This window comes from Malania oleifera, chromosome 1, assembly GCF_029873635.1.
Source record: "Malania oleifera isolate guangnan ecotype guangnan chromosome 1, ASM2987363v1, whole genome shotgun sequence".
Lineage (NCBI taxonomy): Eukaryota > Viridiplantae > Streptophyta > Magnoliopsida > Santalales > Ximeniaceae > Malania > Malania oleifera.
The window spans coordinates 123,220,067-123,292,155 of record NC_080417.1 but is presented as its reverse complement, the minus strand read 5'-3'; the positions used below and the strand labels follow the sequence as shown (position 1 = coordinate 123,292,155).

Sequence of the window (72,089 nt, the reverse complement as noted above, 5' to 3'; positions counted from 1 at the left end):
CTGAAAGACAACAACCAGCTAATAAACCTAAGTCGTAAGTTAAATGTGGAAGGCATTTTTCATGCAAAAGATAAAACTCCCAGAAGGAGAAAATTGAAATCTATAAAAATTCTAGTTCTCTAGAAACTGAAATCCCTATTATGGAACCTCTTGAAGAGGAAACTCTTGAAGAGGGATCTCTTGAAGAGAAAACCTCCAAAGAGAAATCTCTTGAAAAAGGACAGGTACCTAGAAATAATGATGAGATCTTACACAGGAAAATATGGGAAAGAAATAAAGTTGTTGTCAACAATACATTTACATATGCAGTAGCTACTGACATTACTAGAAGTAATGATGACATTACCAGAAGTAATGAGGATCTTGAACCTAAATTTATTAATGAATGCAGATATAGAAGTGATAAGCCAAAATGAAAAGATGCTATTACATTAGAATTAAATTTTCTATCAAAAATGGAAGTTTTTGGACTTATAGTTCATACGCCAGAAGATGTCCAACCCGTTGGATACAAATGGATATTTGTGCGCAAGCGAAATTAAAATAATGAAATTACTCGATATAAAGCAAGGCTTGTGGCACAAGGTTTCTCGTAGAAACCTAGAATTGATTATGAGGAGACATATTCTCCAGTAATAGATGTAATCACTTTCAGATTCTTAATTGGGCTAACAGTCGCTGAACAACTGAGAATGCGTTATATGGACGTAGTAACAACATATGTATATATATTGTTAGATAATGAAATTTATATTAAAATCCCTGAAGGATTTAAATTTCCTAAAGCAAAATCCAGAAATATATTCAATTAAACTCCAAGGTATTAAGGTAATTCTATATGGAAAAAGCTTATCCTTTGGGATATCTAATGATGGTGCAATCACTTGATGTTAATAAGGATCCATTTCGACCTCATGATGAGGAGGAGGAATTGCTTGGTCCTGAAGTACCATATTTCAGTACTATTGGCTCTCTAATATATCTGGCCAATTGTACAAGACCCAACATTACATTTGCTGTAAATCTACTAGCGAGATGTAGCTTTGCTCCTACTCAATGACACTGGAATGGAATTAAGTACATTCAATGCTATTTGAGATTAAAGTAGATGATTACAGCAGCATCCTCCAAAAATTCTAAAATATTAGCTATCCATGAAACTAGTAAAGAATGTGTGTGGCTCAAATAAATAATTTCTCATATCCAAACAAACTGTGGTCTTTAATCAATCAAGGATATTCCAATAGTTTTATATGAAGACAACACTGCATGTATAGCTTAACTAAAAGGAGGATACATAAAGGGTGACAGAACAAAGCATATTTCTCCAAAATTTGTCTATACATATGTACTCCAGAAGAACGGTGATATAAATGTTCAAAAAATCTAATCAAGTGACAATCTATCAGATTTGTTCAACAAAAGTTTTATTTACTACAACATTCAAGTAATTGGTTAATCTTTATCGGAGTGAGGCGTCTTAAAGATTTTAACAGAAGAATAACTATATGAGGGATTTCCAAGGGGGGAGTGTTATGAATGGATGAGGGTGGTTGTCATTCATCCATATCTTGTCCACCACTTTGTCTCCAGCTCCCATTATTGTCCCCATGTGAATCTGCCACATATTTCTGCACTAATTAAAAAATAAACCCTTCCCCCCAAAGGCAGCATTGGCTGGCTTATGAAGGCAATAAAAGCCTCCTCCCACATAGCCAGCGGAGTACAAGCAAAAAAAGAGAGAATACAGAGAGATAGGAAGGAAATGAGAGAAGAAGAGAAAAGAAAGAGAGAAAAATAAAGAAGCGTAAAGAAAAGGAGAGATATTTTGTACAAGGCCAATTTCATATTACTTTGTAATTCTCCCTCAAAATAGTGAAGTTTTGATCTCATCCGTCCGTGAAATAGGTATATCCGAACCATGTAAAATTTATGTCTCGTCTCCATTTATTTTCTATTTATTTTTCTGCATCTTTTATAACAAAAAAAAAATTACTTTTGAAAATTATTTGGTATTTCTAAAAAAAATCATGAAAGGGCAAAAACTAAAAAAAAATGTTTAGTTAATATTTTTAAAATCAAAATAAATAGAAAAATTAATTAACAAACACTTGCCTTTGTTTATGAATCAAATAACATTTAAAAACATAATTAAATTACTAAAAATAAAAATATACAAATTAAAATTAGGAAAAACTATATAAATCCCTTCTCTGGATTAAACTAAAGTTAATAATTTATACTGTAATTTTATTATGATCACTAACTCCCCACTCTCATTCCTGGGGGGGGGGGGGGGGGGGGGGTAATGTAAAAATTATAACACCACTAATGCATGTTAACTCAAATGTATTAAAAATATTAAAATGAATTTATAATTAATTAGCCTAAATCTATTTTCTGGATTAAACTAAAGTTAATAATTTATACTGTAATTTTATTATGATCACTAACCTCTATTTTTTTTTATTAATATATTTTTAATTAATTTCTATTAATAGTATGTTATTGCTCTCCTACTATTTTTAGGTTTATTAGATAACTATTGACGCTAAAATAAATATTTAAATTTTTATTTTAATTTTATATCTTATATATTAGTAATTAATGTATGTAGTATTCTCATGGACCTTGAGCAACGTAACTAACCTCTATTTAATAGTAATGAGGACTATACTAAATAATTTGATTGTTCTTTGGAGGCTTAAAATATATATATATATATATTATCATTTAAAGGCATTTTTGTCCAAAATAATGTATTCATCTAATATATTGATTTTCATAAATAAATAAATAAATAACTAATGGTATCATAATTTTGCATGATTTTGAAAATCCCGGTGGAATTTAGTGCTCAAAAAAAAAAAAAAAAATCACAGGGTGATTGTGATTTTTAGTCAAACTACAAGGGGAATTTTATGTATTTTTTCCTAAAAATTATTATAGTCGTTTTAATTGTTAGATTTCAAAACTTAGTGTTCAATGTTACAAGAACAATCTTAATTTAAATGAAAATTAAAAAATAATAAAAGTATTTTTAAAATAAATTTATTTATTTATTAAAAAATTTAGAAACTTTATTGATATTTTTAATTACATTTTAAATTCATGTGATGATTTAATTTTAAGTTAGTTAATATTATATACATATTATGACTTTTCATGATTTTGAAAATCCCAACGGAATTTAATGCTCATAATAAAATTATAGGTTGGCTTAGGGATTTTTAGTCAAACTGTTAACCTTATAGCTTATATCCGGTTTTGATAATGACAAATACACATAGTACTGATGTTTGTACTAAGACTTGCATGCAGGTTCACCCTACGCGTGTATTCAAACAAAAAGCTATATCATGATGGCGTACGGTGATCACATGGAAGAATTAAAGAATATTGTGTTGAATTTGTGTTTGTATCTTTATATTCTTCGTTTTCGGTTGTAAGCTAATTATAGACTGTACCTCAATATGGCTTGTAATAATTTGCATCATACATGATAGGTAGGTATGTTCAAAATGACCTTAGATGGACTTTAGGTTCCTACACATAGTGCACTAAGCCCTAATATCACATAAATTATTAGGAGAATTAACTGAAGTAAAATTAGACTGAAAGGGCAAAAATTATAAGAGGTCAGGTGACCGAACCCTTGGTGTTCAAAACACCTCAGGCGACCGAACCATGGATTGGTCAACAAGTTGACCTGAGTTCGGCAAACCGAACTAAAATGAACACATCTTCCACGGTAGACTAAACCTGTGTCAGGATCTTTCCCACCAACTCGGCAGCCCGAACCTCACATTCAAAATAGCCTCGGGAGACTGAACTTCTGAGTTCGGCAAACCAAACTTTAGACCAGGCACCTGAAATGCAGACTTTTTGAGGAATCGCCTCATTCAGCAAACCGAAATAAAATTTAGGCACCCGAACCATGAAAATGTCTTTTATAGCTATCTATTTGATCAGCTGAACTTAAGCTCGGGCACCCAAAAACTCCCAGGTTGTTTTATTTTTACCGCAGTTAAGCACGGATAAACAGAGTTAATTTTCATAATTGGTTTTTAAACAAAATTAATAATACCCTATATGTCCTTAACGGTCATAATTTGCCTTTTGCCTTTATATACAAGCTCATTTGCAAAAATTAGAAAGGATTAGCAAGATCATTAAGCCAAAATTCTCTCAAATTTCCAAATCCTATTTTTGCTTATACTACTCTCATACACTCAAAAGTTTCAATTTCTTTGATTATCCAAGTGTTGTGAGTGTGCTAAGAGTGCTTTTGCTTCCTTCCATATTGCTTAATACTCTCATTTGTCTTGTGTATTGATTGATTTTGATATTGAGAGTTAAGCATAAGTTTTCCCACTGATTTAATCTAATAAATCTTGTGTGGGGAAAACTTAGTGGCTTGTTGGTTCTTGTATTGATATTGGAAGATACCTTAACCCGTATTTTTGTGTGCAAAATATTATTTCAAGCTCACATTCAAACATCTCTTGTGCTGAGTTTATTAAGAACATATTTTTTGAGCTTGTTTGAATCATCTTGCTGGCATCTTTGAAACCCTAAACTGATTTTGAGAATCTTCATACTGTGTTTCAAGGTCTGCTTAGAAATACACTCCTAATCTTGATTGTTTATCTAATTGAGTGTTTAGCACACGTTATTAAACACTGAGCATATTTACTATCATCTGTACTTGCGTTATTATTTGAGCTATACTGTGGTACATATCTGCTTGTTGAGAAGCATATTTCTATGTACACAAAATTCATATTTGTTGTATTCCAAGCATGGGCCTGAAGAGGGAGACTAGCCTTGTTGAATAGTCCCGGATTGACTTAGACCCGGTTAGGAAAGATAGGTGCACCATCCTAGTAAGGTGTAAGAAAATGGTGCCGCTCCAACCGTTAAGTGAGCCGTAGTGGAATCCTTGTGCTGGTAAGCCAAGGCAGGGACGTAGGCACTTTGGCCAAACCTCGATAGCATATCGCATGTGCTATTTAATTTTCGCACTTTATATTACAGCACATGTATATTTTGTTTATGATTGCATAGACTAACCCTAGGTTGTGTAATACTACTGTTAGATTGGTTGACCTAGGGATAAATATTTAAAATCCCAATTCACCCCCCTTTTGGGATTGCACCAAAGCTAACAAGTGGTATTAGAGCCTCGTAACTTAGACTTAAATGTTACTTAGCAAAAGATCATGATGGGTCGTGTTAATGCATCCTCTTCATGCGAGGGAAGGTTAGTTCCAAACCCTCTAGTATTTTGTGGCGAAAATTTTGCTGTTTGGAAATTTAGAATGACTGTATTTATGAAAGCTTTAAATTGAATGTTGTGGAAAGTCATTGATCAAGGTGATATTTTATCTGTAAAAACTGTTGATTGTGCTGATGTTCCTAACTCTGAATTTGAGTTGAATGATAACGATAGGAACTAGTGCAAGTAAATTTTGATGCCATGAACACCTTGCTGCATGCTTTAGATTCTAATATTCTATGTGAGGTTATGGCATGTAGCAGTGCTAAAGAGATCTGGGATGAACTTGGGAGGAGATATGGAGCATCCACGTAAAATAAAGTGATCACTTCTTATGACTCAAGCTTTGTGGATCTTGAAGGAGGTAACCCGTGCTTTGTTGCTTTGACTAATGATGAAATAATCTCTACTCCTTCCATTTTATTAGATAAATCTGGAAATGATTCATATGATGATTTGAATGATGTATCGAATTCTGAATCATGTGATAGTACTAATAGTGAAAGTGTAGAGACCTGAAGAATTATAGAATTAAATAATAATAGAGGGAGAAAAATGAAAATTCAAAAAGAGGAAAAAGCAGAGTTCATCAACGAACAGTCTGGTTTCGTCGACAAACACCCTACTGCATTTGTCGCATGCCACGTGTCCCGTCAACGAAAGATTACCGAGAGGGGTAACTTCAGGGTCTGAAATTTGTCGACAAAGGTTATGAGTTCGTCAATGAGCACCCTTCTTGGCCTCGTCGACGAAGCGATGTGTCTCGTCGACAAAGGCAGGTGTATAAGTATGCCAAATTCGGATTTCAGCATAGAAATTTGCATGTAGCCTTTTTCTCTTTCTAGAATTCGTCCCCCCCTGCCTTCTCTCTAAGTTTTTAGCTTGGGTTTTCATTGGTTCAACGATCCGAAGCCACCACACTACTCCTGGGAAAATTCTCTTCATATCTGCTAGAGTAGGTCATTAGTTAGGCTAACTTGGAAACCATCCCAAAATTTGGGTAAGTTAGTTAATTTAAGTATTATTGGGTATTTGGTGTCTCTGTATTAAGGAGAATATGTTAGGAGAGATAATATTGAAGTTTTGTTGGGGAAATGTTAATTTCAGGGTGTTGTGCTGGGAACACTACAGGTGTAGGATTAAGTGTTTTGTGGGCTTCTCAGTAAGCCAAGTAAGGGGATAAACTAAGTTAGAATCTTCCATGAAATTATTTATTATTTTATAGCATTAAATTTCAAGAAAGTATATTATTTCCCAAACATAATGATATAATATATATATATATATATATATTATATCATTATGTTTGGGAAATACTATTATGAACAGGGATATGATTTAAATGTGTTTAATTAGAAAATATGACTTTGGAACAAATTTTACATTCAGGAGGTTACCCTATTTTTGTGTGGCATGAGTTCAATTTCCATATAATTGTGTATATCAGAATAGAATGTTTTTCCCAGATCAAGCATGATATGATAGTTTTCATGGCAATTATAAAACAGTACAGGAATCATGATTTTACATATTAAACAGTACAGAAAAATTATGTTCAGTATATTATGTTATGTTGGCGCAGATGCCGTGATTTATGTTATGTTATGCCGACACAAATACCGTGATTCATGCTATGTTATGCCAGCGCATGATGTCGTGATTCATGCTATATTATGCCAGCACAAATGTGTCGTGTTTCATGTTATGTTATGTCGGCGTAGATGCCGAGGTTCATGTTGGCACAGATACCATAATCAAGTATGATAAGACAAAATTTTATGAAATATGTACATGACAGTTATTATTATGAAATACGAAACAGTTATGTTCAGTATGTGGAACTTATTATATGATATCAGAACCTGGATGACATGATTTAGTACAGTTTCAAGAGCATAGTACCCTAGCTATATGTTCAGAATTATGATAATGCTACCACACGACCAGTAGTGTGGGAGATGGCAGTCGATGTGGCTTCAGTGTAGAGTGGAGTAGTTCCCTTGGTAGTCCGGGACCAGAGAGGGGCGGACCCATCGTACTTATAGACTTATGTTTGATCTAGCATGGTCAGCCAGCCATTGCTAGGTCTCACCTTTGGGCTACACAACCTAGTTATGTGGGGGTAAGACATGACATCAACTAGCTATCCATCGTGGGTGTATTTCAGTATTGTACAATAATTTAAGATGATTTTCATGTTAGTAATTTAGTATGTTATATTATGTTATGAGGAATCATGTTTTATTCAGGTATGATATCAACAGTTTTTACCAAATATGATGTATGTACTGATATTATGTATAATATGAAAACACTCATATTGCCACACACTGATATTAGTTTATTTCCCTTACTATGAAGTGTCTCACCCTAGCTATATAAACATTTCAGAAAATCCAAGTAGAGGAGCGGACAGAGTTCCGCGACAGTAGATACCGGTGGGGTTACCCTGTCTGAAGGGTGAGTTGTTGAGCTATGGTCAGGTTTATTTTTGGGTTATGACCCTAGGATGCATTTGGCCTTTTTGGTGGATGATTGTATATATAATATGTTTAGTTGAACTCTGGTATTGTGGCTGGCTGGATGATATGTATGTGATTTCGTTTACTGCTGCATAGGTATCAGAATGGTATTTTTGGTATATCCTTGGTACTCATGGATCTAGGCTAATTATGTTTTCAGTTGAATAGGATTTCAAAATTATTATTATATTAAATGTTATTATGGAAAAAAAATATGGTAAATTAGGCAGGTCGTTACAGAAAGTATGCCTACTTATGAAGAACTGCAAATTGAATATGTTAGAATTCATAAGTTACTTGTTAAATCTAATAAGAAATATACTGTTTTGGAGAACAAGCATGAGGCATGTATGAAAGAATGTGAATCAAAAGTTCTTGTTGAAAGGAAAAGTGATTTAAAGATTAAACAGTTAGTAAACAAGAATGAAAAGTTAGAGAAAGAATTGAATGCAGTAAGATCTCAAACATCAAATGATTATAACAAAGATCTTCTTATTGTAGAACTTGAACAAAAAGCAAACAACATGACTAAAGAGTTTATTAAATTACAAAGTGTTTGCAAGGGCTTAAAAGATCGAAAGATTCAAGAATTAGAAAGAAAAATTGAGGACCAGTCTAAAATCATCCATACGTTCACTAGAGGGAAGGACAACTTTGATAAGTTACTAGGATCACAGAAGATGACCTTAGATAGGGAAGGTATTGGATACAATGGAATTTGAAATAGAAAGAAGAAAAATTTGTATATGGAGTACTTTGTGAGAGAATCCGATTATTATGCTAGTACCTCGTCCAGTCCTTATACCCATACCTACTGTGCATTGTGCAAGAAAAAGGGACATACAAAGTTTGATTGTGCATTCAAAAGGAAAGGGGTCAAAATGAAACAAGTGTGGAGAGTGAAAGAAAAATTCGAGCCCATCTCTTCTTGACCCGAAAATGTTCCCAAGTGTCAATAGGATAGGATAGGAAGACTTTATAAACCTTAGGTCTTATATTTAAATCATAGGAGGTCTTGCTATTTGAGAAAAAGTCAAAATAAAAAGTGTTAACTAGGTTCGGGTTGCTGAACCATTTTTGCCTTGACAATTCGGGCGACTGAACTTGAAGTTTGACCAGCGTGTTGACCTCACTCGGGCTGCTAAACTTTTCAAATCAAAATCATTCGGGCAACCGAACATGGTTTGGGTAACCGAACATATTTTCAGGTAACCAAATTAGCAGTTCAGCCAACCGAAGTCTGATGAACAAATTTAGTTTGGGCTACCAAGCGTTGGAAAACGGAAAAGACGTTTGAAATTCAGCCAACCGACCCTATGTTTAGTCAACCGAACAGACTCAAAGTCTTGCATAATTATTGCAGTTCAGGTGACTAAATCTCTATTTAGGCGACCGAACCGTGTTGTATATATATATTTTAACCCGCGTGAATAGTGTCATTTTTACTCCATCCTTGAGAGCTCCTTCGGATTTCCCTTGTTATAACTAGTATATTTTTTCATCCTAGCCCTATATTTCTTAGAAAAACCCTTCCATCATGTCTAGGGAGCAAAGGCAGGATGAATCTGGCACTGCACTTGAACGTTGGTTTAGTTTGCCAGAAAGGAGAATTAAGTATGAAAAGGTGTTCTAGCTGAAGGAACCCATTCTTGGTAAGATTTTGGATGTTGAGTTTATGCAATCTCATTTCAACAATTTTAGACATGTTCAGATATCAGGGGTGGTACGAGTTCATCGCCTTCCAGCCCAGGGGTATGTACCCTATGCTCGTCAGGCTATTCTATGCCAACCTTGGGTAGGATGTCCAGGGATATTTACATAGAGAACCATCCTATAGATCAAATAATAGGTGAACCATTACGTGGAGTATCCACTCGCTCCTCTCTTAGGAACATGATGAGTCATTTTGTATTTCTATCTCAAGAAGAACCTAAGAATGTGAATGAAGCTATAGAAGATGAATCTTGGGTGCTGTCCATGCAAGAAGAATTAAATCAATTTAAAAGAAACAAAGTATGGACTTTAGTTCCCAGACCAGAGGATAAGTCAATCATAGGGACCAAATGGATATATAAGAATAAGAAAGATGAACATGGAGTAGTTGTGAGAAATAAGGCTAGATTAGTAGCTCAGGGATATAATCAAGAAGAAGGTATGGATTTTGAAGAAACATTTGCCTCTGTAGTTAGGATGGAAGCCATACGAATGCTATTAGCATATGCAGCTTTTAAAGATTTCAAGCTATATCAAATGGACGTCAAAAGTACATTTTTAAATGGCTACATAATTGAAGAAGTGTATGTAGAACAACCCCCAGGCTTTGAAAATCATAAGAATCCAGATCATGTCTATAGACTGACAAAAGCCTTGTATGGTTTAAAGCAAGCTCCTAGAGCTTGGTATGAAAGGCTAAGCGGTTTTCTATTAGAAAATGGATTTATAAGAGGAAAGATAGATACAACCCTGTTCATAAAGTCTAAGAAAGATGATATTCTCCTAGTGCAAGTATATGTAGATGACATCATATTTGGCGCTACAGATAAAGAATTGTGTAATGAATTTGCCAATACCATGCAAACTAAATTTGAGATGAGCATGATGGGTGAACTAAACTATTTCCTAGGACTTCAGATCAAACAAGCAAATCATGGAATATTCATAAATCAATCAAAGTATATTAGAGACTTACTCAAAAAGTTTAATATGGAAGATGGAAAAATACTAGGTACACCTATGAGCGCTTCATTGAAATTAGACAAATATGAACAAGGTATACCAGTAGACGTCAAGCTATATCGTGGAATGATAGGTAGCTTGTTATACTTGACTTCCAGTAGACCAGATATAATGTTTAGCGTATGTTTGTGCGCAAGATTTCAGTCTGCTCCAAAAGAGTCTCATTTGCTAGCTGTTAAACAGATACTTAGATATTTGATAGGAACCGTATAGATATCCATTTTGAAGATCCATACTTGGTGGAGACTTTTGACATCTAGAGGGGAGACTTCATCCGTCTTAATTCCACCTCTACCTGGATCAATGAGCAGGACTTCACGGTTAGCACTTTCGTGAATTTAGTGATGTCTCATCCGGTTGTAGATCTTACACACACACACCTAGTTATAGGTCATTGACTTTGGAGGAAAAGGTGGTACACCACTTGATTTCATATAATATCTTATCGAAGTCGAGGTCCAAGGATCATGTCTCGTACCTGGACTGCTTCGTGATGTGGTGTCTATTCACGAGAAAGAAGCTAGATCTGCCTAGACTGATCCTTAGATGAATGTTTGTGAAGACTGTAGGAAAGAGGATCATATTGCCATATGGAGGCATCCTATCTAGGGCGTTTGTCAAAGAGAGAGTCACTAGGACTCCGTATGCTGTGTTGAAGAAGATCAAGCCCTCCGACACCTTCACCTCTACTTCCCTGAAGCTAATGGGGTATGAGCTCACTGGTAACATGTGATTACCTACCATTCCTGAGAGAGGTCTAGGGGCTCAGGAGGTTCCACAGGAGCAGCCCCATATGTCGTCGAACGTCGAGATCATGGCGGCCATCTCCAGTCTCACTACTTTGTTTGAGGAGTTTAAGACCTCCATGACATAGTAGGCATCCTCCTCCCAAGCTAGGCTTGATGCTCTCTATGGCAAGTTCACTGAGTTCCAGTCCGATGTGCGGGTGAAATTCCATATCCTCAGTGAGCGCCTGAGAGAGATGAATGATGAGGACAATGGCAAGGATCATATGGAGGTTAGTGGTGAGGAGAGCAATCACGATGATGGGGAGACCTAGAGGTGTGCCTTGGGATCAGCTGCTTTATATTTTATCTATCTTATGCTCTATTTACATACATTTACATTTGTGGTTTGTAATACCTAAAATAGTTTTTTTTTTCTATTTTTGGCCATACACACTCACCACACACATACATAGATACATATAGATATTATCTCGTGGTGATTGTCATTTTGGTTTTACTTATGTATTTATATATATCTGATGGTGTATTGGCTTGCATGCTTTTTATATATACTTCATGATTATACTACTAGATTGCATGCTTGTGTTGAAAGCCTCCTACATTGCGGATGCAGTGCATGTGTATTGCCTGTTGGTAGATGTATTAGGTACTTGCATGCTCAAAACTATGTGATATACTGTCTGCTTGAGAATTTTTATGTGCAAGTCAATGTGGGAAATGTTCTGTTTACAAACGGCATGCTGCTGGATTTTTGGTAGACAATTTTAAAAAAAAATATTCAAACGTTTTCTAAAATAATAATAGATGTGCATGTAAAATCTGGTTTGAATTTCAAATTGTCTACACTAGCTCATTTTAATTTAAATCATTTGAAGCTTGTGTGTATATTTAAATGCTTTGAAATTGGCAGAGGGAAAAATCACATTTTTAGAGAAAATGATGCCGAAATTTTTGAAAATCACTGCAATACTGAATATTTTAAAACTTAGGATCGTGCTTCTAGAATATCATCTTTGTGCATCATGAACAATTTCAATATGATCTGTTCTAGTTTACTTTAATAATTTTGCTGAATTGAAATTCATTATTTTTGGCAAATTGCATCCCCAAACAATAATTGGTATCAAATTTTAAAGGGGGTTTTTCATTTTAAAATCACACATGCTAACCTAAGATTAGAAATCAATCTTTTGTCATGTGGTATAATTAAAAACACTTGTCTATTTTTGTTCAAGGTATAAGTTTAAAGAGAGTGCATAATCTTAGGGGGAGCCACCTCACTTTGATATATATAGCTCTGAAACATTAAATTTGTCCCACATCTCTATTTACCTTATATCTTGTGGGAATACATATTTTTCTAACAATAAGTATCAACAATTGGTAACAATTAACAATTAGGTATCAGTTGGTATCCTTAAGTCATTTTGTGTTGAATGATCATTTTATCTCTTTGACTTAATCAATACTGTACTTTTTGAGTTGTTGAACTCAAAACAGGTCACTTAGGTACAAATGTATTTTGGGAAAAGCTCTATTTTCAAACGACATGCTGCCGAAATTTTCAAAATCTTCCCAAGTTATCTTTTGTATCTAAATGATTATTTGCCTTCATATTATATTTCTTAACCCTTTTTGTTGTTTCCAAAAGGGGGAGAAGAGGCAAAATTGGGTACATTGATCAATTTACATTGAGCTTTAATTCTCTTTATGCATAAAGTTAGGGGGAGCCTTTCTTGGTTGTACCCACTTTTGCATAAAGTTTTTATCATCATAAAAAAGAGAGAGATTGTTGACTTTATAAATCATACCCAGTTCTGATAGTGACAAATTGTAGTAATTCAAAAAAAAAAATTTAATTAATTAATTAATATTAATTAAATTATATAATATAATATATATTATATTATAATATAAGTATGTTATATATATCAAAGGAAAGGTTTCCTAAAAGTTCAGGAAACCTGAAGATTGAAAATTACAGAGAGTTTAGCTCTCTCTCTCCGCCTCTCTTAGTTGTCTCTCCTCCGTCTCTCTACTATCTCTTCTCAATTTTTTGATGGATATTTGGTTGATCGGGAAACGGAAGGTACTGTTGGATTCCTAACTCCGCCACTGACATTTTTACCAGAGCGGATTTGTCATGGGAGCGATGTAGGCACCATTCCTCGGGTAAGGTAACATTTCCCTATTTTCTCAATTTCTCCTTAAATATGCTGCTAAATCGATGATCGGGCACCACCATGGACTTCTAGTCTCGATCATCGTCATTTTGGTTGGAGTAAATTTTCAATTTGAATTTCCTAAGCCCCACTCCAAAGCGAGAGTGAGATTTGGGGAATTAAGTAAATTGGTTATATTTGAGAATATAATTATTTGTTTGGAATTTATGGGCGTAGAAAAATGTTAAAATAGTATTTTATTTAGGGTTGATTTAATGGAACTAGGATTTTTGATTCAGGGTTTAGGTAAGTGCCGCAGGTATCTTCTTAGGATCCCTGTTGGCATAGTTCAAGAAACCAGGTAAGGGGAAAATATATATTAAACCAGATTTTTTGAATTAATTGGGAAACGAAATTTGTTATAAGTATACGTGTATATGTTTTTGGTATGGGCTTAAAATGACAATCGTTTAAATTGTGTTTTCCGAGCCAATGGTTGTTTTATTAGATATGTATATGCGAAATTAAACTTATGAAAGTGAAAGATAATTTCAAGATAATTATGTAAGAAATGAAAGATATATTTTCAACACATAAATGTTAAATGTAAGTTGACTTATTTTATAGGAAATATATAAATTTTACTACTAAATAGTGTGGCATGAGTAAATAGGAATTATGTGTGGAAATATGTTATATGTATAAGATGCAGGACATACAAGAAATGAACTAAGTATGAAAATGTTATATGAAATATACTGCATGTGAGTGTTAATGCAACCATGTAAAACAATTGAAAGATTTTGGGAAAAACAGTTGAAAATTGTTAGGTAAAACAGCTAAAAGATGTTAGGTAAAATAGCTAAAAGATGCTGGGTATGTTATAAAATGAAATGAAAATGGAAATAAATGAAATGGTATGAAATTTGAAATGTGAACAATGTAAAATGGGAAAGAGCCACGTAAAGTGAAACGCTACGAAATGTCAAGCTAAGAACATGAATAGATGAGAATTACAGAATAATGATCGACAAATAATGTATTATGGTATTATCAGTATTTATGCTAGTAGAACATGTTACATTTGGGTAGGGCAAACTCTTCTTCCGAGGGTTTGTTGAGAAAGGCGAGTACCCTAGTAAGTATCAGATGTAGCAGTAGGCTACATAACGTACTAGGGTAAAGGGAAACTATTTGTATGGGCGGGTAGATTTCCCTATTCTCGAGAGCCTTCACTGGTAAACTTTTGTATGAACTGTGTGAGTACGAGATTAATCTATCACTTGAGGGCTTACTGAGTAAAGTGAGTGCCTTGGTATGCTTCAGCTGTGACCTTTGGGTTGCCTAAAGTATCAGAGCAGAGGGGTGCTACTTGTATGGGTGGGTAATCACCCCTATCCTTAGGTAATCTCGTGGGTAAAACACCTCGCATGTCTTTGATTAGGTTTAGAAAATGATTTTAGAAATTATGTTAAAGATTTGCAAATGATGAATATTATGTTGTTTATAAACCTCATTTTGGCTACGCGCTGATTTAATATATTGTTTCTTCCCTCACTGAGATGTGTCTTACCCGAATACAAATTTATCTTTTTTAGGACCTCCACGAGATTGAGTTTAGAGAACTTGAGTTAGATATAACATTTTTGGGTTATAGAAAGAAAATGGTATAATTTTGATAATATTTTGGGATGTAAATATTTTATGTTATATGTTTTATGTTCTAAGTCTTCTGAGAAATGGATGGTTGTGAATACTGGAAGTGTAGGTTATGTTTTGGATATATGTATATATGTGAATACAAGTGGATGCATGGTTTATTATGGTGTGTAGATAGATTTAGAAAACTTTGGTAATATATTGGTTGAGGATTGTAGTTATGTTTTTCGTTGCGTATTTATTAATGGAATAACAGGTACAGGAAGTGAATAACGTGGCACCCGAGTCCCACAAGGCGGGTTCGGGGCACCACGAGGCACGGTCTATTCAAGTTTAATGCATCGGACCGAATTTTTGGGTTCGGGGTGTTACAGATGGTATTAGAGTAATTTCCAGCCGAAGTGTGATGAGATTCACATCGCCTAGTTATGGAAATGTCAGAACATTAGGTTTTAAGATTCTACAAACCTAGGGATGATTTATACTAGAGTATAGGAATTAGTTAGGATAAGGATACTAGATGGATAGGTTAGGTTGGGTGTTGAGAAGTATAGGAACTTTTTTTTGTAGTTTAGAGGCGGAAATACATCGATGATTTCCTATGATTTTTCTAAAGCAGTCGACGACCTCAGAAAAGCCACGGTAAACCTTAGATGATTTTGTTTCTGAGCTGTGAGACTAGTCCTTATATGGAGAACTTAGATGTATATTGGATTTAAATTATATAATTGTGTTGTTGGGGTTATGATATGGAATTCTTATCTCTTTCCTGTCTTATTTTCAGGATCGATCCAAGAGATGAGGACGTAGAGGCAGAAGGAAGGGATGATTCGAAGACTTCCAGTGAAGAGGAAATTTATACCTCTATGATATTAAGGGGTATAGCTCAACAGGTCAGGGTAGAAATGAGGAAGGATCCTAGAGAACAGAACTGTCCACCTGCAGATAAGGGTAGTAGCATCAAGGAGTTTATGAGCTTGAACCTTCCTACTTTTGAGGGAGGACCCGATCCAGTGATTACAGAGAACTGGGTTCAATAGATAGAAGAGATATTGGAGATACTTGGCTGCACGGACGAGCAAAAGGTCCATTATGCCTCATTTAAGATGACTAGTGATGCAAAACGTTGGTGGCTTTCTGTGAAGCTACTAAAGGAATAGAGATTGGTAAAGATAGCTTTGACGTGGGAGAGATTCAAAGAGCTATTCTTTGATAGGTATTTTTCTTCATCTATAAGAGAGGAAAAGATTGAAGAATTTACTAATCTGACATAGGGGAATATGACGGTCGGAGAATGTGGCCAAGTTTGTTGAATTGTCTTGTTTTGATTTGTTTCAGATCCCGAATGAAGTAAGGAAGGTTAGGAAATTTGAAAAATGTCTGACGCGCAGAATTTATGAGCTAGTGGTGGGGTTTTAGGTTTAGAATTTTTTCAGATTTAGTTGATAAGGTTTTGGTGCTGGAAAAGAGCATCCAAGGCAGTACTGAGCCTGTAAAGCAAAAGAAGAGGCCTGCACCATCCATTTTTCAGGCTAAGGTCAGTCAAGGATCAGAAAAGAAAGGAAAAAATGCAGTCGGCTTGAGGCAGGAGGCAGGAGATCAGGGTTATCCTGGTTATCAGGGTAATCAATCTTACCCCGTATGCCAAACGTGTAACAAGAGGCATAGGGATGAATGCTAGTTTAGGACTCCTACCTATTTCAGGTGTGGTAAACTAGGGTATGTCAAGAAAAATTGTCGGGAACCATTACCTGTTGTACCTGCACAGAATCACTATAGAGGAAAACAACCAATACCACTTGGTAGAGGTGGTCCAGCACAAGTTTACTCGTTGATCCAGCTTGAGCTAAAGAATGTCAGGGGGGCAGGTATGAATTTATGTTTAAGATAATGATGATCTTATTTAATTTTAGATAATACAGAAGTTTATTTGGTGATATATACTGAACTGCATGAGTTGGTATGTAAAGACCTGGTGAATTATATTAATTAAATAATAAGAGGAGGAGAGAAAAGGAAATTGTAGTTTGAAATTCAATAAGGTCTTGTTGACGAATGCAGGGCATTTGTCGACGAACACGCTTGATGGGATCGTTGACGTGGACGCGCGTCTCATCAACGAGAAGATACCGAGGGGCTATTTTCAGTTCTAAATTTCATTGACAAGGAATAAGTGTTCGTCGACGAGGAATAAGCGTTTGTCGATGAACTCCCTTCATGGCCTCGTCGATGAGGTGATGTGTCTCGTCGACGAGTGTAAGTGTATAAGTAGTCTGAACTCGTTTTTCACTGTAGAATTCATGCGAAGAACTTATCTCTCTCTCTCTCTCTCTCTCTCTCTCTCTCTCTCTCTCTCTCTCTCTCTCTCTCTCTCTCTCTCTCTCTCCTCTTCAGTTCTCCTTCCTTCTCTCTAAGATTTTGGGTCTATTCCTTGCTGGATCGATGATCTGAAGCCGCCACGCTACTCTTGGAGAAGTTCTCTTCAAGTCTGCTGGAGTAGATCGTTGGTGGGCCTAACTTAGATTCCATCTCAGGTTCAAAGTAAGGCTTTTTATTGAGTATTTGACATTCCTACAATTGTAGAAAAGGTAGCATTTGGAGAGGGCAATGTTATTTTCAGGGTATTGAGCGGGGAACCCTACAAGTGCAAGACTAGTCGTTTTAGGGGCTTTCCAGCAGTGAGGTAAGCGAGTAAACTAAAGCAGTAATTTTTCATGAAAATTATTATTAATTAATAGCAGATTAATTTTCAAAAAGCATGTGTTATGTATGAGTATATTTAGAAAAATATATATTTGGGAAATTACTACTATTATACATGAATATGTTTTTAGTGTAAAATGTCAAAAAAATGTAATTCTAGAACAGATTTCATGTTTTTATTCAGTTCGTGTGGCATGAATATTATTTCACGTATATTGTATTATTTTAAGTCAGATTTATAGAAAAAACATGTTTACAATTATTTTCAGGAATAACATGGATAACACAGGAAATTATGGTTTTAGAATATATGATAAACAATACATATGCTCAATTCAGTATCTATGAAATGCTCAGCACAAGGCCATGATTGATAGCTGGCACAAGGCCGTAGTTATGTATGTTATCCGGCGCAAGGCCGTGATTACTTATGTTATGATAGAATTCAGATAATGCTATCAATCTATTTATGTTAAAATAATATATGATCATGTACCATATGTTATCAGAACCCAGATGATAGTTCAGATCAGTTTTTAGGAGTACGGTACCGTAGCTATACAGTTTAGTTCAGAATTGTACTACCACCCTTGCCAGTAGAGAGGGTGGGATATGGATAGTTGATGTGGCTTTCAATGTACATTTGTGGACGTTCACCTGCCATTCCGAACCAGGGTGTGATGCGTCCATCGTTACAGAAATTTTTTACTCTGCAGTGGTCGGCCAGCCATTGTCGGGTCCTGCCTTTGGGCTACACAACCCATCATGGAGGGTAATACATGACATCAACTAACTATTCATCCTGGGTATATTTCAGTACTACTATTTATAGAAGATGATTTTATGAACATTGAGATACAGTATGATTTAGTATAATTATGAAATTGTATGTTAATCAGTTATGATATTAACAGTGTTTTCAGGCATGTAATATATACTATATATTTATTATAGCACTCAAATATTCATGTTTCCACACAACTGTATTTAGTTTATTTCCCTTGTTGAGAGGTATCTCATCCCAGCTTAAAATTATTTTAGGAAATCAAGACAGACAGGTGGACCGAGCTCCAAGCCATTAGGCAGTTTTTACCACCTCGCTAGGAGGGTGAGTTTTTGAGTTAGGATCAGATGGTTTTTGGTGTATGATTCTAGTTTTATCTTCTGAGGTTGTGAAGACTGTATATGTACATTACAGACATAGTAAGGTTTTTATAAACTCTGGTATTGTATATTTTGTATGGAAATTATGTTTACTGTTGCTTAGGTGTCTGCTGTGTATAACAAGTGTATCCCCGTTACCCACGGGTTCAAATCGACTTTGCTATATCATTAGTTATTGGTATCAGAGTATTTAATATGGTTGGTTATGTAAATTAAGCAGGTCGTTACATGATAAGTTCTAGTGATGTGAAAAGATGATTAGTTAGTAAAATTTCAAGGACGAAACTTCTTAAGGAGGGGAAAATGTAGTGATCCAAAAAAATTAAAAAATTAAAAAATTAAAAAAATTAACTAATTATTATTAATTAAATTATATAATATAATATATATTATATTATAATATAAGTAAGTTATATATATCAAAGGAAAGGTTTCTTGAAAGTTCAAGAAACCTGAAGATTGAAAATTACAGAGAGTTTAGCTCTCTCTCTCTCTACCTCTCTTAGTTGTCTCTCCTCCGTCTCTCTTCTCAATTTCTTAGCGGATATTCAGCTAATTGGGAAATGGAATGTACCATTGGATTTCTAACTCCGCCACCGACACTTCGACCGTAGCGGATTTTTGTGGGAGCAGCGTAGGCACCATATCTGGGGTAAGATAACATTTCCCTATTTTCCCAATTTCTCCTTAAATCTGCCGCTAAATCGATGAATGGGCACCACCACGGGGTCCCAGTCGCGATCGTTGTCATTTTGGCTGGAGTAAATTTCTGATTTGGGTTTCCTAAACCCCACTCCAAAGTGAGAGTGAGACTTGGGGAATTAAGTAAATTGATTATATTTTAGAGTATAATTATTTATTTAGAATTTATGAGCCTAAGAAAATGTTAAAATAGTATTTTACTTAGGGTTGATTTAATGAAATTAGGATTTTTGATTCAGGGTTCGAGTGAGCGCCGCATGTATCTTCTCGAGGTCCTTGTTGGCGTAGTTCAAGAAACTACGTAAGGGGAAAATATACATTAAACCATAGTTTTATGAATTAAATGGGAAATAAAATTTGTTATAAATATATGTGTATATGTTTTTGGTATGGGTTTAAAATGCCAACCGTTTAAATTGTGTTTTCTAAGCCTAGGGTTGTTTTATTAGATGCGTATATGCGAAATTGAACTAATGAAAGTGAAAGATAATTTTAGGATAATTATATAAGAAATGAAAGGTATATTTTCTGCATATAAATTTTAAATGTGGGTTGGCTTATTTTACAGGAAATATATATGAATTTTACTGCTAAATAGTGTGACATTAGTAAATATGGATTTTGTGTGTAAATATGTTATATGTATGAGATGCAAGATATACAGGAAATGAACTGAGTATGAAAATGTTATATGAAATATGCTCTGCATGTGAGTGTTAATGCAACCATGTAAAACATCTAAAAGATGTTGAGTAAAAATGTTGAATGATGTTGGGTAAAACTGTAACAACTTGACTAATTTACCATATTTTTTTTTCTTACATAATAAACATTCATAATAGCCCTAATACCTACTAAACTGATGTAATCATGATCAACCCGAACCTGTGGGTATCGGGGATATACCTGTCAAACATCTCTGACACCTAAGCAACAGGAAACGTAATTTACATACATACCATCCAACCAATCACAATACTAGAGTTCTACTAAATCCGTTATAAATATATACAATCATCCACCAAAAGACCAAAAAGCATCCTAGGGCCACTACCCAAAAATAAATCTGACCCTTACTTAATAACTCACCCTTTTGACAGGGTAGCTCGATCGGACTCTACTACCGCGGAGCTCTATCCGCTCCTCTACCTGGATTTCCTGAAATGTTTATAACACTGTGGTGAGACACCTCTCAATAAGGGAAATGAACTAACATCAGTGTGTGACAACATGAGTATTTCGTGTTATACATATAAACAATACATAAAACATAACTGCTAAAAACTGTTTGTATCATAACTGAATAAAACATGATTTGTCATATCATAATATAACATAATGTATTTCCGTACATGAAAACCTTTATATATAACTGTACAATACTGAAATAACACCCAGGATGGACAGCTAGCTGATGTCATGCCTTACCTCCATATGACTAGGTTGCGCAGCCCGAAGGCGGGAGCTAGCAAGGCTAGCCGACCTTGCTACATCAAACATAAGTCTGTAAGTACGATGGACCTGGCCCTCCTGGTCCGGGACTGCTAGGGGAACAACACCACTCTACACTAAAGCCACATCGACTGCCATCTCCCACACTTTGGTCGTGTGGTAGCATTATTATAATTCTGAACATATAGCTACGGTACTGTGCTTTTGAAAACTGAACTAAACTAAGTCATCTAGGTTCTGATATCATATAGTATGTTTCATATACTGAACATAACTGTTTCATATTTCATAGCAATAAGTGACATTATAATGTTTTCATAAATTTTGTTATATCATACATGATTATGGCATCTGCGCCAACATGAATCACGGCATCTGCACTGGCATAACATAACATATAATCACGGCATCTACGCCGACATAACATAACATATAATCACGGCATCTGCGCCGACATATCATAATGTACTGAACATGAAATTCTTGTACTGTTTTACATAATATTCATAAAACCATAGTTCCTATACTGTTTTATGTTTTTCTGAAAACTGGAAATACATAATTATTCTAGGAAAACATAATTTTCCATAAACGTAATTTTCATGGTAAATGATACTCGTTCCACACAAAATTGGGTAACATTCTAAACATAAAATCTATTATAGAATCATATTTTCTGATAAAACACATTAAAACCATATTCCTGTTCAACAGCAGTATTTTCCAAATATAATTCTATAATATACATATTTTCTTTAAATCAAATGCTGTAAAATAATGAATAATTTCATGAAAAATACTGACTTAGTTTGTCCCCTTACCTAACTTACTAAGAAGCCCACAAAAAACCAACCCTATACCTGCAGTGTTCCCAACACAACACCCTGAAATTACATTTTCCCCCAACAAAACTTAAGTATTATCTTACCTAACATATTCTCCTCAATCCAAAAACACCAAATACCTTATAAAACTGAAAATAACTAACTTACCCAAATTTTAAGATGGCCCCTAAGTTGGCCTGGCCAACGAATTACTCCAGCAGATTTGTAGAGACTCGTCCCAAGAGTAACGTGGCAGCTTTTGTTCGTCGAATTGAAGCTTAATGAAGCCGAAAATGATAGGATTTGGGTAGAGGGGATGTGGGTTTTCGAGAGATAAGAGAGGAAACCTTATTTTTTAAAATTTAAAATGACTCTCGATTGTTTATAACTTTAGGCGCTGACTAGAAAATCGTCAACGGTTTTCCTGGCTTCATAGAAAACCATCGCCGATTTTCTCTTGTTCCAAGAAAAAAACCCATTTTTCTTATTTTCTTTTTATTATTTATATTTTCTAGGTCTCTACATTCTCCCCTCCTTATAAAATTTCGTCCTCGAAATTTGCTATCTACATTATACACCATCCCATAAGGAAAAATGACAGTTTATTTTATTACTTACCCTCACTTATGGCGGAAGAATACTGTGGTTACATTCAAGGTTCTGGGAGATTACAAATATATAAAATAAAATTCTCTCAAAACCAAAATACTACCTACTATCAAAACACAAAACTATACATATCCTAACTAACCTGCACAAAAGAAACTTTACATATTACCTGCATCTTCTCCTGATTACTGTTGATCCCCGCTGAACAAATGCAGTATTTATGTCATATTTCTTCTTCAAGATCTCAAGAAGTTTCTTCCACCGCATGATTCCTCCACAAGACTTTTACTAATGGAATCCACTTACTGTGCAATTTCTATTCCTTCCTGTCTAGATTCTGCACTGGTATCTCCTCATAAGCCAGTTAATCTCCGAGCTCTATCTCTGCATAACTGACCACATGGGAGGGATCTGGGACATACTTCCTCATCATAGAAACATGAAGTATGTCATGTATCTTGAATAAAGCTGGTGGTAAAGTTAGCCGATAGGCAATTGACCCCACTCTCTTAAGTATCTCGAAAGGGCCAATAAACCTAGTGCTCAATTTACCCTTCCTCCCAAATCTCATAGCCCCCCTCAGTGGTGCTATCTTCAAAAACACATGGTCTCCAACTTTAAATTCCAATTCCTGGAAGTGAGTATCTGCGTAGCTTTTATGCCGACTCTGAGTTGAACTGATCCATTCTTTAATAAGTCAGACTTTATCGTCCTGCTGCACTATTTTTGGTCCCAAAACTCACCTCTCACCTATCTCATCCCAATATAGAGGAGAAAGACACCTCAAACCATATAGTGTTTCATAATGTGTCATGTCAATGCTAGCCTGATAACTATTATTGTAAGCAAACTTTACCAGCGGCATATACTGGGTCCAACTACCCCCAAAATCTAGGACGCATGAACGAAGCATATCCTCTAATATCTGAATTATCCTCTTAGTTTGACCATCCGTATGAGTATTGAATGTCGTACTGAAAGATAACTGAGACCTCAGAGCCTCCTGCAAGTTCCTCTAAAACCATGACGAGAAACATGAGTCTTGGTCTGATACAATAGACACTGGCACTCCATGTGGTCGTACAATTTCCTGAATATATATATATTTTTGTTAGTCTGTCCATAGAATAGCTAACCTTGATAAGGATAAAATGAGCAGTCTTCGTCAGTCGATCTATGACCACTCAAATAACATTCTGTCCCTGTCGCGCCGGCGGTAAACCCGTCACAAAATCCATCGAAATATAATCCCATTTCCACTATAGGATGTAAAGTGGCTGCAACTAACCCTCCGATCTCTGGTGCTTAGCCTTAACCTCCTGGTACATCAGGCACTGCTGCACAAACTCAGCAATCTCCCTCTTCATGCCGCTCCACAAGAAAGACTCCCATAAATCCCGATACATTTTAGTGCTACTGGGATGCATCATATACAAGGACCTGTGAACCTCCTTAAGGATCATCCTCCTGATATATACATCTGTAGGCACGCATAATCTGGTACGGAATTGCAGGGCTCCATCATCTGAAATACTGAACTCCTCCACCTGTCAATCCTGCATTAATTCCATCAACGTCATTCTTCTGGGCTATTTTAATCTTTTCATATAGCGTAGCCTGCACCACCAGGCTGGCAATAAATGTCTGGTGATCACTCTCCTCTAACTCCATGTCGAGCCTCTCTAAGTCCATCTGGATCAAGTGCTGAATTACTGCTACTAACTGTGCTGCACCCCCTGATTTATGGCGCAGTGCATCAACCACCACAATTGCTTTACCTGGATGGTAGCTGATAGTGCAATCATAGTCCTTGATAAGCTCCAACCATCTTCTTTGCCGCATATTCAACTCCTTTTGCGTGAAGAAGTACTTTAAACTTTTATGGTTAGAACATATTTCACAACTTTCTCCATACAGGTAATGCCTCCAAATTTTCAATGCATGAACCACTGCAGTCAATTCTAGATCGTGAGTGGGATAATTCTTTTCATACTCTTTCAATTTCCTGGAAGCATATGCTACTACCCTATCTTGCTGCATCAATACACAACCGAGCCCTTTCAAGAATGCATCGTTGTAGATAACATAACCATCACCCCCTTATGGAATGATCAATACCGGAGCAGTGACGAGCCTCTGCTTCAATTCCTGGAAGCTCTGCTCACAGTTGTCGTCTCATTCAAACTTGACATTCTTTCTGGTTAGACATGTCAAAGGCCCTGATAATGCTAAGAATCCCTTAACAAACCGACGGTAATAACCTTCCAGTCCTAAGAAACTCTTGATTTCCTAAACATTTCTCAACCTAGCCCAATTCACCACTACCTCTATTTTGCTAGGATCCATTGAAATTCCATTCTCTAAGATAACGTGCCCCAAAAATGTAACCTTCTCTAACCAGAATTCACATTTACTGAACTTGGCATACAATCTCTTTTCCCTGAGCATCTGAAGTACCAGCCGTAAGTGTGCCTCATGCTCCTCAAAACTCCTTGAGTAGTCTAGTATATCATCAATGAAAACCACAACAAATTGGTCTAAATACTGGTGAAAGATTCTATTCATCAAATCCATGAATACAGTAGGAGCATTCATCAGACCAGGAATAACAAGGAATTCATAATGCCCATACCTGGTCCTAAAAGTTGTCTTCGATATGTCTTTAGCTTTAACTTTCACCTGGTGATAACCTAATCTAAGGTCGATCTTGGAATAAGCCCATGTACCCTGGAGCTAATCAAATAAATCATCTATATGGGATAGAAGATATCTATTCTTGATTGTCACTTTGTTTATTTCCCTGTAATCTATGCATATCCTCATAGTCCCGTCCTTCTTTTTCACAAATAACATTGGAGCTCCCCAAGGCGATACACTAGGTCTAATTAACCTTTTATTTAATAGATCTTGTATCTGATCCTTTAATTCCCCCAATTCCGCTGGAGCCATACGATAAGGAGCTTTAGAAATCGGTGCTATCCCGAGAAGTAAATCGATAGCAAAATCTACCTCGCGATCAGGAGGCAACCCTGGCAACTCCTCTAGAAGACGTTTGAAAACTCCTTAACCACTGGTGTACTGCCAAGTTTCGATTCATTTTCTGACACCTCATTTACAAAAGCCATGAACTCCTGACATTTATTTAAGAGTAGCCTTCTCTTCTACATGGCTGACGCTAACTGAGGTGGGGAACACACCTGCGACCCCACAAATCTGAATTCTTGCTTACCTAGCGGTCTGAAAATCACCTCTTTTTTATGACAATCAATATTAGCATAGTTAGCTACCAGTCAATCCATACCCAATATTACATCAAATCCATACCCATTATTACATCAAATCCATGCATGTCAAGCACAATTAGATCAGCAAGTAGTACTCTCCCCTGAATTTCTACTAGATGCACCCTACAACACTTTACCACTGAGCCAGCTGGTGAAGCTACTGACAATTCTACATCTAATAACTAGGTCTCGTCTCTAGACAATTTAACATAATTTGCAGACACAAAATAATGAGTGGCACCCTAATCAAATAAAACAATAGCATGGCATGATAAAACAGTAAGGGTACCTGTCACGACGTCTGCGGCAGTCTTAGCGTCTCCTGGCGTACGAGCATAAACCTTCGCTAGGGCTACATTCTTTTGCTAACTTCCACGAGGTGCCTAGTAACCTCTCTTGAATTTCCTGGGAGTAGGAGTGACACCAGACGGTGTAGGATAGTTTCATGCCATATGCCCTGAACCACCACAACGATAACATATGCCTCTTCCCGCTCGGCACTCTCCCAGATGTCTCTTTCCACATGTTTGACATACAGGGTAGGTTTATGCAATCTGAACCTCACGACCCCCAGACTCCTGTCTCTGATCTCTACCATAGTTTCCTCTCCTCCACTAGCCTCGACTAGAACCCTACTAAAAGCCTAAAGGTGTGGACCTCTTCTTCTGTCCCTGCTCCTCAGCACCCATCCGCTCACCAGCCTCAGCCAAAGCTGCTCTATCAACTAACTCAAAAAAGTCTAGTATTTTCAACACCATTACTTGTTTGTAGATCTCATGCCTCAAACCTCTTTCAAATTGTCTCGCCCTCCTTGCTTCATCAAGTACGATAAACGGGGCGAAGAGAGACAACTCGATAAACCTCGCCGCGTACTATTGGACTGACTACTGTCCCTACTTCAGATTCAGGAACTCCTCCACTTTGGCCTCCCTGACAGTGGCTAGAAAATATCTATCGAAGAATAAGTCCCTAAATCGGCACCAGGTAATAGCTATAGGCACTGCCCTTTGTTCTTTTAATAATTTTACTGCAGTCCACCATTTTTCAGCCTCCCTTGTCAATTTATAGGTGGCGAAAAGAACCCTATGCTCCTCAGTACACTACAACACTGCCAAAACCTTCTCTATTTCCTGCATCCAGTTCTTGGCGACTGTAGGATCCGCTCCCCCTAAAAAATCTGGAGGATTCATCTTGGTGAGCTTCTCTATCGTGCACCCATGGACTGCAGACGAGCCTCCCCTATTCTCTGGAGCTCTGTGCAATCTCAGCCATGACCTACTAAGCTACACTACGTAATACTACATCTGGATCACCTCTGCCTACACCCAAGGGTCTTGCTCCATCACTGCCACTCACATGAGCACTACTAACACCAGGGTCCATATTGAAAAGACAAAACATAGCTTAGGGACACTGTCCTTATAATTTACGTATCTAACCAAAAACTCATATTATCCCTCTATCTTGACATCCCTATCTTAATTCAAGATTTAGTCACATTTTAGAAACACAACCCGATGATAATTTATTATAACTTTCCTAAAATCATCACCCAAGGAAAAACATAGAAACCAGCATAGAAGTCTGCCTCCATACTGTAAAACCAAAACCTCAAATTCTTTTCCTAACTCTGGTATTGTTTCCGTTGTACTCTAAAGTCTACAAACCTAGCAACCTAGACTTTGATACCAAACTGTAATACCCCAACCTGGTCCGCCTATCCTACTCTCCCCAACACTTCTCGGGTTACGACACAAAGGGGTCCTTATCAGACTGATGACTGGCCCCACAGATCAACATGTATCCTTTTCAGTGTGTTTTATCCTCACTCACACACTTCTTGAGAAAACTGCCCAAGAGGTCACCCATCCCAAGATTACTCCAAGCCAAGCACGCTTAACAGTGGAGTTCTTATGGGAAGGACTCCGAAAAAGAAAGGTGCATCTTGTTGATATGGGTAGTAACATTTTAATCCTTTTTAACCTTTCATCCAGAGGGTATCAAATTCTCCCCCACTTACAAAATGCAACGTCCTCGTTGCGAACCTATATTTCCAAACCTAGGCGATGTGAATCTTATCACACTTACGGCTGGGTATTAACTAAGATACCATTTGTAACGACCTTCCTAATTTACCATATATTTTTTTTCTTACATAATAAACATTCTTAATAGCTCTAATACCTACTAAACTGATATAATCATGATCAACCAAGACCCGTGGGTACCGGGGACATACCTGTCAAACATCTTTGACACCTAAGCAATAGGAAACGTAATTTACATACATACCATCCAACCAGTCACAATACCAAAGTTCTACTAAATCTATTATAAATATATACAATCATCCACAAAAGACCAAAAAGTATCCTAGGGCCACTACCCAAAAATAAATCTGACCTTAACTCAACAACTCACCCTCCTGATAGGGTAGCTCGGTCGGACTCTACTGTTGTGGAGCTCTATCCACTCCTCTACCTGGATTTCCTGAAATGTTTGTAACACTGGGGTGAGACACCTCTCAATAAGGGAAATAAACTAACATCAGTGTTTGGCAACATGAGTATTTCATGTTATACATATAAACAGTACATAAAACATAATTGCTAAAAATTGTCTATATCATAACTGAATAAAACATGATTTGTCATATCATAATGTAATATACTGTATTTCTATACATGAAAACCATTATATATAACTGTACAATTCTGAAATAACACCCTTGATGGATAGTTAGTTGATGTCATGTCTTACCCCAACATTAATAGGTTGTGCAACCCGAAGGCGGGAGCTACCAAGGCTAGCCAACCATGCTACATCAAACATAAGTCTGTGAGTACGATGGGCCTGCCCCTCCTAGTCTGGGACTGTCAGGGGAACAACACCACACTACACTAAAGCCAGATCGACTGCCATCTCCCACGTGTGGTAACACTATCATAATTCTGAACATATAGCCATGGTACCGTGCTCCTAAAAACTGAACTAAATTAAGTCATCTAGGTTCTGATATCATATAGTATGTTTCATATACTGAACATAATTGTTTCATATTTCATAGCAATAATTGACATGATAATGTTTTCATAAATTCTGTTATATCATACATGATTATAGCACTTGCACCAACATGAATCACGGCATCTGTGCCGGCATAACATAACATATAATCATGGCATCTACACTAGCATAACATAACATATAATCACAACATCTGCGCCGGCATATCATAATGTACTGAACATGAAATTCTTGCACTGTTTTACATAATATTCATAAAACCATAGTTCCTGTACTATTTTATGTTTTCCTGAAAATTGGAAATACATGATTATTCTGGGAAAACATAATATTCCACAAACGTAATTTTCATGGTAAATGATACTCGTGCCACACAAAATTGGGTAACATTCTGAACGTAAAATCTATTCTAAAATTATATTTTCTAATAAAACACATTAAAACCATATTCCCGTTCAACAGCAGTATTTCCCAAATATAATTCTATAATACATATTTTCTTGAAATTAAATGCTGTAAAATAATGAATAATTCCATGAAAAATACTGATTTAGTTTATCCCCTTACCAGACTTACTGAGAAGCCCACAAAAGAACCAACTCTATACCTGCAGTGTTCCCAGCACAACACCCTGAAATTACATTTTTCCCTAACAAAACTTCAGTATTATCTTACCTAACATATCCTCCTTAGTCCAGAAACATCAAATACCTTATAAAACTAAAAATAACTAACTTACCCAAATTTTGGGATGGCCCCAAGTTGGCCTAACCAACGAATTACTCCAGCAAATTTGTAAAGAATCGTTCCAGGAGTAACGTGACGGCTTCTGATCGTCGAACCGGATCTTAATGAAGCCAAAAACAACGAGAATTGGATGGAGGGGATGTGGGTTTCCAAGAGAGAAGAGAGGAAACCTTGTTTTCTAAAATTAAAATGACTCTCAGTTGTTTATAACTTCAGGCGCTGACCAAAAAATTGTTGACGGTTTTCCTGGCTTCACAGAAAATCGTCACCAATTTTTCTATTAACCGGCCCTAATTAACCGTTTACCTTTTTCCACTATGCGGTAACTTTTTGAGACCCAAAACTGTCGTTGGTTTTCTGACTTCGCTAGAAAATTGTTGTTGATTTTCTTCTTTTCCAGCCAAAAACCCATTTTTCTTTTTTCTTTTTTTATTTATATTTTTCAAGTCTCTACAAAAATAGCTGAAATGCTGGGTAAAACAGTTGAAAGATGCTGAGTATGTTATAAAATGAAATGAAAATGGAAATGAATGAAATGGTATGAAATGTGAAATGTGAACGATGTAAAATGGGAAAGAGTCACGTAAAGTGAAACGCTATCCTTAGGTAATCTCACGGGTAAAACACCTCGCATGTCTTTGATTAGGTTCATAAATTGATTTCAGAAATTATGTTAAAGATTTGCAAATGATGAATAATATGTTGTTTTATAAACCTCGTGTTGGCCACATGCTGATTTAATATATTTTTTCTTCCCTCATTGAGATGTGTTTCATCCAAATACAAATTTATCTTTTCCAAGACCTCCACGAGATCGAGCTTAGAGAGCTTGAGTTGGATATAGAATTTTTGGGTCATAGAAAGAAAAAGGGCATAATTTTGATAATATTTGGGGATGTAAATATTCTATGTTATATGTTTTATGTTTTAAGTCTTCTGAAAAATGAATGGTTGTAAATACTGGAAGTGTAGGTTATGTTTTGGAGATATGTATATATGTGAATACAGGTGGATGCATGGTTTATTATGGTGGGTAGATAGATTTAGAAAACTGTGGTAATATATTGCTTGAGGATTATAGTTATGTTTTCCACTGCGTATTTATTAATGGAATAACAAGTACAAGAAGTGAATAACGTGGCACCCAGGTCCCACAAGGCGGGTTCGGGGCGCCACAAGGCATGACCTATTTAGGCTTAATGCACTAGACTGGGTTTTCAGGTTTGGGGTGTTACAAAAATACACATAGTACCAATATTTGTACTGAGGCTTGCATGTAGGTTCACCCTACGCGTGTATTCAAATAGAAAGCTATATCATTATGGCGTACGGTGATCATACGGAAGAATTGAAGAATATTGTGTTGAATTTGTATTTGTATCTTTATATTCTTCATTCTGGGTTGTAATTTAATTATGGACTGTACCTTAATATGGCTTGTAATAATCTGCATCATGCATGATAGGTAGGTATGCTCAAAATGACCTTAGATGGACTTTAGGTTCCAACACATAGTGCACTAAGCCCCAATATCACATAAATTATCAGGGAATTAACTGAAGTAAAATTAGACTGAAAGGGCAAAAATTATGAGAGGTCGGACAACAAAACCCTTAGCGTTCAAAACACCTCGGGCGACCAAACCATGGACCGATCAACAAGTTGACCTGAGTTCGGTAAACCGAACTAAAATGAACACATCTTCCATGGTCGATCGAACATGTGTCAGGATCTTTCCCACCAACTCGGCAGCCCGAACCTCATGTTCAAAATAGCCTCGGGCGATCGAACTTTTGAGTTTGGCAAACCGAACTTCAAATCGGGCACCCGAGACGCGGACTTTTTGAGGAATCACCTCATTCAGCAAATCAAAATAAAAACTTTTCTAGCTGTGTCTATTCGGTAGCCTGAACTTAAGCTCAGGCACCCAAAAACTCCCAGGTTGTTTTATTTTTACCGCAGTTAAGCACGGATAAACAGGGTTAATTTTCATAATTGGTTTTTAAACAAAATTAATAATACCATATATGTCCTTGACGGTCATAATTTGCCTTTTGCCTTTATATACAAGCTCATTTGCAAAAATTAGAAAGGATTAGCAAGATCATTAAGCCAAAATTCTCTCAAATTTCCAAATCCTATTTTTGCTTATACTACTCTCATACACTCAAAAGTTTCAATTTCTTTGATTATCCAAGTGTTGTGAGTGTGCTAAGAGTGCTTTTGCTTCCTTCCATATTGCTTAATACTCTCATTTGTCTTGTGTATTGATTGATTTTGATATTGAGAGTTAAGCATAAGTTTGCCCACTGATTTAACCTAATAAATCTTGTATGGGGAAAACTTAGTGGGTTGTGGGTTCTTGTATTGATATTGCAAGATATCTTAGCCCCTTTTTTTGTGTGCAAAATATTTTTTCAAGCTTGCATTCAAACATCTCTTGTGCTGAGTTTATTAAGAACATATTTTTTTAGTTTGTTTGAATCATCTTGTTGGCATCTTTGAAACCCTAAATTGATTTTGAGAATCTTCATTCTGTGTTTCAAAGTCTGCTTAGAAATACACTCCTGATCTTGACTGCTTATCTATACTAGAATGAGTGTTTAGCACACATTATTAAGCACTAAACATATTTACTATCATTTGTGCTTGCATTATTATTCGAGTTATATTGTGGTACATATCTACTTGTTGAGAAGCATATTTTCGTGTACGCAAAATTCATATTGTTTGTATTCCAGGTGTGGGCCTAAAGAGGGAGACTAGTACTGTTGAATAGTCATAGATTGGCTTAGACCCGATTAGGAAAGTTAGGTGTACCATCCTGGTAAGGTATATGTAAACGGTGTCACTCCACCCATTAAGTGAGTCGTAGTGGAATCCTTGTGTTGGTGAGCCAAGGCAGGGATGTAGGAACTTTGGTCAAACCTTGATAACATATCGCGTGTGCTATTACTTTTACGCACTTTATATTACTGCACGTGTATGTTTTGTTTATGATTGCATAGACTGACCCTAAATTGTGTAATACTGCTGCTACATTGTTTGACTTGGGGATAAATTTTTAAAATTCCAATTTACCCCCCCCCCCCCCCCCCCTCTTTTCTTGGGATTGCACCAAAGCTAACACAAACCACAAAGGGAATTTTATGTAAGTTTTCCTAACACTTATTATAGATTTTTTAATTATTAGATTTCAGAATTTAGTGTATAGTGTTACAATAACAATCTTAATGTATATGACAATTAAAAAATAATAAAAATATTTTAAAAATAATTTTAGTTATTTACTCAAAATTTTAGAAACTTTATTGAAATTTTTACTCTAATTATATCTTTAATTCATTTAAATTTAAATTAGTTAAGTTTTTTGTATAAAATAAATTATTTAATTCACTATAATTGATTTTTAATATTAAATTATTTAGCTAATAAGTTGTTAAAACAACTTAAACCTATAGAATCTAGTGTTGTTTGATATCATTTCTATTTTCTATTCTCATTTCTGTCTATTGGTTAGTGTTGAAGAAACATATTATGAAAACAAATAAGTTTTTGTTGTTAGTTTCTTATTTTTATTGTTAGTATTCAGTTATTTTCTAATTTTAAACTATATTTTATTCTTTTTAGTTATTTTGACAATTTGTTGTTAGAATGCTTTTAATATTCCAAATTAACTTATGTGCATTAAATCATTCATCTTATAGATGATCTTTAATTAAATTTATATTAAATGACTACATGAATTTAAAGTATACTTAAAAATAAAAATTTTAGTAAATTTTTTTTTTAAAAAATTGTAGAATAATAAAATCCATTTAAAATTATTTTTATTTATTATTTGACTCAAGGACAAAAATGAGCATTTGTTGAAATAAATTTTGAATTTGTTTTAGTTTTAAACATATTAAGAAAACTGGTTTGTTGGTTTTCAATTTTTAGCTTTTGCTTTTGTTATTAATTTTCATTTTTGATTTTTGTTTTTATAATTCTTGACAATGATACTAACATCATAAAAGAAAAATTAACAATGCAAAAAAAATACATTACTATAATATATTTCTTCACTCTATAAAAATAAAAATAAAAAACAAAAAGCATAAATGTCACTAAACAAAATCTTATAATAAAATAATAAACATACATGAATATGTGGACTCGATTCGATAGTATCTTCTTGCCCTTTTAAAGGGAGTGACAAAGTTTAAATCTTCATGTCTATGGAAAATATATGAAGAGTAGAATTTCAATAGATTGGTGCACGTTGAAATGTTAAGTTTAATCATTAATTGCACATCTTTTCCTCGAGGTATTTTTTGTCCACTTATTCCCTTCTTTATTTTGGCATTAATTAGTCATATGAAATTTCAAATAAAATGGCCCTTTTAAGTTTTACCTTTTCTTTTTGCCTATAATTTTTTATTTGTTTGAAATGAAAATTAATTCTAATTTACTCATTGGTTAACCATGAATTATCATCGTTTTACAGGATTAGCCTAGCGTGATGCACCCAATCTATCTAATAATTTCTCCTTTCACATTCACATATATGAATCATCCCAAAGTTAAAGAATTGATTTATTTTTACCAAAGCAATTGACCATGCCTTTGCTTTGCAAGTATCACTTTTTGGCTTAAACATTATATACTCAAATCCATCATATGGTACCTCTCTTTTATAGCTCAATATACATAATAATCAAGAACCCATTAAAAAACCCAAAAAAAAAAAAAAAGAACAACAAATTATTCATTTATACCAAATCAGTGGACCACACTTGCCCTTGGAAAGCTGCTGTTAAAAACAAAAAATTTCAAAAAAAAAATGGTCAACCCTGCCAGATATAGATATAGGAAATCCGATCTAACTAGTCAAACCCACTCATTATTAACTATATATGTCGACTAACAATAATAATAATAATTTCAAAAAAATTTGAAAATGAGAAAAAGTGGCATAAAAATAATGCTGCTAATCTGTGCCATGTTTTAAAATCAAGATTAAGGGTTCAAACCACAGTACAAAGGACAAAGGTTTCCACCAAGGTCATAACATATAAGAAAATCCAGTGTCACAGAGATGACAACATCTCCAAGAATTAAGATCTCTGGTAATTATTTTAGACGAATGATTTAGCTGGGTAAGGGATGGGGACTGAGGAAATCAACCAACTTGAAGGAAAGAGATGCTGCCTTTTGATGAGTTGTCAATAATTTACCACCAAATAATTACAATTGCTCAAGTCAAGCTACCACTTGTTGTAACTGCATCAGTTCCAGAGACACATTCATCTTCAACAAGTGGAATGGTCTTCCATACAGTCAATCTCATCGGAGCATTCTCTTTGCCTGCTATTAATGGAGTACAAATTTTCAAAAATTCTGCCTTCTCACATAATCCAACTCTAATAAAAATTAGACCTACCTCCGATGCTATTGTCTTTTTTCACACAAATTGCAGCAAAGTGAGAACCATCCAATTCTATGAGTGCAAACTGCCAATTGCTCGTCAGAATTTTGGAGTCATCAAGAAAGTCAACAACTATTTCAGATGCCTGGAAGCAAATTAAAGAAATGAAGTGAGGGAGGGGGAAGGGGTGAAGAAACTAAAAGAGTAAAAGTGATACAATTTGTCTACATTGTTCAATCTCTTGCAAAAACACAAGTTCTCTTTTAGAGGGAAAGTTTTATATGAATCATGAAGCGCTTTAAATAATCAAGAATGACGAGATATTGAGATGGCACCATAGCATACATGACCAAGGATGCTCAACCAAGAGGCCCCACATCAATATCATTATAAACTACTAATGAGGCCATTCAGTTTCTAACAAACCACATACACCAAATAAATCAGATGATAATAAAAATATATTAAGTATCATGATAAAGATGTCCTTGTTGGATATTAGTATTAAAACCATTTATTGTTAACTAATCTATTTTGGAAGTCATTCAAGAATACCTACTGAAATGCATACCCGTGTACTATCAGCTGATGTTTCCACTTGGTGAAAAGAGGGTATTTCAGCATACCCAGAGTGTGATTTTTCATGCAATCACAACTTAATAGACTGATAGTGCAGTAGGTTTGAACTAGTTGTTTTGCACCTGTATGCCAATAGTGTTGTGCACACACCACAAGTAAAATTGAGTGTTGCATCATGGCGGAGAGTCCTCAAACAAGGTTTGCATAGCTGGGGAGAATATGTAGGCTTGCGATAGCCAGCAACTTGACAATTAAGATGTGTTTTTATATTATAGCTTCTTTAAAACTTTTCTTGCTTTTGCTTTAATATAGATCATGTTGTAATGTTTACATAATCCTAGACTGACAATATATAGCTCTTTATACACATAAAATATTAGTTGTTATTTAATAAATTTGACACATTAATTTCAATCTCTCTCAAAAGGTCCTGTGGCTTACCTCAGAATCAAAATCACAAGGACCTAAACCTCTTCTGGTAGCAGCCCCAAACTGGATGGTGAAGGTCTTGAAAGGTACAGCTGAGAAGCCCCTTCCCAATGCTTTAACATATGCCTCCTAGAAAAAATATTTATTATTATGGATACAAAAGGCTTTAAAATGAAGTTCTAAACTTATAATTCATTCATAAAAGGGTCGTGCTTTGCCCCATGGTTATTCTGGACTTCGTTCAAAGGTATAATGCATACATCATTCACAGAAAATCTTTCAAATATGCATTACCTCATACATGTAGAATGAAGATAATCACAAGAGTTTGTTTCAATTTATATGACAGAATGTTTATAGATATTGCTTCTTTCTTTCATTTATTTATGTTTTTGAAGAAGGTAAGAGGAATAAATTAGCTCAAGGAGGGGAAAACAACATGATTTTCTTTTATTAAATAAATACAAATGTTAATTTCTTTGAAAAAAAAAAGACATCTCAGAACACGATTATACAGGACTAGGCGCATGAATCTTTTTAACCACTGAGCTCTATCAAGTAGTATCAACCATCATTTATATCATAAAAAACCTTTTCTAAGAAAGAAATAAGATAAGAAAACATAAGTATTCTGGCAAGATATGTACAACATCAGATTTTTGGCTTCAGCCCATCTAAGGGAGGTACGAGATAGGGTTGGCTAAAAAAGAGGAAAGGAGGGCCTTAGAGGTACATTCACTTGTACACTCACGCATCTCCCTAACATGAGAAAATTGTTCATTGCACATTTTCACATTTCCTTACTCATTATGGCTAGAAATATTTACAATTTCTTTAAAAGAAAGTTACACTGAAAATTCAAATACAAGCCATCACCATCATCATCATTATTATTTACAAATTATCATGCACATACCTAAACACACATACACACAACATCCCCTAAGGAGAGTAAAGCCCTGGCCACCCTTGTGAGGGGCTACGAGATGAGCCAATGAGCCACAAATGTGAGAAAACCAGGTTCATAAACCATCCTTGATTTCCTTAGGATATTGCAACAAGATAACATAGATAATTGTTTTTCTTTTTGAAATTTTATAAGCAAAGAATTTTATTAGGAGAGAAGAATGTATACTAGAAGAGAAGAAAAAAGAAAGAAAAAAACAGGAAGAATAAGAAAATCCTCCCTTTACATCAATAGAAGCCAGTTACAAAGATGACAGCTTAAATCGAAAAACAACTCAATGAAGTAGAACCAACCAATCCCGTTGCCAAGTCTTCCAAAGAAACATGACGAAAAAAGCCATTTGCTGATGCCCACAGCAACATAAGATAAACTACTCTGCTCCAAGGCAAATTATTAGGAGTAGCCACACCTTCGAAGATTCTAGCATTCCTCTCCAACCAAACACACCAAATAATAGCCATAACAGTGCATCATCACAAAGCTTTCCTATCCTTTCCTTTGTCAAACCCCCTAAAAGTAATAGTACAAAATGCTTTCAGATTGGAGCGGCAAACCCAGTTTTCACCAAACATACCAAATAATTTATTCTGTGCAGCCAAAGTGAAAGGAAAGTGAAGAAAGAGATGTGAGCAAGTTTCTCCAATCCTCAAACAAATAACACAAACATCAAGCTGTTAGGTTGTGGGCCAACAATGTAAATCAAGCCTTAACACTCTTCTGCATGTGGAGCCCAATTGCACGTGGAAAGAGAAACAATCGATAAATAGCACCCATTATACAACAACAACAATACCAAGCCTTAAGTCCCACTAGGTGGGGCCAGCTATATGAATCATTTTCCGCCAATTTATGCAATCATGGACCATTTGTTTTAATAGATTCAAGGCTATTAAATCCTTATTCACTATATCATTCCAAGTTATTTTAAATCAACCCCTACTCCTACTCCTACTGCCCCCCCACAGCAACTAACTCACTCATCCTCACTGGCGCACTATGTGGCCTACGTTGGTAGTGTCCATATCATCTGAGTTGTCCCTCCCTTATCTTATCTTCTATAGGAGCTACACCTAACTTACCGCGAATATGTTTATTCCTTAATTTATCTTTCACTGCTATACCACTCATCCATCTAAGCATTCTGATCTTGGTAACTTTTATTTTTCGGATATTTTGTTTCTTCGTTGCTCAACATTCTGATCCATATAGCATAGTTGGTCTTATAGTCGTCCTATAAAACTTCCCTTTTAATTTTAAGGGTATTCTACGATCACAAAGCACACTTGAAGCACTTCTCCATTTTACCTAACCTGCTTTAACTTTATGCATTACATCATCTTCAATTTCTCTTTCAACTTGCATAATAGATCCAAGGTATCAAAATCTACAAGTGCTATTTATTTCTTCATCATCAAGTTTAACTTTGTCTCCAATATTCCTCCTACCATTACTGAAATTATATTTCATATATTTAGTCTTATTTCTACTTATCCTAAAGCCTCTAAATTCCAAAGCTACTCTCCGTAATTCTAACTCAGTCTCTACTTCGTCCCTAATTTCATCTATCAATACAATATCATCTGCAAACAATATATACCATGGAACCTCATTTTGAATACTCTTAGTCAATTGGTCCATCACTAAAGCACAAAGATAAGGGCTCAAAGCAAATCCTTGATGTCCACCAATGGTGATTGTAAATTCTCTAGTTTCTCCATCTATAGTCCTTACAATAGTCATTACGCCATCGTACATATCCTTAATGACATTAGTATACCTACTATATACACCCTTTTTTTTAAAAAAAAAAAACCCACCATAGAACTTCCCTAGGTACCCTATCATATGCTTCTCTAGGTCAATAAATACCATATGCAAGTCCCTCTTCTTTGATATATAACTTCTGTGTTAGATCTCCCAGGCATAAAACCAAATTAATTTCTGAGACCTTTGTTTCTAGCCTTAATCTTTGTTCAACTACCCTTTTCTCATAGTTTCAAGGTATGACTCATAACTTTAATTTCTTGATAGCCATTATGGTTTTGAATATCTCCTTTATTTTTGCATATAGGTATTAAAGTGTTTTTCCTCCATTCATCTGGCATTTTCTTAGTTTTTATAATTATATTAATTAATTAGTTAACTGTATAATTCCATTATCACCTAAGCATTTCCAAACTTCAATTGGGATGTTATCTGGTCCTATAACTTTCCCATTTTTCATTTTTTTAGTGCAAACTTAACTTCATTAACTATAATTTTGCAAATATATATCATATTTTTAGTCTTTTCCTCATTTGTCAAATTTAAATTTAAGTCTTCTATTTGGTTTTCATTAAACAACTTACTAAAGTAACTTCGCCATCTTTCTTTTTACGTCTTCGTCCTTAACCAAGACAATATCATCCCCACTTTTATACATTTTACATTTCCTAAGTCATTACTTCCTTTCTCTAACTTTAACAAGTTTAAATATATATCTTTACCCTTCTTTTGTATCTAATCAAACATACAAACTATTAAATGTTCTATATTTAGCTTCACTAACGGTCTTTTTTGCAACTTTTCTCTCCTCTTTACACTTTTCAAATTTATCCATGTTTCTACATTTTCGCCACGTTTTATACCAAATTTTTTGTCTTTACAATTTTTTGGACATCTTTATCCCACCACCAACTTTCTTTGCTATTCAAGAATCTATTAAAGCTTGATATACATTGTTGGCCCACAACCTAACAGTTTAAACTTTTAGGTAAAGTGGTAATCTAACATGGTATCAGAACTGGTTACCAAGAAGTCTTGGGTTCTAGCCTTGTTGCCCACAATTTAAAAAAAAAAAAATACTGCATTCCTTATTATGGGTGCTATTTATTATGTGTTTATCTCTCCACGTGCTATCGGGTTGCACGTGCGGGGAAATGTTAAAGCTTGATATACATTGTTGGCCTACAACCTAACAACTTAAGTTTTTAGGTAAAGTGGTAATCTAACAGAATCTTCCCCTTGGTTCACCTAAAATCTCTTTTGCTGCCTTTTTAATAGAGCCAACTAATCTACTCCAAAGAGTATTTGTATCTATCACATCCTCTATAGTCCAATCCCCATTTTTGATCATTTTTATCTTTAAATTTTATTATATTTTCTCCCTTCAGGTTCCACCACCTAGTTCTCTTACACTGATTTTATTTTATCATTTTTCTTCCATTTTTTAATACATATATCTAACACTAAGACTCTATGTTGTGTGGTTAGGCTTTCACCTGGAATAACTTTACAATTCTTGCATGATAAACGATCTACCCTCCTAGCGATAAAAAAAAAATCTATTTGACTCCTATTTTGTCCACTTTTAAAGGTTATTAAGTGTTCTTCCCTCTTCTTAAAGCAAGTATTCATTAAACTAAAATCATTTGACATAGCGAAGTCTAAGATCATCTTCCCAGACTCATTTTTTTCTCCATATCCATGTCCTTTATGTATCCTCTCATAACTTTTATTATCCCTTCTAGCATGCCCACTTAGATCTCCTACAAATATTTTCACAATCCCTGGTATGCCTTGTATAATACTATCTATATCTTCTTAAAATTTTCTCTTAAGATTTTCTACTAAGCCTACTCGAGGCATAAGCACTAATGATATTTACTATCTCTTGGCTTAATACCATCTTGATTTTAATAATTCTATCCCCTACTCTATTTACATCAACAACGCTATTTTTTAAGTTTTTGTCTACAATAATTCCTATTCCATTCTTATGTTTTTTCTTTTCCAATGTATCAAAGTTTAAATCCTAATTTATCAATTTCTCTAACTTTCTTCACCACTCCCCTAGTTTCTTGATGGCAGATTATATTAATTTTTCTTCTAATCATTGTGTCCACAATTTCCATGTTTTTACCCGCAAGTGTCCCTATATTCCAAGTTGTTAATCTAATCCTAGTCTCCTGAACTAACTTCTTTACCTGCCCACATCCAAAATGACGTAGGAACCCTCGCATATTTAACATCGTACTAGGGTGCCAACAAGGCATGTCACTTCGGGGTGACAACCTAGCCCACCTCGCCCACTTTTCGCTACAACCGAGTGGTACAAGTGCAATGCGTCCCTTGTAGGGGACGCCCCAGCATTTGGCAAGGATTCATATAATAATGATCCAACAAATTTTACGTTGGTCGTTAGCTATCTAACGCAATCCTCCTCCTTTACCCAGGCTTGGGACTGACTGTGCGTGAAAAAATTAGGACATTAAGTGCATCTTAGGAGGAGTTATATAGCACCCATTATGAATAAGATAATTCTTAACAAACAATAACGCATGCAAAAAGACTAGAACCTCGGACATCTTGGGTCTTCTCTACCATAGGTCTAATACCATACTATATTACCACTTTACCTAAAAGCTTAAGTTGTTAGGGATCCGCAATAGAGACACGAGTAAAGTAGGAGAAAAACATATTTATAGGAGAATTCCGTAGATGGATTTAAGCTCCAAACCCTATTTATCACTCCCAAATGAACATGAAAAGAAATGAGCAAACTGGTCAAAAGAGCAAACTCATCAATCTCTCTCTCTCTCTCTCTCTCTCTCACACACACACACAAATTTCTCCCAAAATAGAAGTTCCAAGAATGCCCATCCTCTTGCAAAAGAAGAGGAGTAAAAATAAGGGCATCACGAATATTAGATAACCAAAAAAGCCGAGGACATGTAATAGCCAAAGGTATCTCCCCCACCCAATGGTCCTCCCATAAATCAATTCGCTCCCCACTACCCATTGTATATTGGACTTTAGGAAGAAAATAATCATAAGTTTGAGATACAAACTTCCAAGGACATGTATAAGTCATATTAATCCCATTTTAGCACCCCACCTATTTTGTAGCAGTCCAAATGTATTGTGGATTACCTTATGCCAAAGAGAATCAATTTCTACAGAAAGTGCAATAACCATTTCCCTACCAAAGAAATGTTTTTGAACACCAAATTACCAAGATCCATAGTAGTCAAAGGCGCAAGGCGCATTGAGGCGCAAAGGGTACTTGGAGCCGAGGTGCGAGGCGAAGGCGCTCGCCTCACAAAGGTGAGGCACACAATTATTAAAACTGTGTACAATGCCTATTTGATGGGTAATTGATATATGAAAACACATCAATAGTAATATTATAATTTAAAATGCCAAATATTCAATACCAAAACATAAACACAAAGAAATTATGACAACCAAGTACCAAGTTCCAAGTGAAACAAACAAAGTTCAACATAAGTAATTAAACATGCAAGAGTTCAAGCTTCAAATTAGAAAGGAAATGAAATTGCCAGGCCAAAGGCACAAAAGAAGAAGAAGAAGAAGAAGAAGAAGAAGTAATTAAACATGAAAGAGTTCAAACTTCAAATTAGAAAGGAAATGAAAAGGCCCAAAAGAAGAAGATGAACAAGTAATTAAACATGCAAGAGTTCAAGCTTCAAATTAGAAAGGAAATGAAATTGCCAGGCCGAAGGCCCAAACATAAACACACAGAAATTATGACAACCAAGTACCAAGTTCCAAGTGGAAAAAACATAGTTCAACATAAGTAATTAAACATGCAAAAGTTCAAGGTTCAAAGTAGAAAGGAAATGAAATTCACAGGCCGAAGGCTCAAAAGAAGAAGAAGAAGAAGAAGAAGAAGAAGAAGAAACATAGAAATTATGGCAACCAAGTTCCAAGTGATACAAACATAGTTCAACATAAGTAATTAAACATGCAAGAGTTCAACCTTCAAATTAGAAAGGAAATGAAATTGCCAGGCTGAAGGCCCAAAATAAGAAGAAGAAGCAGAAAAACCAGCTTGACAAATCACAAAGATTGGCGACAACAACTCAATGGCTTGAAGCCTCTCACTTGTTCAAAGAATCTGGCGAAGGCTCTCTTGCTGGCAGAAGGCTTGAAGACAAAGGTTGTGCTGGTTTGAAAGCTTGAACCTCAAAGATAAAGGGCTCTTGCAAAGGCTCTCTTGTTGGTGAAGGTTCGAAGACTCGAAGGCTTCACGATGAAGGTGTTTTGTGCTGGTTCAAAGGCTTGAGGACGAAGATTTTGCTGGTTTGAAGGCTTAAACCTTGAAGACGAAGGGCTCCAGTGATGGCTCTCTTGTTGGTGAAGGCTCAAAGACGTGAAGACAAAGCCTGGACTGCTGGTTTCGTGTTGGTTCGAAGGTGCGACTCACTGCGCCTACCAGCGCCTCTTGAAGGTCGCCTCACCTCAATCTTGTTGAGGCGCTAGCTTCGTCACCCCACTGCGCCTCGCGCCTGAGGCGCGCTTTTGACTACTATGCCAATATCCAAACCCTCCCTCCTTTTCACATCTACATTATCTCCCAACCTACAAGATCTCTACCACCCTCTCCCCCACTAGACCATAAGAAATCCCTCATTAATTTCTCAAGCTTTCATGCCAATATCACAGGTTTTCAAAAAACAAAAAGATAATACAAAGGGATAGCGAACAGACAATTGTGGATAAGGGTAATACAACCCCCTAAGGTGAAGAAGGCCCCTTTCCACCATCCATTTTCCCACGTCCTAGCCCCTCTCTCAAAAACAAGGTCCCAGAAAGAATCAGCATTGGTATTACCAACTAGGGGAACACCATAAGTTATAGGCCAAGTCAAAATAGCACAACCATCTAGCCTAACAAAAGGATCCACAGTAATACCAAGACCCACCAAGGCCACTCTTAGAGAAAGTAATTTTCAGCCTGAAGGCTTTCTCAAACACCTATGAGATAGTCAACAAATTAGAGAAGCAACCTGTGTTTTTTTGAAAGGAAGAGAACAGTATCATTTGCAAATTGAAGATGCGATATGATACAATCCTCATGCCCTACCTTAATCCCCTCCATGTTTCCACGGCCCCTTTATCAACTCCTCTCTCAATCATCCTACTAAGAAATCAACCACAATAATAAAGAGAAAAGGAGAAATAGAAAGTCCTTGTCTTAGACCCTAGGATGCATGAAACCAAGACTTAGCCTTGCTTTTTACTAAGATAGAAAACAGAATAGAAGATAGACACCCTCTAATTCATTTCCTCCACCGCAAGCCAAAACCTTTTCTAGCCACCACCTCGTTCAAGATGCTCTGGCTCACCCTATTATAAGCTTTCTAAAAATTCAATTTCAACACTGGCCCTTTATTCCCTTAAACAACATCTTCAACCACCTCATTTTCCATCAAGGTAACATATAGGATCTATCACCCATAAAGGCATTCTAGCTAAGAGAGAGAGTGTCCTCCAGAACTGTAGTCGGTCGCTTAGATAACACCTTAGTATATATCTTATAAACACCAATTACCAAGCCAATTGGTCTAAAATCATTGACTTTAACTGCAAAATCTTTTTGTGGTAGCAAAGTTATAAAAGTAGAATTCATACTCCACCCTACCACTCCATAGTCAAAGTATTCAAGAAACTTTGAGAAGGTCTCCCAAATAGTCATGAAAGAATGGTATGGTAAAACCATGTGGCCCAAGAGCCTTATCTCTATCCATCTCAAAAATTGAGCTCCTAATCTCCTCAAAAAGTCTCTCCAGTCATACAGTTTTATGGAGACTAATCCAACCCCCCAACCAGATTCTTCATTCTCCTCAGAAATGATGTTCTTGTAAGAGTTGGTAAGAAAACTAATAACAAGGTCAAGAGCCCTAATAATGGATCCCCTATCATCCTCAAGCTCTTTAATTGAGTTCCTTCTCCTACTGATCACCGCCCTATGGAAAAGTTCAGAAGTACAATCCTTATTCTTGACCCAATTTATTCTAGATTTCTGCATCCAAAACAACTTCTTCACACTCATTGGACAACTGGACTCGTCTACCCACAATGTTGTTAGGTAGATGTCTCTCCTCCGCCAATCTATCAATTGCAACCCATTCCTCAAGAATACCTTTTTTTTCCTAGACCAAACATCACCAAAAGTCTCCATGTTCCATATTTTTATCTTCTCTTTCAATTACCTCAATCTATTCATAAACGGGAACCTTCCCAACCTTCCAAAGGGCACTTCCCCCCCACCACCACACCATTCCTAACCAAACTCTGAAAATCAGGATGAGAAAGCCACATGTTTTCAAATCTAAACAGAGTAGGACTCCATTTAAAAGGATTAGACTCAATAACTGAAGGGCAATGGTCAGAAATAACTCTACGAAGTACTTGAGCAAAGGTAGGAAATGTATCTTCCCAGTTAGTGGTATACAAGAACCTGTCAATCCTACTAGCCGCTGACCTAGTGCCATCAACAAACCAAGTAAATTAAGCATTAGAGAGTGGAATATCTCTCAAATCACACTCCCTGATATAAATATCAAAACCCCTCATGCTCAAGGTAATCCTAGGACCTCTCAATTTCTCATTAGTGGATCCAATGACATAAAAATGTCTCCCCCAAACACCAACTGGGGAACACATGCCATAAATCATAGCTTATTCATCCCACAAAATACCTCTCAATCGAGGATTATTTGGTCCATATACCAAAGTAAACCACCACTGCCCTTACCTATGAAATCTAAACAAACAGTTACAAAAAAGAAACCAATTAAAGCATCCAATTTAGCAAAATCTGGGGTCCCAAATAACCCCCCCCCCCCCCCCCCCCCACCCCCAAAAAAAAAAGACATCCCTGAGGAACCTGAATCTAGAATCTCAGCTGCTTGTAACAAGAAAACCATCCACCACCCCCATTTTAGACTACTGAAAATCAAAAACATCTGGCCATCTGGGGTAACCTTAACCCTCCTACCTTCCCCCACCTCCATGGTTTATATTTCTTTTTTATTTTCTACTTTATAATTTGTAATTGCTTCGAGTTGGCAAAAGTATTTACTTTTCAAGTAACGCTAGATATTCCAAATGTAAATTCATATCAAGAATACATAACTCAAAGCGATTTCAAGTGATTAAAAAAAAAGAGCTTGTAAGTCTGACCTTGAGTGTCCACAGTTTTATAAACTCCTGGCGCTGAACCTCAGGGTCAGAAATTGAAGCTAGGAATTCCATTTCACGTGGAGAAAAGTATCGTTGAGCAAAAGACAAGACATTGTTCTTTGTCTTCCGGCTTTTTTCTTCAACATCGATACCAATCTATAATCAACCAGAAAAATTCAACAATATAAAGACAATTCATATTCAAGAACAGCCAAATAATTTTCAAAAGGGCAGGCCAATACAATCATTGCATAATCTGAAGATAACTGCCACTCATAAAATGGATTGAAGTACTAACTGGAACATTCATAGTCACACCACAGGCTATCAGAGATGAAGAGTGTGAAATGTTGAAATGCAATGGTGGTGGATGCCACTCATCATCATGCTGCCACTCTACCTATTTAAGTATGCCAAAAAACGCTGAAGGGATTAGAAAGAACACTTGCTCTTCCAGCTTAAAATATATGAAAAAGGAAAAGACAATAGAAATAAGGACATGAAAAGAAAAAAGGCAAGTCCACAACTCATTCAATGCAAATAAATAAATGAATTAACTCACCTCAGGCTTTCCATAGATGTTCTTCCTAAACTTCAAGGATCTTGGAGTAACTTGAGGATTTATCTGATCTAGCAATAAATAATACACTTTAAAGTAAATCTATAAACTCTTTACATTTATTTCTATATCATTAATGAAGTAATGTAATATTTGAGTAATAAAATTGAAGGATGGATATAAGAACTTTCAGCATAATAAGATAGTCCATTTAGCAGAAACAATTTTAAATGCAACTTGATCAAAATGCTCATTTATCCAATCGTCCCATATTCTGAAAATGACTATCAATATTTTTAACTGATCTCACTCTTAAATTGATTTAAGGATCGTACCATTATGTGCTGAATTTTGAAGTTTTCCATGTGTATTCTTACAATTATTTTTTGAGTAAAAGGGCCTTGAAACAAGCTTTGCATGAAATTAATGAAATGCATATATTTATGATTTTCATGGGTTTCTAATAGCTAATAAAGTTCATTAGTGTCCATAAATGTCTATCATGGTATCCTTATGTGACTAACAAATCATACAAATATTTTAACCATGGCTTCGTATATTGAAGAAGAAAGCATATAATGAATGAAGCTAAAAATACATAATGTACATAATAAAGGTTATAATAATTATAAACATCAAATCCTATAAAAATCTAATTCACCATAAAGAACTTGCCTACAAGTCTACAACATCAAGAGCTAAGTACAAACTACAAGGAACTACAATACCTAGTGAACAAAGCTTCCACACCATATCAGGGGTCTAGACCTAAACATTTGGAAAGAGAAGATATAGGTGAAATTCCCTACATTTTTTTCATTTTGCTCTCCAATAATAGCATGCCATGTATACAGAGAAAAATGTCAATTCATGTGGGTCTTACCATCTGAAGGCACACAATGTGTTGCTATTGAAGAAACAAGTTTTAGAAGGAAAAAAAAAAATGATGTAGGAACTTTACCCAAGTTACACCCACACTATGAGAGGATGTTTATATAGAGAAAAGATGTCAATTCATGTGGGTCCTACTGTCTGAAGTCACACAATGTGTTGCTAACTTGCTACTGAAGGAAGAAGTTTTTTTCTTTTTTTAAAAAATGTAGGAACTTTACCCAAGTTATACCCACACTAAGAGAGGATGCTTATGTGACTTGAACTTGTCCTTTTAGATTTGGGTGTAACAGCTACTATTAGATCAAGGCTCACCCTCCGCACAAATAATAACGCCTTCTATTTTTAATAAATGGGAAGAAAATAGTGTTCAGCAAAAAGAATATATTATATTCCTACATCTTGCAATGGTAGTGCGAACCAAGGCACGTGTTAGCAAAGCTCTTTTTTGGAGCTGGTCTCCACGCATGCGGAAAACATTTTCTTTCTCATTAAGTGACAGAAGATCTAGATATTTATCTAAGAGGGTTGTACTCTTCACTTCATCTGGCACAATATACCATAAATGTGTTTCCCTGCAAATGAAAGACTGTTGATAATTAGAATGCAGAAAAATAGGTCAAGCATATATTTAAGCAGCAAACCAAAAAGTATAATGCAGTGAAACATGCTAATCTAACATATAGTAATGGCAGCAACACACAGCACCAATAAAAGTAATGGTTTTGGTGAATAACATGAAATTTTCAAAGGGCAAAAAGAGACGTGCACGAAAAGAGAGAATCGTAATATATCATAAGGTGAGTCATACATTCTTGAGGGAAGTGGCACAGGGACAAGAGGTGGTGAAGCAATGAACCTCCTTTCAAAGCAATGAACCCTCATCTGGAAATTTATTCTGTTCCAAAATGAGAACATGCATGCATTGGACACTTAATTAATTTCTAGATCGTTTTACTGCAACAGTGTAACAAAGGCACCTCTGAGTATGTAGAAACCTGCAGTACAGAAACAATAATCATAGCAAGTCCCAAGAAACCATGATATCCAAAGGCTGAACTATAAAATTAATATCAGACTATATTCCTGGGTATGCAAGTGTGCGTGTGTTTTTTAACCACCACAGATTTTCCATATGTAAAAGTTGGTCTGATTAAAATGTCCAAATTTCTTTCTAATTATCAGATTATAAACTCCAGACTCCAGAACACAAACTTTCCTGATAAACAGCAACTATACTATTCAGATGGATGTAACTCTATTTTTTTGGAAATGAGACAAGATGGAGCAGGAATAAAAACATAAGAGGAATGCCATTGTAAGTTTTTTGTGTTCATGCATTGCCTTGTTTGTGTTTGTGTGTTCATACATTCAAGTTGATGCACCTTTTAGATAACATTAAGGAACAAATGTTTATGAAAAGAATTGGATGCTAAGTTACAGCAGCAGAGTTCTCCCAAAGACGACCTCAACAGAAACTAACAATCCAAGGAGATATATATTTAACCTTACAATACTGAAAAACATTAAAATCCGTCAACCTTTAAAACTCTGGTTGCTGGAATGAATTGAGACTTCTAAGGAAATTGAATAGGATGGAGGATGGAAGGAATCAATGACAGAGTCGGACACTGATGCTTGGATACTTGTAGAATGAAAACTGGAACCACAATTCTCATTCCATTCTAATGTTTGGTTTGGCGTAATTGACGATAAAAATAAAATGAAGAATAAGTCATTTTCCCAAAGTGCTGAGCAGAAACATTTATTTTGTATCTTTGAGCTTGTACAAGCATATGAACTCCAATTAAACCCCATTTTTAAGTATTGCAATATATATTCAATTTATGAAAAACTTTAAATAGATTAAAATTTTAAAGATAATCTTATTCAAAGTTTTTTCTTGGAGATTGAGGCAGCATCTCTTCTAATAAGTTTGGACATCACATGCAGCTGCAAATCAGACAATGCAAAATGACAAAATTTTATAAATCTGGGTGCTTTAAAGACAAAACAACAAACTTCTATCATTTATCAAGATCATCCTATATCACGTTTATCACACAATAAAAAGTCACAACTTGCTACCACCAACACCCATAATTTAGAAAAATCATCATATTGCACTGGTCTTACAAAATAGAACAATAATTTCACAAAAGAGTAAGATCAGTTTGTCATAAATTCAACAAAAATGAACCATCCATTTCAGTTAATAATTTGTCAAGCTGTTTCTTCGATGCTGCTAACTTTGGAGGCGCCATCTAATATGGCCCTTCAGCAGGCAGTTTTACTCCCGGTATCAATTTAAGTTCATGCTCCATACCCCATCGTGGAAGCAAGTTGTGAGGTAGCTTGTCTGACATCAATACTTTATACTCATCCAACAAAGCTTGGATGGTAGTAGGCATCCACTCTTGGCCTATGTCTTCATCTACCTCCAGAATGGCAAGATATGTTTGTTCACCCGTTCTCAAACCCTTCTTTGGTTGGATGGCTGAGAGAAACTTCTCCTCCGTCCTCTTTCTTCGCAACAACTTACACCATGCAAGGGTGGTCTCCTATCAAAGGAAGGAAACTGACAAACAACATCGGTGCCACCTTAGTCTCCCTCAAGAATTCCATTCCAAGAATCATTTGGAAATCATCTAATGGCACGGCTGTGAAGTTCATGTCTTGCCCACTGTCCAAGCTTTATAGTCACTCTTTTGGCTACTCCCAACGTAGGCTAAGCTGCAGAGTTAACCGCTGTCATGCATCCTAAGTCCTTCTCTAAGTTTAAGTCGAGTCTTTGTGCTTCTACCTGCGAGACAAAGTTATGGGCAGCTTCGGTATTAACCATAACACAGATGCTCTTTCTATAGATCCATAGATCTACAAACATGAACCCTTTAGCTTGGATAACTTTTGGTTCTTTCATCAGCCTCTCCAACGCATTAAGTGACGACATTGCACCCATCCTCAAGGTTCATCCATATGCTCATCATCTTGCAAAGCCCCCTCCACAATGGAATCTTGTTAAGGCATTAAGTGATGATTTGTGAGGGCAATCAACAGCTCTATGAGGGGATTCAACATAGGAAGTATGTCATCTTACTCTTACCAGTGGGTGTATTGAATGATCAAGACAGCGAAGCTTCCTTTGAAGTTGATGCCTTGGTTTTGGCTCCTCCACTCTTGGGTTTGCCCTCCTTGAAAGACTTTCCACTGTTTCCACCCATGCCACTCTTCGGGCATTGTGAAACTCTTGCCAACATTGTCAGTCAAGTGTTCCTTGGCAACATGTGCAGTAGGCAAGTCTTGAACTCTTTATAGATGAAGTTCTGCCCTTGCCTATAGTTTCAACCCCTCGAGAAAATAGAACTTGTCTTTTCCCAACATGTCTCGGATGTCCATCATTAAAGTAGAGAATGGTTTCACATACTTCATTACTTCCTAATTGAACCATTGTGCTTAAGGTCTCTCAATTTATGTCAAACATTGTACTCAACATTCTTAAGAAAGAATTGAGCCTTGAGCTCTCTCTTCAAGTTTGCCCAACGATCAACTACACAATGTCCATTCTCAATTTGATCATACTTGGTATGCCATAACAACTTAGCGTCACCAACCAAATGCATTCTTGCTATGGATACTTTTGCTCGCTCTGAGTTACTTCTCACTGCACAAAAGAATTGCTCTATGTCAAATAAAAAGTTCTCTAACTCCTTAGCACCACGGGCACCCCCATACATTCTGGGTTCGAGCACATTTGTTCCTCTATTCTCCATAGCATTGGAGTTTCTCAAAGCAAGAACCATCAGATTCATCTTGGCAGTCAGATCTACCATTTAATCTTGTAAAGTTTCTACCATCACATGGAGGTCCTCTGACATCTCCACCAAGAACCTTGGTGATGTTTTTGTGATCCATCCAATGCATGAACACGTTCGGCAAACTTGGCCATCTCCATGGCCACATCATTGGTTGTATCAGCCTGCGTCTCTAGCACTTCAATTCTCTAAGTATTGGTTGGCATGATCTCTTACCAATGCTTCATAGTCCCACTACGAAGGCAACCAAATTCACATAGCAATTAACCAAGTTCTGATGCCAATTATCACGGGCTGAACATTTCAAACCTTGTGAAGGGTTGTATGGCACTAGCTAAAGCACTTTTGCTTGATTAGTCAACCAAAGATTACCATGATTTACCACAAGAACACATTCATTTCAATTGAATGAAAAGTAAGACGAACTAGTAAGCAATTCACAAAAGCAAATGGCAAGCAAATAGCAAACATTGAAGCAACGTAATTCATCATCAACACCCCTATAAACAAGTGTTTAGCAAAGGTGGCAAGTAGGCTAAACATGTTTGCAAAAGCTAGTGAATTTAGAAGACTGATGAATAGTCACCCTCCCCTAAAGAGCTTTATATGCTATTTTTGCTCTAGCACTAAGAACCATCAAAATGTCCGAGGAGTCATACTCCCACTTTACACTAAGACTTGCACATTTTCAAAGCATAAAACCTATACCACTATTTAAATAATGATAACCCATCCCATGCACACTAGGCAAGCATGCTGCCTAGAACAAGCTTGGCTCGTGACACTTTACCATAAAACATAACAAACTAAATGCATATCTATTCAACCTATTTTGATTCCTACAAGTGAAGTTACTTGAATAAATTATTTTCCCAACATAGTCTTAATATGACTCAAACTCTAAAAATACAAGACTTCCTATGAACACTGTTGGCCTAACAAGGCTTACAAATCTTATTTTGATGATAACAAATCAAGGAAACTTAACATATTCTGGTTAAGTGATGATGTTTCAGGAATCAAGCATATGAGTTCAAGATCAAAGTGCTCACAAGCTTTGTTGAAAGACTATAAGCTTAAAGTATACTTAAAGCATGGACTCAAAGATAGAAAAATCTGATAAAGCTTAAAGCATATTGAAGCTTGAAGACAAGATGGACTCAAGAAAAACAAGCATGAATACTTAGTGCTTAGAACGTTTAAATTTTTAAAGAGTCTTATGTAAGTACTTCATTTAATGTTGATAAGGATGCATTGAAGCTCTTAGGTTTCATTATTGACTTAGAGACCAAATTTTGAAAACCCCAGAAAATATTTTTAAGAGTCTCAAAACAATATGACAAGTATAAAAGTTCACAAAAGTTGTTGGAAACGAATTTGAAAAAGCATATGTTGTGGTAAGTTCAGGCGACTGACCTTGTCTGAGCAGGCGACTATACTTTTATGCTGAAATAAATTGGGAACACAGAATAGGCACAGTCGACTGACCCCATGAGTACAGGCGACTGACCCCTTTCTGACTTTGAAATTTTGCTGGTTTTTTAAAAGCACAGCCGACTGACCCCGATAGTGCAGTTGATTGTACTTCGTAACGGTCAAATTTAAACAACAAAGAAAAGTTTCCAAATTTAATTTTTCTAGACCCCAAACTTTCTGAAAACTTGGGAAATACTCAAAGCAACTTGGGGAACACGAAATAGAAGCTTTTTTCATCTATAAATACATGGGAAACCAAAGGTTTTCTTAATCATTGTGTTTGTGTGTGACAGCTGAAAAGAAAGATAAACTGGGATTCAAAACTAACTAAAGAAACTTATTAAAATAATTTGTAAAAGGAATTTTTTTTTAAATCCCAATTCATCCCCCCCCCCCCCCTCTTTCTTCTCTTGGGAGTACACCTTACTTTCAAGCACATGTTTCAAATGCATAATAGGTCATGTGAAAAGATTCAAAAGAATAACTCAACCACATTCAAGACCCTATTAATGACTATCTTAACAATATTACATTCATACAATCAAGCAGGACAATTGTAAGGACTTTTCAACAATTTATTCATAACAAATGAGTTTATACTAAACAATCGATGCAAAAAACCTAATTTGGTTTCTCTTTTTTCTTTAATAAACAAAGAATTGTATAAGAAGAGCGAAGAATGAAAAAAAGAAAAGGAGAAAAAAAAAAAAAACTTAGGAGAATAAGAAATCTTCTCTTTACACCAATAGAAACTAGCTAGCTACAAAATCACAGCAAAAACAAAAAACAACGCAACAAAGCAAAGCCAACCAATACTGTTCCATGTCTTCCAAAGAAGCCATTTGCCTACACCCATAGGAATAAACCACTCTACTCCATAGCAAATTGCTTGCAACCACACCTTTGAAAATTCTATCATTCCTCTCCAACCAAACACACCAAAAAATAGCCATAACAGTGCATTGCCACGAAGCTTTCCTATCCTTTCCCTTGCCAAAAACCCTAAATATAGTAGTACAAAAAGCCTTTGCCATGGAGGGGCAAACCCAATTTTCATTAGATATACCAAATAATTCATTTCAAAGTCCAAAAAGCCAAAGTAAACAGGCAGCAAAGAAACATATGGGAGCAAGTCACCCCACGCCTAAAATAAAGGACACAACAAGGCCGTATTAGGCCTTAAGGAAATCATTGGTGTTGATTCTTTTAAGTATTGCAGTCCAAGAAAAAAGCCTTAATATTTTAGGGAGCTTTAGCTTTCCAAATTAGAGAATACATGGCAAAAGGATCCGCAGTAGAGTCACAAGTCAAATAGGAGAAAAAAGATCAACAAAAGAATTCCCTAGAAGGATCTAAGCCCCAAACCTTTTTATCACTCCCCAAATGAACATGAAAAGAGTTGAGCAAACTAGTCAAAAGAGCCAACTCATTAATCTCTCTCATTAATATTTCTCCCAAAATGGAAGTTCCAAGAATGCCCATCCTCTTGCAAAAGAAGAAAAACAGAAATTAGGTATCCTGAAGATAAGGTAGCCAAAAGGAACAAGGAAATGCGATAGCCAAAGGCATCTACCCCACCCAATGGTCCTCCCAAAAACAAATTCACTCTCTATTACCTACCATATAATAGACTTTAGGAAGCAAATAATCATAAATTTGGTTTTTAGCTTGAACACATGCACTAAACAAAAACAAGCATTGAAATAAAAGAGAAACAAAAAATTGGTCAAGAATCATTTTCCCAACAAGAATATCCAAAAAAAAAAAAAAAGAGTTCCAAATTAAATGAAAGCTTTCCATACTTGATGACAACTCATCAAAAAAGTTAAATGGAAAAATGAATGTAATACGAATTTTTCAAAAAAAAATATTATGTTCCCTCTTAGGGTCTGGTATCATTTATGTTTTCGTCTCTACACCATAGTTTTAAAAATCGGACTAGGCCAACCAATTCGACCCAGTTGAACCGGAATCAGCCAAGTTACCAGTTTGAACAGGAGGCTAGAACCAGACTTTGAGTGATGAGTGATCCAGTGTCAACCTAGTCAAATTCGGATGACTCGGTCCAACTCGGCAAGACTAGGCGAGTTGACTCAGTTTGACCCAGTTTTCATTAAAAATAGAAAATGCTGCTTTTTTGCAGCTTCTTGGGTTTGAACCCAGAACCTCTAGCTCGCGGTGAAAGAGACCTATCAGGTGAACTGAATTCTTATGCATATAGGATAAGTATAGTAAATTTATATACATATGTGACACATCTAAAATATAAAATTCATCAAAGTTCAAAAATTTTTACCTTAAAGTTTTTGTTTGAAACTTGAAAAAATTGGGAAAAGTTTGGTTATGCAAAGTAAAAACAAAAACTATATACAACAAATTAATTAAAAAAAAATTAGATTTTGTACATTATTAAATATTAACATTTATTTTTAGTAAATTTATATACATATAACACACAACTAAAATATAAAATTCATAAAGTTTAAAATCTTTTACTTTAAAGTGTTTGTTTGAAACTTGAAAATAACAAAAGTTTGGTTATGCAAAGTAAAAAAAAAAAAAAAAAGGGCAGCCAGGTGCACAAAGTTCCTACGTATGTGGGGTCCGAGGAAGGGGCGGACCACAATGGGTCTATAGTACACAGCCTTACCTTGCATTTTTGCAAGAGGCTGTTTCCACGCCTCGAACCCGTGACCTCCATGTCAGACGACGACAACCTTACCATTGCGTTTAAGCTCCCCTTCAGGTTATGCAAAGCAAAAACAAAAAATATATATAACAAATTAATTAACAAAATGTAGATTTTGGACATTACTAAATATTAACATTTATTTTTTTTTTCTTAATTTTGAGTAAATACTAGAATAAATTTTTACTTTTAATGTAAAAATATAACAAAAGATGAATTTTCTACTTATTTTCTTTCTTCAAAATAAATTCATGACCCAAAACTAGACAATTAATAAATTTTAAATAAATAAAACCCTATATTACCATCATTTAATATTTTATTAATCAATCAAAAAATTTCACTTTTTTAAATAAATTCAAAATAACAATCCTCTCTCACACTATTATTTAATATTTATTTCTTTAACTTTTAATGATGAAAATAATTATCCCTATAAACGTTTTTATCATACACACATGCATACAAAGATACATATATATATATATAATCGATTCGACCACCTGTTCGACCAGCTTGTCCGAATGGTTGAACCGACCCAATGGTTATACCAAGTCCCTCACCAGTCTAGGTTTTTAAACCATGTTTCTATACAGTGAATAAAAAGATCATGAAAATGCATTCGCTTATATTATCCATTTTCTATTTTGTCAATTTTCAATTGTTTACAAAAAAATTTAAAAACCAAATTTTATAATTTTTAGTTGTTTTGGAACCTATTGCTAGAATACTTTAATATCAAGGATTAACTTTAATGGATTAAATCATTAATTTTAACAATTTTTTAATTAAAATCAAAATAAAATGATCATATGGATTTAGAATATAATTAAAATAAAAATATCCATTAGTTTTATAAAATTTAAAAAATAATAAAATATATTTTAAAAATATTTTTAATATTGTTCAATCGTTAGGTTGAGTAAAGTGAATTTTGAAACATAATAACTAATTAAATAATTATAATAATTTTTATTTTATTATAATAGTTTCAAATTGCTGATGGGGATCAGCATGCCCTACCTATGTCATTTTCAGATGTTGTGACACGTGGACGGCCTCTCAATGTCCACATTTTCTTTGCTGATATGCTGACACATGGACGACCCCCTGATATTCATATTTCCTTTGCCAACATGATTACACGTGGACGACCTCCCGATGTCCATATTGGTTCACAATTGTTTGTAGATTTTGAATGGATTATTTGAAGACTTCTTTTGAAGACTTTTCAATATGAGAAAGACCCGAATAGAGATGCTGAAGCAAGTCCGAGTTCAAGTCCCATGTGGACCCCACACGGTCTTGTGGGCCCCACACATGGCTCCATTGGGGCCCGCACGAATTGGGCCTCCCTTTGAATTTTGTTTTATATTTAATTTGTAATCATGTAAGACAACTTGCTTGCTTGTACATGTCTTAGTAAGTTGTGTGTGTTGTAAGTTATGTTAGTATTTATTATGTCTACAAAGTTGAAGCATTTATTTTGTTAGTAACTTGTTAGAGTACTTAATGTGTCTAGTAAGTTGGTGTCTTTATTATTTGTGTCTCCCATGATTGTGTGGGAATTGTTAGTTGTCTAATGTCTTTGTCCCCCCATGCTAGCTATATATATATACCCCTTCATTGTAAGAACTATGTAGAGAGAGAAAAGTATTGCTATTGAATTAAAAAGGTTTTCCCTCTGTTAAGCTTTGTCCAATCCTTGTGATTGTGCCGTGAGAGGCTACATCATTCTCCCCGGAGATCAGGTGTTGAGAGACCACTATTCTATCCAGCGACTCCATCCCTATCCCACTTTACAACTTCCCTCCATCACCCACACGACCATCACCAAGTTACACCCAAGGCCAACAATCCACCATTCCATTGCAGCCTACATATTACATTTCAAAGTTTGCATGAAGGACTTCAGGAGAGTTCTATCTTGTGTAGAATATCGTCAAGTCAACCATCATTTTGATTGGTAAATTCAGCATTCATTTGGATCATTACATACTTCAACAGCAACTCCACTTCCATCATTACATTTCAAAGCTTTTTCCAAGGAATTTTCTGGCATGGTCTAAGACTTGTGTCGAACAACGCCGAGTCATCCAAACAATTCTCTTGGTAATTCTAGTACTTGTGTTTGAATCCATGCTATATATTGTAAACCCTTGCTTATATTGAAGCCTTTGCTTGAAAGCCTGAAATTCCACACTTGAATACCACATTTAAATCCATTGACTTCAATATTGATACTTGCTAGTTTAAAATCAATTGTGGGAATATTGCTTGCTAGACATAGAACTTTATTCTTGAAATATTGAAATATCATTTTTCCGCATTTAACTTGATTCCTTTGTGAAAAAACTCTTGGGACTTATCTCTGAATAGCATCATACACCTTTTCAAAATCCTTAAACATGTGAAATATAGCATGATTTAATGTGTTTATGTTTGGATAACTGAATTCTTAATTTAAAGTGTTTGAGTGTGTATGCTTGCTTATGAGGGTTGAATTAGTAGGACTAGATCACCCTCTCCCGTCCTACATCAATTGCATTATTTTTAATGTTTATTATTTTAATAACATTTTCTTATTGTTATTTGATTCAAGGACAAAAATGAGCATTTGTTCAATAGAGGTTTTAATTCGTTTTAATTTTAGAATTCTTGACCAAAATAGGTTGATGGTTTTTGGCTTGTAGTTCTTGTTTCTAATTTTTTAGTTTTTAAATCTGATTTTTGTTTTCATAATCTTTGACAATGATACCAAGCGGATGGTCGAACACTTGCATGTATCAAGTAGACAAAAATAAAGACATCGTAGACAAGCCACATACCCTAATACAAACACCCAATGATTAAAGTAATCTATATATTAAACAAGAAAATTGGATAACAGATGGTTGCCATTCACAAACAACACACCTCTAATGACCATTTCTTTCAATTTAAAATCCAGCACATGCCATTTGTTGGCAATTATGTCCTTTTGTTTTAGGACTATTGAATTATTCCTACAAATTTCAAATAAAAAGAACAAAAATTCATTTGACCAATAAGAGACAAGATGGGAGTAATTTCATCAAAATAATTGGCAAAGGACAAGAATATTTGTTTCACTCTGCCAAATATGCATCTGTTTGATTGATCAAACAACTGTTCCAAGATTATAATGGTCCTGAATGAACTTGATGAAAAAATGAAATGGTTGAAATAAAGATCCCACATGTAAAAACTAGCAAGAACAATAATCTGGAAATTAAACCAGCATTGACCTACAGTAACCACAAGCGATTGCAGATGCTTACTCATGATGATAGAACCAAGGTCTTAAATTTCAATTTCGACTCAAATTTCAACGCTTCAAAAGTACAGAAATTTCGATTTCAATGTCAATTTCAATTTTGATTTTAAAAAATAACAGAAATTAGTAGTAAAGCATGAAATTCTTTGTGAAAATTTAGAAATGGTTAATAGACATAATAATGTAAGTTTTAGTTCTAATATATTGCAAGTTAAATACATCTATGTTGTGTTTGAGGTGGAAAAGTTGTAATATAGTATGTGTTACAAACATATTTGTAAAATAGTATACATTAAACATATTCAGTTAAAACAAATGCAATTCATAAATCATTTAAATATTATTTATTATACAAATAATGATAATTTAGACATGAATGGTTAAATAAAGTGTTGCTGTAAGTTTATTTTTTCAAATAATTTCAAAAGCACTTGTACTAATCTTTTGTTTCAATAAAAATAAATAAAATAAATTAAGTGAGAAATTTCACTCTCTTAAATCACTCATTTGAATTCTAAGCAAATTTCATTGTATAGTTAAAATTTTGACAAGTTTCGCTAAAATATCGAGATTTCGATAAGTTTCGGATGATTCGTTGAGATTTCGACGGAAACTATGCAAGACGGAAATCAATTGCCATTTCGATTTTGAGGGTGATGGAAACCGGAAATTTCGATGGAAATTTTGACTATTTCGTGGAAATTTAAGACCATGGATAGAACTGACCTCTAAAAGCCCTGCTACAAAAAAAATAAAAAAAACACTTGGAACCCTAACACAAGGGTTTCTGGTGTTGAAACACAAGTAAAAATGCAGATAGAATGGGTAGTTAGATTAAGAACAAATGAGAAAGAAATGGTGGGTGGCAGGAGGCCCCAGGAAGTGTGTGTGTTGAGGGAGGGGGAAGGTACCTGAAAGCAGTCATTCTCAGCCAGCAGCAGACAAAGGTTTTCAGAAGGGTCAGAAGGGTACACAGGCAGAATGGGAGGGGAGATAGAAGAGACGATAATCACGAGATCATATAGATTATAAAATATTGTAAATTGTGTAGTATGTTTGGTGCTTAAGGAAAAGGTAATTGGAACTGTAATTCCAGTGGGTGGGGTAGAATCACATTTTGTCGATTCTGCTAGAATCCCTTATTATAAATTGGTGGGATGAATAAGGACCTCAATCATGATTTTATTCGAGCCCTCTAGTGTTTAATCAAACTCCATGATTCTGAAAGCACATGTCCTTTATCTATTTCAACAATGAAGGGGATTCACCAATTTGATCTCCTACCCCAAAAAGATTCCTATTTCCTATGTCCTATTTTAAAAGTTATTTTATGTCAAGTAACTGCCCATCTACGGCCATAATTTGTCAAAATCATCATGCAACACCCAATTAATAATAGTTTAACACTAGCCTTAGTCAAAGTATTAAAAAACAGGCGATATCTCTGCTTAAAATTGGACATTCTACCAGAAAACTAAACAGTACACAAAAATTCCATGAATTACTCTTTTCTTGCAATGCACGAATATTGCTAGTTGTAAAAACTAAAAACAGAAACAAAAGATGCACAACATGGCTGATTTTAATGGGCGAGCATGTAAGGGCCTGGATTTAGAATTCCTCCATCTGCTCAACACTGTAATAATATTTAGTTAACAATTGAATATTTAGTGTTTAATTAAAATATGAATGGAACATGCCACCCACATGATGGGTGGGAAATAGTTGGCTGGCAAGACAACCCAAACTGCAAAATGCACATGTAGATTGGCTGTAGATGACCATGTGTCCTGCCGAGATGAAAGGGAATAAATTAAATGGGCCACATGAACATGGAGGGGCCAGCTTAACCACCCTAAGACCCCTCCTCTGTATATACAAACACAGCTGTATGTATATGTCCCCACCTCAAATAGACACGTTTTGAACACCGAGGGCCTGCTCAACCACCAACTATGTCCTCTCCTCCGCGTCTACATAGACAGCTGTATGTATACATCCCCCTACATACGAAACCTGTTTTCTTGATGTGAATCAAAGACTTCTCTCTTAAGGCCCTAAGGTTAAGAAAATCTAGTGACAAGAGCATCATAAAATTTGTGAGGAGATGAACGTGGAAATGCATCGAAAAATAAAAAAAAAGAGCATCACCTTCCACAAATCCTCCTGAGAACATATTTTAGAACCACCCCACAACATATAAAAAGTCAAAGAAATAAATGTGGGATAAATATGAGAAGCAAACTTCTAGGGCCTAGTATTCCTTCCCACAAATTAGCATCCTCACCATTCAAATGGATCCCATGTATACTCTTATGCTAAAGGGACTCAATTTTATCATAAAGGCTACAACCACTCGTCCAATCCTCATAAAGATCTAAGCTCCCTCACAATCTCCCAACAAACAAAATGATCTTTCATACCACCCCCTAACATGAACTAAAGGAAATCTCTCATCAACTTTTCCATCCTCTCCACCACACTAAAATGGAACCAAAACAAAGAGTTATAAATAAATAGAATTGCAAGGCGAACAAGTTGAGACCAGACAAATGCAACCTCTCAATTAAAAACAAAAATATACCCTTGCACCCACTCTAACCTCTAGCAACCCTCTGCACAATTGGATCTGGAAAAGAAGTAGCACGAGCATTCCCCCCCAAACACCCAAACACACACAAAAAACATGGAAAACATAAGGGCCCATTTGGTTAAGAATCCAAACAGTTCCTGCATTGTTGTTGTGGAAAATGAAAACATGAGATTGTATCATCTGTTTTTTATATTCAAAAAGGCATTTGGTTAGTGGTTTTTGAAAATTGTTCTCATAATGGAAAAAATGGAATTGCATTTGGTAAAGGTTGATCCAAGTAGTCATTGTTCAAATAATAATAATAATAATAATAATAATTTTATTACTACTACTACTACAAATACTGTTATTATTAAAAAGAGGGTTCCAATACCCCCTGTCTCAATTATATCCCTAAAAAAAAAAAACTGTATCCAAATACACAAAAAACATTTTAAATTGTTTCCTTAAAACCTGTATATTTTAAGAATGTTTCGCCTACACTACCACAAACGGTTTTTTGAAACACTTAAAGAAATTCGAATTTTTGCTTATTTTTGTATTTTGTGTTTCCAGATACAATAAACTATATCTAAAACCTTAACCAAGCACAGTGTCATAGCTCCTTCTCTTCCTTGCTTTTGCCAAAACCCCAAAACATAACCTTCAAGAAATCATCATTGGATGGAGACGCCCACAACTCACCAAAAATGCAAAAATGCTTAAACAAAGTTGCGCAGCCACTTGACAAAGAAGAAAAAATTGCATACTTTTCTGTTAGAAACTTGCACATCACATAAATATATGGACTGACTACTTTCTTAGATCTCCTCGCCTACAATAAAGGCTGCAAACGAGCCGATCCAAGCTGAGCTTCAACAAGCTTAGGCTCGGCTTGGTAGAGTTAGAGCTCAACTCAAGCTCGTGCTCGGCATAGGCTCAGCTCGGTTCAAGCTCAAAAAGTTGGACCCGAACTCGGCTCAAGATTAAAAATATTGACCTGGGCTTGGCTCATTTGCAGGCACGGCTCGGGCTCGGGCTCAGGTTCGGGCTAAAATTTTATAAATGACAAGTTTCATCCACCTATTTTGTTTGAGTCAAAATTTGTGTCTTTCTTCTTGAGATTAGACTATTGGACTCTTGGGATTGGGCCAACTTAACGAGGCTATTAACGAGCTTATTACTGAGCTCCTTAACGAGCCCATTCAAGCCAATTATCAAGCTGCTCACGAGTCAAAACGAGCAGAGCCCAGCTATGCTCACACTTAGCACATTTACAAATTAAGCCTAAAAATTGGGCTTGGGACTCTCTCATTTAGATAATAAACGAGCCCGAACAAGCCCTTACCAAGCCGAGCTCCCGAGCCACTCGTGAGCGCCTTGGTTCGTTTGCAGCCGTACCTACAATGTGCCATTAATATTAGTTTTTTTCACAAACCAAGGTCTATGTGAATGCCTCAATTTTTCAAAAGGGTATTAGCCTTCCAAATTGCTTTCTCCAATGGAAAAGAAGTTAAGGATTTCAACAACTGCAATAGAAAATATTTGGAAGAAAAGAATACCAAAGCTAACCCCTTGCCAAATTTGAGTGTCATGCCTCGGATGAAGCACAATTCAATCAAGAACAGCCATCAAACTAACATGAGCATCCACTTCTCTGCTAAGATTCCACCAAAAAAAAAAGATAAAAATTCCAATTCCAAAGACAAATTCCCCACCAAATTATAAAAGGTTACAATCAAAGCATTGTGCAGGTAAGAAAATCCAAAGAAGGGGGAAAATAGACAAATAAGAATCTCCAACACAATGATCCTCCCAAAGACAAATCGAAGTACTAAAGTACCATCATGGTGAGAAATCTAAGAGAAAAACATCCAAGAACTGGCTCTAGCATTTGTCCAATAAACAAACCCTTAACATCTACCCCCATGTCAACAAAGGAAACACTTGCTATAGGGAATTTGTTTCTAAATAAAACCCCCACAACCATTTCCCTACTAAAGAAATGATTTTAGAGAGCAAATTCCCAAGACCCAAACACCCCTCTAGTTTAGGCCTTCTAACCACATCCCAGCTAACTAAGTGGTCCTATTCAACATACCTTAAGTACAAAAAAGGTTGCTGAAAGGTAACCATATATGCAAAAAAAAAAAGCGGTAACAAGTTATCTACCAAATTTGATTTTTCAAATATGTAAGCCAAACAAGGGTAATTACTCCAAGCATGCTATAACCAAGGAGACACTGACCAGAAGCCAAGGGAAAAACATGGGTGTTCTATAACTAGAAAAAAATCAACCAATGACACAAACTTCATAGCATTTCTATTTTCATGCTCCTCGACACAACAAAAGATACAAGGAGGCAAAATCATGGGTTTATGCTCAAACATGATCCAAATCGAACAAAACTGTCTGATGATATCAATCCAATAATGGAAATTCAAACAAAATCCAAGCTCATATAACCATACACAAAAAACTGAATTGATGCATTGATTCACAAGATTTAATTTATGGTTCCAAAATTGCATGCATATCGTCATAGCAATAACAATTGGGAATTACAACGAAGGTAGAGCGAGAGAGTACCTTCAACAGTCATTGCCATTTTTTGCAATTACAAAGAGCAAAAATAGGCAAAGAGAATCTGAAAGAGAGAGGACGAAGGGATGGAAGAAGGTGCAGAGAGTAAAGAGTAGAGAGTAGAGAGGGAGAGGGAGAGGAAGAGTGAGGGGTATCGAGGAGAGTCGGTGAGGGAGTTGGGCGTGATTCCTATTTATGTTAGAATCAGTATCAGTATTCCTCCCAATGGCTACTCTCACTTTTATTGGAATGAGCATTTAAAAGGAGTGGGTAATCCTATTTTAACCATTCTACCTACTAAACATAACATAAATTTGTTTTTATTTCATTTTATCTCTATAATAAAATTAGACATTAAAATTTAAATAGGATACACCTTCAAGTCTCTTGATGAGCTACGATAGAAAATTATTCCCTGTAAATTTATCAATTTTCCTAAACATTTAATTAAATAATCATTTCTATTTGAGGGGAGATTTAAAGTGATATAATCTTATATTTGGGAGAGACATTAAATTTAAATTTGTGAGTTCAAACCCAATATAATATAAAATTTTATTTTAATTTATATAAATTTAAATTTAAAATTTGAAATTTCATGCTTCTAAATATAGAGTAATTATTTTTCATTTATTTTGATTGATGTTTATTCTAATTTATCTAATAGAGTATTTGAATAGGACTTGATTTTTCGATCAAATTCAAAAAACATATCTTCATACAAAAGAGGAGAACTTTATTTCAACTTGACCCATGCTAAGAAAGATTAGGCTTATTTAACTTCTTTTTCTTTTGTAACTCTCTTTTTGTGCAATAAAAAGGGAATTAGACAACTAAAATATGGAAATCATTAGTTTATACACGTAAAATAGAGCTGGGAAGTGACCACATAAGCTTGAGTGTTTATATAAAAATCAAAACAACCGCAGTAACAAATAACAACAACAACAATTCAATTAGGTTAAATTTAGTTTGTAGAATGCCTATTTTTAAGAATATATTATAATATAAGAATTTGATAATTTACATATATAATATATTATTAATATAGAACAAATAATAATGTGAAACATTTTGTATAATAAGGAATAGATAAGAAGTAATCAAATATTAGGGAAAAAGACACTAATCTCTCCTTAGGTTTGACAAAGATACTGACCTCTTTTAAGGTTTCAAAAATTTCAAAAACTTCTCATACAATTTCAAAAATTTCAAGTACCTTTCCAAAGGTATGCCAAAAAGACACAAATTTTCCCTTGTAATTTGCAAAAGACAAGTTTTTTTAGGGGAGGAAGGGAGTTGGTGTCTTCCAAACAAATTTCAGGGAAGGTTTGTGACATTTTTGAAACTTCAAAGGAGGTGAGTATCTTTTGTCCTAATTATTATTAAATTTCTAATTATATTTCATTTGATTTTGAAAAATAACTATTTCGTAAATCTAATGTAATCTCAATGTTCTTAACATATCTCCTAGTAACAAGAGACTAAATACATAACAACTATTACAAACAATATAACTCAATTTTATTTAGTTTAATTGATATTGCAAAACTAGAGTATTGAAAACAAACATAACCTAAAAGATTAAGAATTACACGTCCATAGTTCATTATAAGCTGAACATATACAATTTAATGAATGGGATGAGATCAAACTGTGTTTTATTTTTTGCATATTTTTATTTAGGCTTCATACAAAAATTTATTTAAGAAATGGAAAAAAATATTTTTTATTATATTTTTGGTATATATCAAACTCTACTAAGATAATAATAATAAAAAAAACACATAATGAAGAATTAATACTCATAAAATTAGATTATTAATCATATTTTTATTTAAATCCAGCTATGCTTTATGGTTCAAAGTGCTGGACAATTAAGAAACAATGTGTACAAAAAATGAAGTTGTTGAAATGCACATGTTAAAGTGGAATGAATGTTTTAACATTAAAAGACAAAGTAAGAAACGAATATATACGCAATAATTTAGGAATAGCGCCGGTTGAAAATAAGATAAGGGAGGGACGACTTAGATGGTTTGGACATTTGAAATGCAAGCCAAGTAGAACACCTATGAGGAAGAGTGAGTTAGTTACAATTTTTGACATAAAAAGGTGCAGGAGTAGGCCTAAAATAACTTGGAATGAAGTAGTAAGGAAGGATTTAATAGTCCTTAATCTAATAGTGTAAAATGCTTTGGATCGGGTGAATTGGGGGATAAGGATTCATGTAGTTGACCCCACCTAGTGAGACTTACGGCTTGTTGATGTTGTTGTTGTTCTTTCTCCATTTCAATGACAATAAAACAAGGAAAAAAAAATGTTCCTCTATATTTTTTCTGTTCCTCTGTATTTTTCTTTCATTTTCTCAATACTTTTCAAGCTTTACGTCATTTTAAATGGTTATTCCATTATTGTCAAGTACATCCTTCTTAGGACTACAAATGAGCCAAGTCCTCTGCAAGCTACGTGACACTCAACTCAATAATGACTCATTTAAGTTCGTTCATTAAGATAAATGAACAAAACTCTAGTTTAGACCTTATGCTCAAAAATTAAAATTAATGAAGTTTGAATTGGACAAAACTAGATTCAATAAGCTCGCAAGTTAGCTTATTTAACTAGCTTGTAGGTTGCCTTTTTTAAAATCTCAAGCAATAATATAGGCTTAGATGTTAACTAATAAAGTAAATTAATAAACATTTTTGTACATAAAATCAATATTTAACTTGTCTAATCGTTCAATAGAAGGCTCATTAATTTATAGTTTTAATTTTAAATTGACATTGTTTTTACATATGTATTTTTTAGAAATTATTTTTTCTATAGTCATCATTAATCACATTTTTTATTTATCTTTCAAAATTGATATACCCAAAATCAATAGCCACATTCATGAGGGACTACAAATATAAAACCACCGTTAACACCCCTGCATAAATACCCTTAAATTATCCATAACCTCCCATTAACATAATAATGCACCCATCAATACGAAATTAAAGGAGAACATGCCTCCACCACTATAAAAGGGTACTCTGAGAGGAGATAAGCATCTCATTCTTATCCATTATTCTTTAATGTTACAATCTAGACCTCCCATAGTCCTTGACTTAGGCATTGGAGTGATTCCGCGGAGTACACGCCAGGTCCTCCAAGTCATTCTTGTTTGAATTCTTATAGGTGGTCGCGGTTGAAGATCAATCCATGTATGCCATCTAGTTTTTGGCAGCAACAGTTGGCACCGTCTGTGGAAATCTGGGTGGTTTCCCATCTTTGACCATGACCATGTCATGTAACTCCAAATCAAACCCCGCTATGGGAAACCAATTGCCCCATTCAATCCATTATACTCCAGCAGACAATTCGTTACCGAACGAGTCTCTAAGTGAATTCCTAGCTTTCCAGAGGAGTTGTCTAGACATTTTCATCAACCAAGCCCTTGGCATGCTCTATTTTAATTGTTGATGACAATGCCTCTCTGATAACATTCTTCCCCTGATGTAGACAAGCCATATTGTTGGATTCTATAAAACCTACATTCTCTGCCCAAGCCAAACCGCGTCCTTGACCCTCCAAAGACTGTTGTTGAGACATTTGTGCAGAGGGTGATACATTGTTGGTTTGTGATTGCTCCATAAGCCTTGAAGGAATACCGTAAGAATCACTAAGAGGAGAATATTTATCCCCAACATAAGGAAATCTAATATTCTGGTGCTGTGAGAAAGATCTTTGCATCAACAGTTGAAGCCTTGTCTCATTTTCAAAAGCATTTTACTGTGAAGGGACATTTGACCTCATGTCTAACCTTCGATTGTTCAATCCACTAGGAAGCCTCCCTTTGTCGACTGCCAAAATTGCAAGATTTATGAATTCAATATCCCTAATGTTGCCCATATTTATCGAAAGATGGAGCTCGATAATTTCAGGGAACCATGTTGTTTTTCCCTTTCACCAAGCAATTTGGCCAAAAACTGTGGCGAAGTTAATAAGTCTTCCCAAGCATCTAATTCCATAGACAATATATTTGAAATTATGTTGCTCTCTCCCATATCAACAACACCACTGCTAATGTTGGCAACTTCACAACCAAGTCTTCCCATCTACTCTATTTTCCCTTCTTTTAGAAGCACATAAGGACGCCCAACAACCCCATTTAGACCACTAGGATTCACAAGGCATCCATTAGATACTACTAATACACTAGATAACTGCGGACAGTCAAGAGACAAACTTCCACTTTCTTGAGAGTTTAAATCAAGACAATAAGCCTCACTAGAAAGCATAGAACTACTCCTTGAATGATTTAAGAAATGAGATGAGCTAGGCAAAGTTGTACAGTTAATAACCTCTGAAATTGAGTCTTTGATTGTCAAATTCTCTTCTGCATCATGTAATGCACCTTGAACTCCTTGAGATGGAGAATATGATCTCAAATCACTTTGCTCTCTTGGAACAGCCACACAATTAATTGGTGTCGCAGTTTTTCTAGCTACAGGTGAAACTAAAGGCTCTCAAAACTACTCAACATAATGTTGTGGCGAGGTGAATTCCCCACTATGGGCAATTCCATAGGGACGTGATCAAAAAATTGGAAGTTAGGTTTGATAACACCAGAATGCTCATTTCCAAGTTGTTCATCAATGCTCACTGATGATATAATAGAGCATAAGTTTTGAAGCTTCCCATTAGTAGCAATATCCATGCCTTCTTTAGGGCTACAAAACTGACCACTAAGATCAAGAGAACCGCTGACATTTGGTAGCAAACCAGTGCCTCTATCACTATTCACCAAATGCTAGTGAACAAGACAACTAATTGGTCACAATTACCGTGGCGGAAGCCCCACTTGATGTAAAAGTTGTCTCTGATTCGGTAGCTCGACAATCACTGTTATTATACAATTCCACAAAGTCCAAAGCCTCAAGTCTACCTTTAGATTGTGTTGGTTGACTTTCTTCATTCGATGAAGATTTCTTTTCTTGTCTCACTATGTGCTTTAGAAGTAAGTGTTGTGCTTACAATTGCAGATAAAAAAGGCAACGAACCACTTAATGTGTCAGTTTTCTGTTTGGAAGACCCATTTGAACAAGTTAAACTGGCTGCAGGTGGATGGTAATTGGAGGCACACATTCCCCATGAGGTTGTTGCAGAAAAAGAAATTGATATACGAAAACTACCATTAGGAGGAGAACCTCTAACAATTCCAGCTATATTATTTTGAAGCATTTTTGACAATAGCTTTCCCTATTGAAGAAGAGTTGTTATTCAAGTACTCATCTTCTGGGGGTGGCAACACCTTTCTTTTAATTGCATCATCGAATTTGCCCCACCAGTCCAAGTATCCCTTCTCCCTCCAATTTAGGTTCCCTTCTGACGTAAACATGGCATTGAGGGCCAAAAAATCCCGAGTCTTATTTCAATTTGAAGAGGGATCCTTACAAGAACAAAATAAAGACAAAATTTGTCAAGGATCGTAGGTTGTGAAGATCCCAAAAGCTACGTGGATGGCTAATGGAATTCACAGGCCTAGAACTTGGTTGAATCCAGCTCCTAAGCAATCTAGGGGTGTTCATGCCACAATAATACAGCATCTTGTCTATGATCACAACAAGAAGGCAGGGGCCATGAATGCCCTGGTTCGAGCCTCTGCCATTATGTCTAATGGCCCCTTCATTAAGCCCCAAAAAATTTTGAGTCTTATTTCAATTTGAAGAAGGATCCTTACAAGAACAAAATAAAGACGAAATTTGTCAAGGATCCTAGGTTGTGAAGATCCCAAAAGCTACGTGGATGGCTGCTGGAATTCACTGGCCAGGAACTTGGTTGAATCCAGCTCCTGAGCACTCTAGGGGTGTTCATGCTGCAATAATACATTATCTTGTCTATGATCACAACAAGAAGGCAGGGGCCATGAATGCCCTGGTTTGAGCCTCTACTTTTGCTGCTTTCAAGTAATTCTAAGTCCACCCTGTCTTCCTTATCACTGGCTAATGATTCACTCACATGATAAAGGATGTTGGGTTCTCCTTCAACACAGTTTTCTGCAAGATTTGAAGGTTCCATAGTAACAAAAATGTTGAAACCATCGCTTTCTTTTGGTTTTGATGGGCCAATAGTTGTTCCATTGTCAGCCAAATTTTCAAGTGTGCCTTTGATGGATCTGAAATTTGTCTTTTCAATTGGTTTTGAGAGCACTGCAAAAGTGTCTTAACCAATCAATTTTTGGGGTCCTCCTACAATGTCTTGAAAAGCTTCTGAGTACTGTTTTTCTTTTTTCTCATGGACCACCAATTGATCATTCACATCATAAATAGCATGATTTTCTACCATGGATAGGGGAGTGCAAACAATAGGTTCAGTCAATTTGGCCAATTAACCAATTTTTTTCGGTGAACCCCAACCCATAACCGAACTGACCGAATTGATTGCTTTAACCGAACCGTACCGGACCAAACCGAATTTTTGGGTGATTCGGTTAACCGAATAAAATTAAAATTAAATATGAGAAACAAAATATGATTGTATAATTTATTCACCAAAAAATCTTACAACTAAATAAAACGCAAATCAGACAAGATCTAGTAACACAACAAGGATCACAATCAAATACTTGAATAAACCAAAAAAATGAAGAAATCGGTACCTCAACAGTCCAAATGAAGAAATCATGAGGCTCAGGAGGCGGTTCTTTGTTCATCTCCCAAATCAGTGCTTGAGAATCCAAACTGACAATCGAAATTATACCAAACTTACACTCAAAGATTGTTGAAAGAACGAAAATAGAATTAAGAACGGATTTTGGCGTGTTGTGGATTCGATTACCGTGAGAGAAGTGTGTGAATTAGGGTACAACTTTCTACATTTGAGAAGGATGAGACTGCGTATAGACGGGTGTGGAAAAAGCGAATGGAGGCTCGGTGAGTGATTTCTCTGCTCCTCACATAAACACACTCTCTTTCTATTCTGTGCTTCGGCTTTTATCCCTTCGAATTTTCGGGTAATTCGAACTCACCGTCGCCGACTGTGTGCGAAGTTCTGCGAACTGCGAAGTGGGACTCGAAGACGACGAAGAGGGAAGGGTAGAGGGAAGAAGGAAGAGGGAAATGAGAAATTGGGAATATGGGATTTAGGAATATTTAATTACTAATTTAGCATATAATTTACTAATTTATATTTAATTATTAATTAATTTAAAATTCAGGTAATTCGGTTAACCGAAATACAATTTCCCCATACCCGAACTGAAAATCGAATACCTGAAATTATCTCATTCTGAAATCAAATCGAACCGACCGAACTCGATCAGTTAATTCGATTAAACTAGAATTATGCTCACCCCTAATCGTGGACTTCTCCAAAAGATTAAGTGATACCTGTTCAATATGGGGTACATCTTGTGAGTCAAAGTTATCAATTTTGTAGTATCTTGTGTTGTGCGAAAACAAGATTGTGCGGCGTAGGAATTACGATGAATGATACGGAAAACACAAAGATAATGAAAGCAATAAACACACACAGATTTAACTTGATTCGACAGAATGCCTACGTCCACAAGAGCAAGTGGCAGCTGAAATTCACTATCGTAAAAAAATAGGGTTACATCATTGTATTTATACTAACCCTAGACGTATAGAGGTATTATAAAATTCCTCAGATACCCCTATATCGTTCCGCGGAGGATTTGCCCCCGCATCCGCAACCTATTGATCGCCCTAGTTCAAATTTCAAAAACAATGCTACACAAAATCGTCGACGGTTTTCCTTCACTAGAAGAAGTTGTCGATGTGTTTATGAAAACTATCGACAAGTTTTCTTCAAACCAACTTCCTTATTTTCTTTAGTCTGCTTTCTCTGTACATGTTTTCCACTCGATATGAGCCACATACTACAACAATCTCCACCTTGGCGAATATTCACCCCTTAAGCAAAAGAGAAAACATAACCTGGAGCTCTACCTGGGACAATAGGTTGGGACGCCTTCCATCTAGCACCTGGAGACATTAATCAAGTCTAATCAGTGCTTTAACTTGTGTTAGAATTGGTGTATTCCCAAGAAGGGGGGTGAATTGAAATTTAAAACTTTTTCTCCTAGGTTAATCTATTTAACGACAGTATATACACAACCTAAGGACTTGTCTGTGTAACTTTCGAATACGAGATAACAATGATGTGGAAATTAAATCAAACGCATCATTCGCATAATAATATATACGTGCGGTAAATATAAAGTGCGGAA

The 72,089-nt window shown here is 35.5% G+C and overlaps 1 protein-coding gene across 14 annotated transcripts; it reads right to left on the bottom strand.

Annotated features, from left to right (window-relative positions):
- Positions 1–34,582: 34,582 nt before the first annotated feature.
- On the bottom strand, positions 34,583–70,995 carry LOC131152804 (uncharacterized). Of its 14 annotated transcripts, none has more exons than XM_058104678.1 (10): positions 70,676–70,975; positions 70,497–70,578; positions 48,234–48,320; positions 47,822–47,997; positions 46,535–46,602; positions 46,271–46,372; positions 45,973–46,128; positions 36,049–36,165; positions 35,044–35,173; positions 34,583–34,970 (listed from the first exon to the last, which is right to left on the bottom strand). In XM_058104678.1, exons 2-10 carry the CDS (start codon positions 70,520–70,522, stop codon positions 34,858–34,860), a joined length of 975 nt encoding a protein of 324 aa, XP_057960661.1. In that variant the 5' UTR covers positions 70,523–70,578; positions 70,676–70,975; the 3' UTR covers positions 34,583–34,857. The 14 variants fall into 14 exon arrangements, with proteins under 14 accessions (XP_057960661.1, XP_057960669.1, XP_057960686.1 ...); XM_058104686.1 differs by having other exon boundaries at positions 34,583–34,967; positions 70,676–70,963; XM_058104703.1 differs by lacking the exon at positions 70,676–70,975 and adding an exon at positions 62,829–62,923 and having other exon boundaries at positions 48,234–48,420; positions 70,497–70,577.
- Positions 70,996–72,089: the final 1,094 nt, after the last annotated feature.

Coding starts and splice junctions, on each gene's coding strand:
- LOC131152804 (XM_058104678.1), bottom strand. CDS start 70,522: ATGATTTCTTCATTTGGACTGTTGAG. Junction 46,603..47,821: donor TCGCACTACCATTGCAAGAT/GTAGGAATATAA, acceptor ATTTATTGCTAG/ATCAGATAAATCCTCAAGTT. Junction 35,174..36,048: donor CTTGTGATTTTGATTCTGAG/GTAAGCCACAGG, acceptor ATTTGCTTCCAG/GCATCTGAAATAGTTGTTGA.